The 72,089-nt window shown below is 38.0% G+C and overlaps 1 protein-coding gene across 1 annotated transcript; it reads left to right on the top strand.

The window, feature by feature from the left end:
- Positions 1–21,421: 21,421 nt before the first annotated feature.
- Positions 21,422–65,203, top strand: LOC124577805 (serine-rich adhesin for platelets-like). Its single transcript, XM_047131224.1, has 3 exons — positions 21,422–21,786; positions 53,163–53,223; positions 61,870–65,203. Exon 3 carries the CDS (start codon positions 61,896–61,898, stop codon positions 64,716–64,718), a length of 2,823 nt encoding a protein of 940 aa, XP_046987180.1. The 5' UTR covers positions 21,422–21,786; positions 53,163–53,223; positions 61,870–61,895; the 3' UTR covers positions 64,719–65,203.
- The last annotated feature ends 6,886 nt before the right edge of the window (positions 65,204–72,089 follow it).

The following is a 72,089-nucleotide window of genomic DNA, read 5'->3' as shown; positions in this document are numbered from 1 at the left end:
TTCCTAAATCAGCATCATCCATGTTGCTACTCGAAAAATTGCAGTCAAGATATATAATGCTGGTACTGAAGAACTCATCTCTGATGTGCTGAAAGTAGAACTCGCAATAGCTAAAAAATATATGAATGACATCGAATCGTTAATTAATTCTTTGAATGTCGATTTTAATCCTTGTGTGAAAAATGTACAAAGTGAAACCTACAACACTCTCAAAGAAACCGTTAATGAAAGTCAAAGTGCTCCAATATCTGCTATAGTTACGAAAAACTTGTTTGCGCCCATCGCACAAGAGAAACAGCGACAAATGAAATTATTGAGAGAAGACGAAACAAAACCAGAAGTTTGCATCTTTGCAGACAGCCATGGACGAGATTTAGCCCCTATTCTTACGAATATGCAATCTAAATTTTCCGTTACTGCCACAGTAAAACCCAGGGCCCCTTTCCAGCAAATACACTCCTGGAAATTGAAATAAGAACACCGTGAATTCACTGTCCCAGGAAGGGGAAACTTTATTGACACATTCCTGGGGTCAGATACATCACATGATCACACTGACAGAACCACAGGCACATAGACACAGGCAACAGAGCATGCACAATGTCGGCACCAGTACAGTGTATATCCACCTTTCGCAGCAATGCAGGCTGCTATTCTCCCATGGAGACGATCATAGAGATGCTGGATGTAGTCCTGTGGAACGGCTTGCCGTGCCATTTCCACCTGGCGCCTCAGTTGGACCAGCGTTCGTGCTGGACGTGCAGACCGCGTGAGACGACGCTTCATCCAGTCCCAAACATGCTCAATGGGGTACAGATCCGGAGATCTTGCTGGCCAGGGTAGTTGACTTACACCTTCTAGAGCACGTTGGGTGGCACGGGATACATGCGGACGTGCATTGTCCTGTTGGAACAGCAAGTTCCCTTGCCGGTCTAGGAATGGTAGAACGATGGGTTCGATGACGGTTTGGATGTACCGTGCACTATTCAGTGTCCCCTCGACGATCACCAGTGGTGTACGGCCAGTGTAGGAGATCGCTCCCCACACCATGATGCTGGGTGTAGGCCCTGTGTGCCTCGGTCGTATGCAGTCCTGATTGTGGCGCTCACCTGCACGGCGCCAAACACGCATACGACCATCATTGGCACCAAGGCAGAAGCGACTCTCATCGCTGAAGACGACACGTCTCCATTCGTCCCTCCATTCACGCCTGTCGTGACACCACTGGAGGCGGGCTGCACGATGTTGGGGCGTGAGCAGAAGACGGCCTAATGATGTGCGGGACCGTAGCCCAGCTTCATGGAGACGGTTGCGAATGGTCCTCGCCGATACTCCAGGAGCAGCAGTGTCCCTAATTTGCTGGGAAGTGGCGGTGCGGTCCCCTACGGCACTGCGTAGGATCCTACGGTCTTGGCGTGCATCCGTGCGTCGCTGCGGTCCGGTCCAAGGTCGACGGGCACGTGCACCTTCCGCCGACCACTGGCGACAACATCGATGTACTGTGGAGACCTCACGCCCCACGTGTTGAGCAATTCGGCGGTACGTCCACCCGGCCTCCCGCATGCCCACTATACGCCCTCGCTCAAAGTCCGTCAACTGCACATACGGTTCACGTCCACGCTGTCGCGGCATGCTACCAGTGTTAAAGACTACGATGGAGCTCCGTATGCCACGGCAAACTGGCTGACACTGACGGCGGCGGTGCACAAATGCTGCGCAGCTAGCGCCATTCGACGGCCAACACCGCGGTTCCTGGTGTGTCCGCTGTGCCGTGCGTGTGATCATTGCTTGTACAGCCCTCTCGCAGTGTCCGGAGCAAGTATGGTGGGTCTGACACACCGGTGTCAATGTGTTCTTTTTTCCATTTCCAGGAGTGTAATTAAAGATTTAACCCCTCAACCAAACAATAATTGCGTAATTATTGCTGGAGCTAACGATGTTTATAAAAATGAGTCGAAAAATTCTATCACAGCATTGCGAAATGCACTGGAAAGAATCTCGCCAAGAAGAACAATCGTCGTTAGCATCCCACTCAGACATGACCTAATAAACAGTTCATGTGTAAATAATGAAATCAAATTCACAAACAGAATGTTTCAAAAGGTGTGCAAGGCATTCAAGGACGTGAAGTTTTTGGACAGTAATTCCGAAGAGAGAAACCATTTTACTCGACATGGAATGCACAGGAACCGGCTGGGAAAACGTGTACTCGCTAAAGAACTATTAGCAGAAACATTCAAACTATTTGGAAACACCGCTCCTCCAATCATTCTAAAAGCATCTGTGCCCATTGAAACTGTACCATTGGAAGAAATACAGACAGTGTCATCAAAATATTCCTTCAAACCTAATGGAACAGCTGATGGGAAGACTTCATATGCAGGAGCACCTGTATGTCAATCAACACAAACAGGTCTTTTATGCAAAAGCAAGACAGCACCAGCAGTTACAACTCAAGTGGGAAACGTTAGTCCACTACCAGCTTGTGAAGTAGCAGCATTTAAGGAGGAAGAACAGTCATCAATAGCAGAATCAGCAACACCAACCCCCACAGGATCAAGTGTAAAAGCTGACAGTGTAGAAACCTCACCAACAGGAGATCCCCCCTCTATGGCAAAAAGGAGCACAGTAGTGACTGCAGCTGCTCCACATAGGATGTGCCTGAGATCAAGAAAGTCCTCAGCTGCAAATGGGGATTTTTTTATGGCACTGGGGCAGAAGGGGGAAGGTTCCAATCAGAATGTAAGTAATGTAGTTAATAACAACAAATGTGGGTGTTACCAGCACAAAAGCTCCGTCTTCCCTGCAGAAAACTATTCCTGTAATACTGGTATGTCAAACCAGTCATGTAATTAAAAATAAGCTCAAAATTTTTCACCAAAATATTCAAAACCTGTAAGTTAGACCAATTTATTGTAAATATTGATGAACCAACAGGCGCAAATTGTGGTCATATTCTCTGTCTGACAGAACACCATGTCACTTTTGGTATCGAAATGCTCAATATTCCAAACTGTGTTTTAGCTACCTCATTTTGTAGAAACCATATGTGCAAAGGTGGGGCAGTTATTTATGTGAAAAACAGCCTGTCTTTAATAGAATAGATATGGAGAAATATTGTGTAGAGAAAGACTTTGAGGCATGTGTCACAGAAATAGTACAAGCTAACAAGGAACTGGTAATAGTAGCAGTATACAGGGCTCCATCTGGTAACTTTAAAGTAGTCATGAAACAATTAGATTCTGTGCTATTGTATCCCACAAGAAAAAATAGGGACATTATAGTGACTGGAGATTTTAATATAGGTTTCCTAGAAAGCTCATCTTCTACGACAGAGTTTGCAAATTTAATGCATACCTACAACCTTGTCTCCACTGTCAGTTTTCCCACAAGAACTACTGCCACTTCCAGCACTCTAATAGACAATATCTTTATAGATATGAGTAAAACTCATCACATCAAAGTTGAAAAAGTCATAAATGGTCTCTCTGATCATGATGGGCAAATACTCACAATTGACAACTTTAATACAAATCAGAACAAAGCTAGTGCACAGTGGAAAACCATTAGAAACATGAATGAGGAAAATGTCCAAAAATTAAAATTATGCATTTGGGAGACTGACTGGAGGTATGTTTATCTTGCAAATGATGTTAATACAAAATATAATTTATTTACTGATGAATTGGCAGGTATATTTGAAAGTGTCTTTCAAAAAAAGGTCTGTAGACTACAGAACAGGCAATCAAGCAAAAAACCATGGCTCACCAAGGGCATAAAAATATCCTGCCAAAGAAAAAGAGAACTGTATATAATATCCAGACAATCCAATAATCCCCTCCAGATAAAATATTATAGGACATACTGCAAAATCTTAACTAAAGTCATTAAAAAATCTAAAAGTATGTGCATACAATCTGAAATTAACCGTTCAAATAATAAAATCAGAACGATTTGTAATGTAATAAAGAGGGCAACAGGTACTGCACCATCTGACAATGAAAAAACTGCTGTCCTAAAAATGAACGATTTGAAAATAACTGATAGTAAACAGATAGCACACACATTTAACAACCACTTTCTAAGTGTCACCTCTCAAATAGGTTGCAGTGGTGACCTAAGGGAAGCTGCAGATATTCTGAAACTTAACCTCCCACAATGTTTTAATGATATTAATGATATTAATGTAACACCCATAACTGTTAATGAAATAAAAGAAATTATTCGCTCATTGAAAAGTAAAGGATCTTCAGGTATAGATAACATCTCTAGTAAACTGTTGAAAGCCTGCACTAATGATGTAAGTGTAGTACTTGCTGACATTTGCAACACGTCTCTTTATGAGGGAGTTGTTCCAGAGAGAATGAAATATGCCATTGTAAGACATCTTTTCAAGTCTGGCGATGCTACAGATGTCAAAAATTATCGTCCTGTCTCTCTCTTAACAACATTTTCAAAGGTTCTTGAAAAGGCAGTGTATAACAGGATTGTGGCACATCTTGATAAACTTAATATTATTAACCACAGACAGTTTGATTTTCAAAAATGGGTTTCCACAGAGCGTGCCATATATTCACTCACAAATGATGTATTGGAGTCTATTAATAGTAAGAAGTTACCAGTTGGTGTCTTGTGTGATATTTCCAAGGCCTTTGCATGTGTAAACCAAAAAATACTCTTGGAGAAGGCCTATCATTAAGGAATCAAAGGGCCTACAGGTAACTGGCTAAAATCATATCTTGAAGATAGGAAACAAAAGGTGGTTCTAAACGGCTGCAACAAAGGATCTTCCAGTCTAGTGGATTCTGAATGGGGCAAAATTCAACATGGAGTTCCCCAGGGATCTGTCCTTGGACCCTTGCTGTTTTTAATATATGTTAATGATTTACCCCTGTCCATTAATAAAAATTGTGAATTCACAATGTTTGCTGATGATACAAGCATTGTCGTGGATGGTAAGTCTACTGCTGATCTGGAGACTGGTGTTAATGATATACTCAGAGAAGTTACAGCTTGGTTTTCAATTAATTCTCTTTCAGTTAATATTTAAGAAAACTAATTTTATACAGTTGCACACAAAAAATAAAACTCTAGAAAATATAGTAATTGCTCATGACAACCAGGAATTAGAACAGGTGCAATTCACTAAATTCCTGGGGGTTCACATTGACAGTAGGCTCAACTGGGAACAGCATGTGTCCCTTACTCTAAAAAGGCTTTCATCAGCAACTTTTGCTCTAAGAATCATTACTCATTTTGGGGACATCAACATTTTAAAATCAGCTTACTTTGGGTACTTTCACTCATTAATGAGTTACGGGGTAATATTCTGGGGTAATTCACCAGCCTAAAAAAAATCTTAACTGCTCAGAAGAGAGCTGTCAGAATCATGTGTAGGGTTCCTCTACAAACCTCATGTAGAAAACTATTCACACAGTTAGGTATTCTGACCACAACATGTCAGTACATATACTCTCTGATGAATGTAGTTAATAAAGACTATGGTCAGTATGAAACAAATTGTTCATACCATAACTACAATACTAGAGGTAAAGATGATCTATATGTTGAACTAAAAAATTTATCACTTGTACAGAAGGGAGTAAAGTATGCTGCTATAAAGACTTTTAATGCATTGCCTAATTATATGAAATGTACAAGAGAAAATGAAATGCTGTTCAAAGGTACGTTAAAAAAATACCTGCTTGACCATCCACTGTACTCCTTAGATGAATTCTTTTCCAGAAGTAATGCCCTCCCTTAATAATAGATGTATTTAGTCTCTTAGTTATTAGATGGACGATACAATATTATGTTAATGTTATAGTTATAATGTTATATTGTGAATTGCTATACTAGTTAAATGACAGCTTGTAAATGAGAAAAAGTGATACTTATTAATATCTGTATCATTGTATTATATTACTATTCTGTAGCATTAATTGTATTTCTACAATTGTATTGACATGTTCCACATCTAGGCGGATCACTCGCATGTACGGATCTATGGAATATGCGTACCAAATGAAAATAAATAAAACACACTCATTTACTTCTATACAGCACACTCTTACTTTGCCTAGCACTTCAGATACTTCGTACTTTGCATTTTCTCAAGGTATTCGAGGTGAGTTAAGCATATTCCTAGTGCTTCCAATTTGCTCTGCACTGCTCTCCTGTAAATGAACTACTCTAGCTGAAAAAATTCTCAGTGTTTCCTTGGAGACAGCTCTCTATGGAATACTAGCTTGTGCATATGACATAACTGAAAATACTTCTTATGCATGGAAGTTTTACAGCCAAACTGTAACTTAAATTTCAGAATTGTCTGCTATTTTATGTTGATTTTAAAAAGTGACACAAACAAATGGAGCTTCCCTATGACTTAATTTTCTCAGAGGTGCACCACTTGCTTAAGATTTTTCTTTTACATGGATTGTGATTGCTGAAAATTTCAAATCTCATTCGTCATACCAGATGAAATGCTTCATTGTAATTAATGTGATGTAGCAGTTCTGATTACACATTTGTATTTATAATTTTCTTTACATCTTGTGTGTGTGAGTCACATTAAATTGTGAATTCCCAAAGAATTATCAGAGTTCTACAATTAACCATCTCTATCTGACTAAAGCCCATGAGTTTACGCCAGCCTTATACATCAGTACATTCCACATTGCTCCTGACTCTTTGTTCTACATTCAGTATAACATGTTCATTTGATGTGCATTGAAACTGAAGAAAACGTTTAGTTCATCTGACATGTTGTGTAACTTTGCTGACTTACACCCATCACACACCACTAAGAGACTGAAGGATACTAAAATTGTTCTTGTTATCAATTCTGTCGATACATACTCTGACTTCTAAGAGTAATAGAAAAAGTTTCTCTTTTAAAAGCCTTCAGTTTTAACATCTATACAGGAAAATGTTATTTATTTTATATAACGCAAATATTTACACATTAGAGAACTGGAGTCTTGTATGACTATGGGCTGCAATAGTATTTTAACATAAAGTTCCAAATACTTTTGCTACAATGGCAGAAGCATATAAATTCTAATGACTCTAACATTTTAGTGAATTTATTAAGAAAAGGAAATGTCTACCAGCTTTTTACTAGTGGTCAACAGTTCAGGCTTCAGAGTTTGAAAGAAAGTGAATTTTATATGCACTGGTATACTGTCCTCGCTGCACGGGGTAGCTGCACAGTCTGAGGTGCCTTGTCACTGTCCGAACAGCTGCCCCCATCGGAGGCTCGAATCCTCCCTCGGGTATGAATGTGTGTGTTATCCTTAGCGTAAGTTAGTTTAATTTAGATTAAGTAGTGCATAAACGTAGGGACCGATGACCTCAGCAGTTTGGTCCCATAAGACCTTATCACAAATTTCCAATACTGTCCTCACGTGCATTTGAGTATTTGATGGAAAAGAAACAACAACAACATTATTCACATTTGGATTTCGAAATATTAGGACATTTTCAACTGAATATACTAAATTACAGGAACAAAGCTCTGGAACTTGCATAGACATATTTAGACAAAAACTATGATCCAATATATACTGATAAAAATTGTGACCACTGCCTGATAGAAGATCGAATGTCACCTGGTGGCAATGTGGGCGAGAAAGGCGGAACAGAAACGAATGGGGAATCATTCTAGCAAAGAAACGGACTGTAAATGGGGAAACCCACCGACATAAACCTCACTGACAAAGGGTAGATTGTTATGGCTCAGCGCCTAGGAACAAGTGTCTTGGGTGCTTCTGCCACGAGCATCTATGGAAAGTGGTCAAAGGACAGTGAAACCACGAGAAAGCGACAAGTTAATGCATATTTGCATCTACATCTATGTACATACTCCACAAGCCACCATATGGTGCATGTCAGATGGTACCTTTTATCATTAATAATTATTTCCTTTCCTGTTCCAATCACAAACAGAGCAAGGGAAAAGCGATTGTCTATATGCTTCTGTACGAGAAGTAACTTCACTTATCTTGTCTTCGTGATCCCCATGCGTAATTTACACTGGAGGTAGTAGAATCATTCTGCAGTCAAGTCAAATGCTGATTCTGTAAATTTTCTATGTAGTGTTTCCCGAAATGAATCTTGTCTTCGCTCCAGGGATTCGCATTTCAGTTCACAAAGCATCTCTGTAACACTCATGTGATAATCGAATCTACTGGTAACAAATCTAGCATCACACTTATCAATTGCTTCGATGTCTTCCTCACTGATGTTCATGAGACCCAGAAAATATTAGATACAGGCTCCCAGGTAGATGCTATTTTTCTTGACTTCCGGAAGGTGTTCGATACAGTTCCGCACTGTCGCCTGATAAACAAAGTAAGAGCCTACGGAATATCAGACCAGCTGTGTGGCTGGATTGAAGAGTTTTCAGCAAACAGAACACAGCATGTTGTTATCAATGGAGAGACGTCTACAGACGTTAAAGTAACCTCTGGCGTCCCACAGGGGAGTGTTATGGGACCATTGCTTTTCACAATATATATAAATGACTTAGTAGATAGTGTCGGAAGTTCCATGCGGCTTTTCGCTGATGATGCTGTAGTATACAGAGAAGTTGCTGCATTAGAAAATTGTAGCGAAATACAGGAAGATCTGCAGCGGATAGGCACTTGGTGCAGGGAGTGGCAACTGACCCTTAACATAGACAAATGTAATGTATTGCGAATACATAGAAAGAAGGATCCTTTATTGTATGATTATATGATAGCGGAACAAACACTGGTAGCAGTTACTTCTGTAAAATATCTGGGAGTATGCGTACGGAACGATTTGAAGTGGAATGATCATATAAAACTAATTGTTGGTAAGGCGGGTACCAGGTTGAGATTCATTGGAAGAGTGCTTAGAAAATGTAGTCCATCAACAAAGGAGGTGGCTTACAAAACACTCGTTCGACCTATACTTGAGTATTGCTCATCAGTGTGGGATCCGTACCAGGTCGGGTTGACGGAGGAGATAGAGAAGATCCAAAGAAGAGCGGCGCGTTTCGTCACTGGGTTATTTGGTAACCGTGATAGCGTTACGGAGATGTTTAATAAACTCAAGTGGCAGACTCTGCAAGAGAGGCGCTCTGCATCGCGGTGTAGCTTGCTCGCCAGGTTTCGAGAGGGTGCGTTTCTGGATGAGGTATCGAATATATTGCTTCCCCCTACTTATACTTCCCGAGGAGGTCACGAATGTAAAATTAGAGAGATTAGAGCGCGCACGGAGGCTTTCAGACAGTCGTTCTTCCCGCGAACCATACGCGACTGGAACAGGAAAGGGAGGTAATGACAGTGGCACGTAAAGTGCCCTCCGCCACACACCGTTGGGTGGCTTGCGGAGTATCAATGTAGATGTAGATGTAGATGTAATCTGACCTGACAGGTATCCTAAACATTCGAGCAGCACTGAAAAATGGGTTGCACCAGTGTTCCATATGCGGTCTCCTTTATAGATGAACCATGCTTTCCAAAACTTCTCCCGACAAACCAAAGTCGATAATTCACTTTCCCTGTTACTGTCCTCAGTCTTGCTTCATTTCATATCACTTTGCAACGTTACGCCTAGATATTTAATCCACGTGACAGTGTCAAGCAGCGCACTACTAATGCTGTACTCTAACATTATGGGATTGTTTTTACAACTTATCTATATTAGCTCGCATTTTTCCATATTTAGAGCAAGCTACCATTCATCACACTAACTAGAAATTCTGTCTAAGTTATCTTACATTCTCCTACGGTCACTCAACGGCGACAGAATCCGCCTCACCACGTCACAATCAGAAAACAGCCACTGAGTGCTGCTTGCCCTGTGTGTCAGATCATTTATGAAATAAGAGCAGTCCTATAACACAATAGCAGTCCTATAACACTGTATGTCACTCCTTGCTACACTGTTGCCTCTGATGAACACTCACCATTGAGGACAATGTACTGGGTTCTATTACTTAAGATGTCTTTGAGCCACTCAGAAATAGTTGAACCTATTCCGTATGCGCCTGCCTTCATAATAGTCTGCATTGGGGCTCTGTGTTAAACGCATTCCGGAAAATGCTTTCTGTCCACACTTTATCATTGACAGTGGATGCTAAAGGCTTGCTCAGCCTTGAAAAGAGGGTAGACAGGAATCTGTAGCAGATCTGACGATATAGTATAATACTAGTCCAGGCACAAATCTTTCAAAGCACTTTGTTCAGCACACATGGTCGAACATGAGGCCCTGTAGCAGAAGATGCCCATGTTAAGTCGACTTCATCAATTACGAATGCAGTGAGCACATGATCGTCGAGATTAGACCATGCATGATTTGAAACGCATTACCTGATTGGATGAATCACGTGTATTGTTACACCAGGTCTATGATCATGCCAAGGATACACAGTCATCCAAGGAAATGTCTGCTTGAAACATGCAACACGCCATGGACACAGGGCAGTGGGGGCGCTATTATGCTATAATGGACAGTCATTTGAGCTGCCATGTGATCTGTGGTAGTAATCGAAGGGACAAGGGAGCTGTGCGCTACATGAGAATTATTGTGGACAACTTGTGTCCTTCAAGCACGATGTCTTCCCTGACAGTACACCGATCTTCCAGTAGGATAACCGTTGATGTCACAAGGCCATAATCGTGCTACAGTGATTTGAGGAGCATGATAGTGAACTGACGTTCATGTCTTGGTCACCAATTTCGTCTGATCTGAAACCAATGGAAAACGTATGTCACATTTATTTATTTATTTATTTACGTCCTGAATCTTTGAGGTATACATATACTATATGAGGTATACATATACTATACCCTTGGATGTTGGACAAAATGACATTACATTAATATACTGTTACATTGATTGTATACATAACATTTATAAATTGTTACATTGTTATATTGCTATATTGTTACATTACATTTTTATATTGTTACAACAGAAATTAACTTATTTTTCAAGATACTGTGTTACTGAATAAAAACAGTTTTCCAAGAGATATGAAGTTACAGTTTTTTTAAAGCTATGGATTTTGCTTATGGCCTTTAAGTTACTTGGCAGCTTATTAAACAAATGTGAACCTGAGTGATATACACCTTTCTTGCACAGTGTGGTATAACAGTGATGTCTGTGTATGTCACTATTTGCCTTGTATGGTGTTCATGTACAGATTTATTTTGAATAACTTTATTTCCATTTTTAAGCATGCTTTTTTTAGGTGCATGACAACTTCTAGTATATAGACACATGGTAGGGGTAGAATCCCCGGTTCTTTAAAGAATGGTTTGTATGATTTTTTCAGCTGTTAGCATTTTTCATTATCCTCACAAACTTTTTTCCTTTCTGGAATGTTATTATGCTATGAGGAGAATTTCCTCAGAATATTATGCCATATCTCAATAGGCAGTGTACGCAAGTATAATACACTGCTCTAACCATCTCAGGACTTGTGTTGTTCCATATAATCCTCATCGCATAAGTCATTTTCGATAGTTTACAATTTAATGACGTGATGTGGGAATCCCATTTAAGATTGTCTTGTAAGTAGATGCCAAGAAATTTTGTTTCAGTGACAATGTTAATTCTTTGGTTTTCCATGGACATGTTTGGTTTTAATGGGTTTTTATTTTGTTATGTATGTTTATTCCTCATAAACCGCTCTGGACATTTTCATTTGTGACTTTAGCATTTAAACTTAGAGCCATTTCGTTTTCACCTTCAATTAATATGCTTGTGTCATCTGCAAATAGCACTGGTTTGGTGTGTTGAACGTGTAGGGGGAAGTCTATTATGAAAATTAAGAAGAGAAAGGGGCCTAAAATTGAGCCTTGTGGTACACCGTGCGTTAATGTGGAAGGTTTCGATTGATAAGCTTGGAGTTCGTTTTTTACAATGTGTTTTACATCTGTTATCTGAGAGCAATTTTCTAGGTAGGATTTCAGACACTAGCGTGGCAGGCCTCTTACACCATACCACTCTAACTTTCTTGGGAGAATTTCATGGTCTGTTAAACCAAATGCTTTTGTTAAATCCAGGAAAATCCCCAAAACATTTCTGTGTTATCCACTGAATTTAAAATACGATTTATGAGGCTAAAAGTGGCTGTTTCAGTACTGCACTGAGGCCTTAAGCCATGCTGCCATTCTGAGATCATATTTTTTTGTTACAGAAATCAGTTAATTGCGACAGAACAAGTTTTTCAATGATTTTTGAAAAACCTGAGAGGAGTGACATAGGCCTATAGTTGACCATCTGCTGCCGCTCGCCCTTTTTGTAAAGGGGTTCAACTTTTGCAGTTTTTAACTGTTGTGGGAAAATACCTCTTGATAGTGAAAAATTGCGTATGTCTAGCAGTGGTGCGAGTATCTGTTCAGCAGATACTTTTATAATATAATCTGGCACATTGTCATTGGACGAAGGAACATGGATGTATTTGTTAAACTATTTCCAGAAATTTCCTATAATATTTTGTTTGATGTTTTTCCCATTTGTTCCTTCACTAGCTCACCAGCAATATTGGTGTAGTAAGTATTGAAGTGGTTAGCAATTAATTTTGGATCAGTGATCTTGTTGCCTGCCTGTGACAATACAATATTGTTGTGTGTTTCCACCTTTCCAGTAAGTCTCTATACCGTGTTCCACATTGTCTTAACTTTGTTTGAGGATTCCATAATAAGTTTGTCATTTTCCCTTAATTTTGTTTCCCTTATTACACGACTCAAAGTTAACTTGTATTTTTTTGAAGTAGTGAGCAAATTCAGGGCTGCTATCTGTTTTTGATAGTGCAAAAAGTTCTCTTTCTCTTCTACACGATACTTTGATCCCTGATGTAATCCAAGTTTTGGGTTTGTTGGGGCCTTTACAAATTATTTTCTTTTTTGGAAATGCAATTTCAAAGCAATGCCTGTAAATTTCCATTCAATTATCCAGATTTTCATCTGTGTTGTAACTGTTGTAGATTTTATTCCACGAGTGTGTACTTAGCATATGTTTGAAGTGCTCAATATTTTGCATGCTGCATTTTCTCTTGTAGATAACACTTCCATTCCTAGACAAGTCAATACTTCTGCATACGACAAGAAGCTGTGCATTGTGGTCACTGTAGCCAGTATTAAAGTTTTCTGAGGTGTGCATGTTTGTGTTTACAAAGATCTGAGCACTAAGTGTAGCACTACTTTTTGTTATGTGTGTAGGGGAGTTTATTTTAGTGCACAGGTTATATTCGTGAATAATATTAAGAAATTTTTCTCTTTGGGAGCTATGTGTTAAGAGGTCAATATTAAAATCGCCACACAGAACTATAGTTTTGCAAGAATTTTTAAGTTCCCTAGTGCAAGGTCAAGTATTTTAAAGAAAATGTTTACATTGCTGTTGGGTGATCTGTAAACACACATTATTATAGCTTTTCCTGATGTTATTTCAACATCTGAGGTTTCAAAGTGTTTTTCGCTTCCTAACTGATTTACACAGTCTATTATCTTATAGTCTATGTTTTCTTTTACATTAAAGCAGCTTCCTCCAAGCTTTGATATTGATCTGCAAAAGTTGTTTGCCAGAGTGAAACCGGTTATGTTTGAATGCTGTAAATGGTCCTTCTCTAGCCATTGCTCACAAAAACATTAAACTGATACCTTCTTCCAATCATTGCTAAGAAGCACATTTATTTCATCAAGTTTGTTTGGTAGGAACTGTACGTTTTGCTGAAAGACTTTTAAAGTGTATGTATAAGTTTGTTCTGTAACACATTCCCCTGAGGAACATGCACTCTTGGTGACCTCTGGTTACATTGTACACTACCAGTGTTTTGTTTGACATGTCATGTTGCCATATGACACACATCATTGGTTGTTTAGGAGTAATATAAACTGTTCCAGCGAGCAGTGGGTCTATAGAAAGCACACGAATTACTACGTAGAGTTAATCACAGACTTGGCTCGTGAAATGGCAGTGTACACAAACGCAGAGATGACAGATGCCCATTTGATGTATGGATTAGCTGAGGGCAATGGCGGTCGCGCTCAACGTTTGTAGCGGGAGATGTTTCCTGTGTGAAGGTGCCGTGACAGGAAAACGTTTAAAGCCATTGTGTGTCGAGTTAGGGTATGTGGGGCTAAATGCCTGATACTCGCGACCGGTGGAGGCCTAGACATATGAGGATACTGCAACAGGAGGTAGTAATTCGTCATGAAGTTGACGACGACCCTATTGCCACTACAAGACATGTAGCTGCAGCACTGAATGTTGACCACATGACTGGTGGGTGTTACAAGAGGACCAGGTGTATCCATACTATTTACAGCATGTCCAGGCACTGTCAGAAACTGATTTTTCTGCCTGGTTACTCTTCTACGAATACTTTATTCAACAAAGTGTCAATCTTATTTTTTGTGTAACGGTGGTGTTCACAGATGAGCCGTCGTTTCAACGAAATCAGATTGTAAATTTTCACAGTCGGTACGTATGGGCAGAAGTCAACCCAGATGCAATTGTTGAAAGCTAGTTATCAACACAGATTTTCTGTGAATGTTGGGGCTGGCTTTGTTGGTGAGTGTTTGGTAGGGCCTCACTTTCTTCCACCTAGGCTCAACGGACAAAGCTATCATACTTTCGTAGAGAATATTCTACACGATTTGTTAGCAGATGTGCCTCTAACTGTATGACAAAACAGGTACTTCATGCATGATGGAGCACACCCTCTTTTAGCGTTAATGTAAGTTGGCTTCCAAATTACAGATTCGGTAACAGATGTGTATGAAACCCCAGTACAAGACGTTCGGAGTCTCTGTGCCAGTATTATGGACAGCTGCGAAACCATGCAAATACTCCAGGTATACATCAGTGCATCTGAGATTCACTATTATGGCAGAGTGATGCTTGTGTAAATGCCCATGGAAAGCATACTAGTTTGAAAAAGAGTTGCATGTGTATGCTGGTGCATTCTGTTTGTGTATGTTTCCCATGTTTAATGAGTTGGAGAAAATGAGTTGTAATGTAGAAACAAAGTTATTCAAGACCCTTTTCATATAACATTATTTCTTCATCTACATGTGGGGAATTTGACCTGGAATTTGTGGCACGTATTTTTGCTGCAACCTGTTTACATATATAAAACATAAAGAAAGTAGGAGAGGATATGACAAGAATCGGGAAGGAAGCACTATCCCACCACACACTTTAGTAAATTGGGAAAACTGTGGGAAACTCAAGTCTGGGTGGCCAGACAGGGAATGAACACCACTCTACCCAAACGCGAGCCAACTTCATGAAGAGTGTCAAAGCCACCTCACTCATTTCATGGTTGGAAGGAAAATTACAAATTCACAATCTACATTGCAACTGCATCATACACGAGAAGTAAATCAGTGACATAACTAGGACATGAAATTTTGATATAAAACACCGAAAAAAAATAATAACATTATATAACACTGCTGAAAATTCAATACACAAGAATTTGCTGACATTATATCAGCCATAACTAATGTGGCAGCAGAGCAGGCGCTCTGAGGAGGATATTGCACACCCTTTGAAATGCAGAGATCAGAAAACATATAGCACAAAAGTTCTTTTTCAAACACAAACACAAACACAGTATAGATGGTACATCAGTTTACAGAATCAGAAGAACACAATAATAAATGAAGGCCTAGTGTTCCTATAAGCTAACATCTTCACCTACAATGTAGAAACACATTTCAACAAGAAATGATTTTAACTCTGTTGTAAGAGCTGTTTCCTTCTGCAATCTCTTTATGTAAGGTGGCAGGCTATTATCAAGAATGACACCAAAGTGGCTCACATGTCTTTGGGTATGTGTTGTTCCAACTTCTGTATGGAGGAACCCATATTTCTGTGTGTTGTGACTAGCGTAATCATGGTTGGTTTGCAGGTCATCAAGTCTAGCTCTTCTCATCAACACACTTTTGTTTATGAACAGGGAGCATACAGTAAGCAAACAGAACTTTTTAAATACAGGCTTCCAGTGAGACCTAGTAGTGCTGTGTGACAAGATTCAAATACCCCTTTCATGCAATGTAAAAATTTCGTTGAATTGATCATCGATTTTACCCCAAAAACTATTCCATGAATTACAAAGGACTGTAAATAGCGAAAATAAGCTACTATAGCTCCATGTGAGATGCAAACTTTAGAAATAATTCTCAAAGCAAAACAAGCATGAGTTTAGTAACATGATCTTTGGAGTTTAAATCTTGATGAACATGTATCCCTAAAAATTTTGTGCATCATGCCAATTTCTACACAGTACTAGTTGGAGATCTTGATTTTGATTCATCTTTACAAATTGAATATAATTTGTTTTCTTAGCATTATGGTCGGTCTTTTAACACTGAATGCAAGAACTTGAGGACTTGATCGTTTACTATGGACAGAGATTCCTTAACATTGCTTACTATTCCACTAGCTTCAGTTGCAAACAATATGATCTTGGCTGCAGTTTCTGAAATGTGTATATCATTTAAATAAATAAAGAACAAAAGGGGACCTAACATACAAGACTGTGGTACACCTATTTCGACTTTGTTTGTTTCAGATACTAACCTGATTTTATGATTAGAATCAGTAGATGTGAGCTCCCTAACCAGTGATCTATTTTGCAAATATGACTGAAGCCACTTGTTTTATATCCAATTTATCCCCATTGTTTCCAGTTTATCCCAAATAATTTCATGACTAACAGTGCCGAAAGATTTAGAAAGCTCTAAATTAACTCCTACAACAATATTGTTGTTATCCATGTTTCTAGCTGGTCGTCTATGTAAACTATTACCATTCTTTCTATGCTTCTACCCATTCGAAAGACATGGTGATAATTATTCAGAAGACTGTGATCGTTTCAGTTACTTTAGAGAATGCTGAGAGGAGTGAAATGAGTCGATAACTTCCAATCTTATGCCTACTACCACTCTTGAGTAAAGGTATCGCTTTCGATATTTTTGCTCTGTTAGGAAACATTCGCTAACTGAATGATGAATTAACAGTTGTGAGCAAAGGGCTCTGCAATTTGTGAAGGAGTACCGATTATGTCACTGGTACATCATCCACAACCACTGACATTTTGCAGTTCTGTCTTTTAATCACTGTTACTACTTCATGTTAACAAGCTGGAACTAACCTCACGCTGTATGCAGGAGTACGATTTCTAAGTTTGTCCTGATTTCAGAAATTTAAGCTAAGTGTGTGGAAAGCATTTGTTAAGCAATCATTTACGTTATCTGGCTGCTCTGTTTTGCCAATTTTGATATTATCAACGTTTGTAAGTGTTAATTCCTGTTCTTCATGTATCTCACCTCTTTCACTTGGTGCAATATCTTGTACAGATTTTGATTTATTGCCCAACATCCTTACTACACTATTGTTTCTAAGTAGTTTTGGCTTTTCAGTTACCTGTGATATATTGGTTATAAGTCTTTATCTATTTTACAAAGTGGAGCTCTGGCTCTTTTCATTTGACAAATGAACGTTTTTAAACTAGATTTAGTAATCCAGCATGAATGGACTCTAGTCAGTTCCTTTGGAAAACACAATTCAAATTTGACATGAATGTTTAAAAACAATCGTTAGTACATAAGTGTAAAAAATGTCTAAACAGGACTCATTACTCAGATTAACGACAAAGCTTAAGAAATTTTCTGCAGAAAAATCACTTCTGTTGTTTTAGAAAAAAGTATAGTCATTTCCTTCATGGGTTACTGCTGGCTTTTTAAGGATGAGAGCATTATGATCAGATAGCCTTAAGTCAGCATTAATAATTTCTCTCTCTGTGGTGTCCATATTTGAAAACGTGTTGTTCCATCTGTTATTCTTATGGAAGTTTGGCCACTGGGTTGCAAGTCTTATTTCAGGTGACGCCACACTGGGTGACTTGCATGTCGGTGATGATTAATGATGATGAGGGCAACACAACATCCAGTACACAAGTGGAGAAAATCTGTAACCTGGCCACAAATCTAAACTGGGCTCCCTGCCTGGGAGGCAAGAATGTAACAACTAAACTAAGCAGGTGGACTTATAAGAGGAAACTCGTTGACAGTCTGCAGTTAATTAAGAAACAGCTTTCTTGATGAAGAATCATTAACAAGGTTTATATTAAAGTCCCCACAGACATTTATAGCGGTTTTTTCAGTAAACATAATGTCCAGCTGAGGCCCCCATTTGGTAATGATGGAGTCTACATACCCACTAGGTGCCCTATGTACTGAATTAATTATTATGTAAATCAGTTGCCGATGAAACTGAATGGCAGAAGCTTCAAAATGTTTTTCAGTACTCAATGTTGCTGTCTCACACTTCATTTCCTCTTCCACGTTAGATTTATGAATAATACAAACTCTACCACACTTTGTATCCTTCCTAAAAATATGACTGGCTAAATAATCATCAGTGTTCCACCGTAAACATAAAGCAAGTATTTGCTTCATGAACTGCAACTTCAAGTTCAAGAGATTTAGTTCGCAGACTCTGGATATTATTGCTTAAAATATGGAAACCTCTAGGATATAGACTGGTACAGCTGCACTCAAACTTTGCTGTCAAATAGCTGATGTTGTTTTGAGGTGGGGTACCAAAAACTTTTGAGCACTATGGGTTTCTTGCACCTTGTTTGTCTTTCTTTTGGCTGTATTGAAATGCTCTCTGCAGCAGTTACTGGTGTGAGTGGACCGACTGCTACCAGCAAAAGGTATCCTCCTACTATTGCTAGTGTCTGAATGCTAGCTGCCAGAGAAGCCTGCAGTGAAGTGTCTCCCACACTACTGGTGAACTGCCCTCTGCTGCCAATGAAGTATACTCTGGTACTGATGCACGGTCCTCCTCCACTACTGATGAAGGTTCCTCTGCTAATTAGGCAGGGTCGTCCGCTGCCTTCTCCAGGATCCTCTGCTGCCAATGTAATGTCTGCTGCTAGAGATGTCCCTGCCTGTCCTGTAGGTGATATGGCGTCTGCTGTGGATGATCTGAGCCCTGCTGCAGGTGTTCTGACATGTGTGTGTGGCCTCACCTCTGCCACAATGGTACAGGATTTCAGAACCCTTAGAATTTAGACTGCCATAGCTTCTTCCCATTTCTATTCCATCGATGTCGTGTTAACGCAAATAGTAAATATGCTGTACACTCCTTATTAAACATAGTGGCATCATTACTTAAATGTTTAGCTCTTTCTTTAATTAATATTATTGAAATGTCACTATATATGAACATGTGAATTCACATTGTAACCATGATATCTGTGTGTAGCGTTCTGGGTTTATTGTCAGTTTGGAGCCTTAGATTCCTGTGCCTTGTAGCTATGTACAATGTGACAAAAAGTGAGTCTTGTCTAATAATTCAGATTGTATTTAATGTGCACTGTTTTAACTGAACGTCACCCATTGGGACATTTTGTGATCTCTCAAAGGCTTTTGATTGTGTGAATCATGAAATTCTTCTAGATAAGCTTAAGTATTGTGGTATGAGTGGGACAGTGCACAAATGGTTTCATTCCTACTTAACTGGAAGAATGCAGAAGAAAGAGATTAACAGTACAGATAGTCTTCAAAAACCAGCAGAGTCCTCTAACTGGGGAAGTATCAAGAATGGTGTCACACAGGGTTCAGTTTTGGGTCCCATGTTGTTCTTAATATATATTAACGACTTGCCACTCTATATTCATGAAGATGCAAAGCTGGTTATTTTTGCTGATGATACAAGTATAGTAATCACACCCAACAAGCAAGAATCAGCTGAGGAAATTGCAAATAATGTCGTTCAGAAAATTATTAACTGGTTCACTGCAAATGGACTCTCACTAAATTTTGAGAAAACACAGTTTATACAATTCTGTACAGTAAATAGCATTAAAACCATTGATGAATATATACTATGAACGGAATTCTGTTGGTAGGGCAGAATATTCAGAATTTCTGGGTGTGTGCATTGATGAGAAATTGAATTGGGAGAAACATATCGATGATCTGCTGAAACAGTTAGATTCAGCTACTTATGCAATTAGGGTTACTGCAAATTTTGCTGATAGACGTATCAGTAAATTAGCCTACTATGCCTATTTTCATTCATTGCTTTCATATGGAATCATATTTTGGGGCAATTCGTCATTAAGAGAGAAAGTATTCATTGCAGAAAAGTGTGTCATCAGAATAATTGCTGGAGCCCACCCAAGAGCACCTTGCAGACATTTATTTTAGGAACTCGGGATATTCACAGTACCTTCGCAATATATATATTCACTTATGAAATTTATCATTAATATCCCATCCCCATTCAAAAATAACAGTGAAGTGCATAGCTACAACACTAGAAGAAAGGATGATATTCACTATGTTGGATTAAATCTCACTTTGGCACAGAAAGGGGTGAATTATGCTGCCACAAAGTCTGACAGATAGCCAACCAACATTTAAAAGCTTATTAAAAGAACTTCTGAATGACAACTCCTTCTTCTCAATAGATGAATTCTTATATATGTTGCAGTAACTGTAAAAAAATAATTAGTTATTTTGTGCAAAGAAAACTTATGTTAAAGTGACACGTTCCATATCATTTCGAAATGTCGTATTCGTGATAAATGGAACAAGGATTAATGTATGTATGTATGTTACAGCTTGTTAAGGATTTATCTTCGTCAGTTTAAATGTGTATACATAACATTTCATTTCCCTACTCTTTTCCAACCACCCTTCTTTGTTTGGACGTAATGTCCTCCCTATTTTTCAAAATTCGTACCTCCCATTTTCTCCCCTTTGCATAAATACGTAAAGAGATCGAACCATCACAGAATTTGATTGAATAGTCCAGAGAGTACCCGAATGACGGATTTGATATATAATGTAGTGCTCCTAAAGAGGATGCGTACAAATAAAAAAAAAAGCTAGTGAAAACTTTCTTAATTTCGATAAGATAATGGTCTGTTTCGTCTTGTAAAGGGATCTAAAACTCTCCTCAAAACTGGGCACTATTTTAGTACCTTAGGTTTTTCTTCTTTGCTGATTTCCACACAGTTGAACTCTCTGTTTGCTGAACATTACTTCTCGGCAAAGATCGTGTCGAGGGCAGGCGACATTTATGTTAGAGCGAGCCGTGATGATGGTATTTCATATCATTGAAATAATGCTATAATTAGTTGTACTTAAACAAGGGATTCGTCGCAGTTAAAGAAATACGTAGGTAAGAAAAGTTAACATTTAATTTTTTTTTAGGATTTATGTTATGTTAACGTACGTGAAAATCAGGTTTTGGGCTGATCATTGTTGAATACGTTCATAAAATGTTAAATGTGAGTAAGGAAACCAGTTCCGTAATAGTATGGTATGTTTTGTACGAACACATTTAACACATATTTCAAGACTGTGTGTGTAATGTGTGTATGTACGTGCGTGCATTTTGTAATGGCCACCATTACCCGAAGGTTATTTTACATTGCTAATGTTTTTTTTTCTTTTTAATGGAACTAAATAAATCTGTGTTTGGGGATCTGGTGGCTAATGGTTTGCATCAAAATAGCTCCGTTCCGAACACTGGAAAAATCCTATTAACAAATCTTCACGGTTTTGTGTTGTAGGCGTAGCTTCGGGTATACGTTGCCTTGACTGTCGCTGGATTTGCAACGTTTGGATGACACTTTGCTGAATGTAAATACGTAGTATGGCTGCTTTAAATGCAGTTGTTTGTGGTTTTGTATCAGTTTAGTAAGCTGTAGCTTTGAAAGCTCGTTTCCTGTATGCGGGATCTTCGTTTTTCGTAAAACTGTGAAGGAAACTGAAAAAAGTGCGAGTATTATTACTGTTAAAAAATAAGAATGTTAAGTGTTCGTCGTACCCATGAAATTCTGTTTGGACGTGGGTTAACTCATTAATGCTTTGTTCCTCTTATTTGTTAGACATTAATTGTCGTTCCTGTCTTGTGTCTTTCACACTCACGAAAATGACGTTGGTCGTGAGTTCTGTAATACCACGAAAAAATTATTTTGCTTTATTTCTTCTTTTCACCGGCGCAGTTGACGCTTGATTACCATATTGTCCAGCATCTATTTAAAGTTGGAAAGACGATGTTTTCTTGTTGTAGCAATAACAGTAATAAAGGAAATTAAAATTTACGTTTATTTATTTATTTATTCACCCATCCTTGATCGTTGTTTGGAGCGGTATTGGATACATCATTAAGCATTTAAAATTTCATCAGCTGTGTAAATTACAGTTTGCGCACATATATTATTTTACAATAGACTTACCCATATATGTAAAATAATTAATGAAAACGTAGGCAAAGCCATTTCTTAATATTAATTTACAACATATTGGCAACCAATTACAGTTTCTGCTGCAATGAATGACATAATATATGAAGCACAGTCCTGAAGATATTGGTTTAGTACTGCAAAATCTAATTTTTTTGGAATGGTGCCTGGCGTTATAACATTATTTAACACTTTACAATCATGCTCTTTTGAAGCACATTCTTTCTTTGGTTTTTAAACCTGCTAGTGTGTTAATATTTTTTTAAACTGTTTGCTAATCTGTTGTATAGTAAGCACCCTGCTCTAGTAGAAACTTTATTGGCAAGTTGTAGTTTGGTACAATTGATGTAATAGTCATATTTTATTCTTGTGCTATAATTGTTTCAATCACTGTTTAGCATTGGTGTATAATTTGTGTTCTAGGAGTGCTGCATTAATTATGTTGTGTGTTCCCGATTGATACGATCGATGCCCAAATCAATCTTTCCCTATGTAGTGATATTACTTGGCATGTAAAAAGAAAAATAAGTTTGTTTAAATATGTCTTAACTGTATCATGTATATGCATAGAAGTTACGGTCATAATTCTATATTCTGTGAATTTAGTTTTTTAGCGTGTCACACAATTTAACCAGTAGGCCAAGCTCCAGCTTATAAAAATACACTAGTCAGTTGTAGGGACAGGCTAATGTGCTAAAGTTGATCAAAAGTATGTGAAACTAATAAACATACTGATTTTTTTCCCCTTTACTTGAATATCATGCTGATGTGTTCTTTACTATTCTTTGCATTGGTTGTTACCTGTTATGATGCTAGACTTGGATACTGCCTGTTATTATTCATCCTTATCAATTTTTTCTCCACAGTTACACAGCCCTCTCTTGCACATCACTGCCATAACGATGTTGTCTAGTTTCTGATTATTTGATTGTAGGACTGGCATTTCAGTTATTCCAGAAAATTGTGGTTTCGTTTTACATTACATCTTATTTATTGATGACACGTGAAAGGCCATACAGAACCTGATATATAGGTTTCCACCTATCATCACTAGTCTTTAAGAATTGAAATAGCTTATGCTTCTGAAGTCTAATTTTAACTAATTCAAATAGGGGGTCTCTCTCCTCCGAACTACAATTTTGTCACAAGCTTATCTGACTTCCTGGGCATAAGCATTTTTTTTGTCTCAAAATATGCTATGAATGATTGAGGGTGAGAGGGATTAGTTCTTGGTACTGCATACAGTATCTGCAGAATGAAATGTCCAATGAGCTTTAAGTTACATTATGTCATCATGCTTGTTGGCTAGTTTACTAATCAGGCATAGTATACTGTAAAGCTCGCTGAGAGAACACCCAAATTAAACTATTGCCTCAGTTTATCCTAAATTCTCTAATTTAATGACTCTCAACAATTTTTCAGTTATTAGTGATGTGTGATATATTAAGATATTCACAGAGGATCTCTTTTGGGTGACAGAAATGTGAAGCTGGCAAAAAAGGGCAAAAAGTGATTTTCCAATCTAACATCTGTAAAGTTAGTCACATTTACATGCCCATTGTGACAATGGCAGGAATGTGATTTTGAGGATATGGTGCCAACATTCTTCTATGGAAAATGAATGTTTATTCCTTGTATACGTTTCTCCCATATAAATATTCATTGTCCACTACATGAATAATTCCTTCATCATTCTTCCAGCCTTGAAATTTTGACAAGTAGTGGCACTACACATTACCATTAGTGAGGAAGAGGGGAGGGGGGAATGGAGCAGTTAGAGAGATATGCAACAGGACTGAGTAGCTGTTGTATCCAAAGTTGGCCTAACTTTTTGTGAATGTGAGTAGACTTTAAAATTTATCTTGCAGCTCGATCAAATTTCATTTTTTTGTTGCATTTTTTGCTTTTCTTGTTTGTGAATTACTAAGAAACATCTAACAAACAGATAATCTTTATACTCACTAGCACACTGAACACTGCAATGCTCATTAAGGTGAGAGTTCAGCTCTAGCTTTTATTAGGTGGTCCACACTTACAGACTTATTCTTAAAAAAAAAGATGTGTTTCTCTTACCCTTCTACTTCAGAGCAAATTCATTGGAGGCACATTTAGTTAGGCTACTATCAGATTAATGTTGTTGCTAATTCACCGATGCATATCCATCATATATTGGTTAACACTGATATCCACTATTCATTGTGCCTTCCTTCCGAGTTTCAACATTACTTGGTGGGATGCTGCATCCATATTTGATTGGATTGCATTTCGAATTCGTGTTAAGCCATCCTTACATAAGTTTTTTGTGGTTTCTCTAGGTTTCCTATGACAAATGTCATTTTAAAAGGACTCAACTATTTTCATCCTAGATCGAAATGTTTGCTCCATATCTAACGTCCTTATCATCAGTGGTATTTTAAACTCGCATTCTTCCTTCTGTTGAGATTGATAGTGGAAAAATTCCCCATGTTTGTCATTTACAGCACCACGGTTTTCTGAGAAGTCGTCTTAGTGAAAATTTATGAAGCATAACGAAAAGAAACTGCCACTTATGTGTCTCACAGTAGTATAGAAGATCATTTATTGCTGTCTATAGTTTCCTGTATTTGTATTTCAAATGAAGTTGGTGGATAGTTTTCCGTGCTAATTTCTTGTCACCTGCAGGATACTGAGAAGTTTATTCTTGACAGCTTGTGTATCAACACGTCAGTGTAAAACACCATTCTTTAATTTGGATTCACTAAAATGTAATTTCTACTGCAATCATCTCCTATCTTCTCCATTGTTTGGGGAAAGAAAATAATGCTGAGACCCAGTTTTTGTAAAGAACAAGAGTTTACAACTTTGTGGTATTCTTGAAGTGCTGAATTAATTAATATAGGGTGTTCCAGATTGAGATGATTGATGCCCAAGCAAATCTTTCCCTCTGCAGTGGTATGCCTTGGCATGACCCTCTCTCATAAATATTAAGACAAATAATTTTTTTGTAAATCTATCCCCTAAACGTATCGTATCCCACAGTACATAACAGTTGCTTTATGTTGTGTGTTGTGATCATATCCCCATCATGCAGGCTAAGCGATTGAAACTATTGGGAACAAGCTAGAATTTACGCAGTACAGTCATCAGGTTTTCCACAGGAGTCTGTATATCATTATAAAGTAATTTATATATAAAAAAAAGTGGAAATGAAGTATTATATTAGAAGAGAGAACCACCCAAGAATATATACTGTAAAATTATGAGAGAGAATTGCTGCCTAGTACTTTCCTTCAAGGGGTGAGAGCTAGTTAGTTTAATTTTCCATGGGTCATTTGCACAATAATTAGTAATGATGTGGACTGAGTCTTCCATATTCATATCATTAAGTATTTTCTAAATAGACCTGATCATTGACAACAGTCTTTCTTTTCTTTCCAAAATAATAAAAAGATGACTTAGAGATGGGAGTAATCACCAGCTTTTACAGATTACAATAGCAGATATTATTTCACAGAATAGGAGGAATTAACAAGGTGAAACTTTTTCATTTATTTTCAAATTAAACTTTGTTGTGTGTCGCACACATTTTACATCACTGGGTAAATGATAAAAAATTTTGGGTGCAGCATTGTACAACCCTTTCTGTACTAAAGATAGCCTTAATGTGGTGTATTGAATGTCATTTTTGTTCTGGTACAGTAATTGTGTATATCATTGCTTCTTTTCAACTGCAGTGTATTATTTACAACAAATTTCATGAGAGAATAACTATATCCTGAAGCAGCAGTCCTTAAACAGATGTCTACAGGATAATCATGGGTGAGCACCACATATTATTCTTACAGCCTGTTTTTCAGCAATGAAGGCATTCTTTCATAAAGATGGCAATATTATGAAAAGGATAGGTTGCTATTCCCCATAGAGAGGAGACACTGAGCTACAGGCAGGCACAATGAGAAGACCTGCTATATTTTTAAGCTTTTGGCCAAAAGGTGTTCTTCTGAATTAGAAAACACGCACACATTCACACAGGCACAACTTGCAGGCACATAACTACTGTCTCTGGCCCCTGAGGAAAGTGGGATAGCTCGTGAGAAGTTCAAAAAGGAAGGGTAGGTAACTGTTGCCAACAGGTAGGTCCCTCTTATCCTGGAGCCTGATATACTAACCCTTCATAAATATTTTGGTAATGTAGTATAGTTGTCACATGTTGTTGTTGTTGTTGTTGTTGTTGTTGTTGTTGTTGTCTTCAGTCCTGAGACTGGTTTGATGCAGCTCTCCATGCTACTCTATCCTGTGCTAGCTGCTTCATCCCCCAGTACGTATTGCAGCCTACATCCTTCTGAATCTGCTTAGTGTATTCCTCTCTTGGTCTCCCTCTATGGTTTTTACCCTCCAAGCTGCCCTCCAATACTAAATTGGTGATCCCTTGACGCCTCACAACATGTCCTACCAACCAATCCCTTCTTCTAGTCAAGTTGTGCCAAAAACTCCTCTTCTCACCAATTCTATTCAATACCTCCTCATTAGTTATGTGATCTAACCATCTAATCTTCAGCATTCTTCTGTAGCACCACATTTCGAAAGCTTCCATTCTCTTCTTGTCCAAACTATTTATTGTCCATGTTTCACTTCCATACATGGCTACACTCCATACAAATACTTTCAGAAACGACATCCTGACACTTAAATCTATACTCGATGTTAACAAATTTCTCTTCTTCAGAAACGCTTTCCTTGCCATTGCCAGTCAACATTTTATATCCTCTCTCCTTCGACCATCATCAGTTATTTTGCTCCCCAAATAGCAAACTCCTTTACTACTTTAAGTGACTCATTTCCTAATCTAATTCCCTCAGCATCACCCGACTTAATTCGACTACATTCCATTATCCTCGTTTTGCTTTTGTTGATGTTCATCTTATATCCTCCTCTCAAGACACTGTCCATTCCATTCAACTGCTCTTCCAAGTCCTTTGCTGTCTCTTACAGAATTACAATGTCACCTGCGAACCTCAGCGTTTTTATTTCTGCTCCATGGACTTTAATACCTACTCAGAATTTTTCTTTTGTTGCTTTTACTGCTTGCTCAATATACAGATTGAATAACAACGGTGAGAGGCTACAACCCTGTCTCACTCCCTTCCCAACCGCTACCTCCCTTTCATGCCCCTCGACTCTTATAACTGCCATCTGGTTTCTGTACAAATTGTAAATAGCCTTTTGCTCCCTGTATTTTACCTCTGCCACCTTTAGAATTTGAAAGAGAGTATTCCAGTCAACATTGTCAAAAGCTTTCTCTAAGTGCACAAATGCTAGAAATGTAGGTTTGGCTTTCCTTAATCTATTTTCTAAGATAAGTCGTAGGGTCAGAATTGTCTCACGTGTTCCAACATTTCTGCAGAATCCAAACTAATCTTCGCCGAGGTCAGCTTCTACCAGTTTTTCCATTCGTCTGTAAAGAATTCGCGTTAGTATCTTGCAGCTGTGGCTTATTAAACTGATTGTTCGGTAATTTTCACATGTGTCAACACCTGTTTTCCTTGGGATTGGAATTATTATATTCCTCTTGAAGTCTGAGGGTATTTCGCCTGTCTCATACATCTTGCTCACCAGATGGTAGAGTTTTGTCAGGACTGGCTCTCCCAAGGCCGTCAGTAGTTCCAATGAAATGTTGTCTACTCCCGGGGCCTTGTTTCGACTCAGGTCTTTCAGTGCTCTGTCAAACTCTTCACGCAGTATTGTATCTCCTATTTTGTCTTCATCTACATCCTCTTCCATTTCCATAATGTCCTCAAGTACATCGCCCTTGTGTAGACCCTCTATATACTCCTTCCACCTTTCTGCTTTCCCTTCTTTGCTTAGAACTGGGTTTCCATCTGAGCTCTTGATATTCATACAAGTGGCTCTCTTTTCTCCAAAGGTCTCTTTAATTTTCCTGTAGGCAGTATCTATCATACCCCTAGTGAGATAAGCCTCTACATCCTTACATTTGTCCTCTAGCCATTCCTGCTTAGCCATTTTGCACTTCCTGTCGATCTCATTTTTGAGACGTTTGTATTCCCTTTTGCCTGCTTCATTTAGTGCGTTTTTATATTTTCTCCTTTCATCAATTAAATTCAATATTTCTTCTGTTACCCAAGGGTTTCTACTAGCCCTCGTCTTTTTACCTACTTGATCCTCGGCTGCCTTCACTACTTCATCCCTCAGAGCTACCCATTCTTCTTCTACTGTATTTCTTTCCTTCCTATCAATTGTTCCCTTATGCTCTCCCTGAAACTCTGTACAGCCTCTGGTTCTTTCAGTTTATCCAGGTCCCATCTCCTTAAATTCCCACCTTTTACCAGTTTCTTCAGTTTTAATCTAAAGTTCATAACCAATAGATTGTGGTCAGAGTCCACGTCTGCCCCTGGAAATGTCTTACAATTTAAAACCTGGTTCCTAAATCTCTGTCTTACCATTATATGATCTATCTGATACCTACTAGTATCTCCAGGATTCTTCCATGTATATACCTTCTTTCATGATTCTTGAACCAAGTGTTAGCTATGATTAAGTTATGCTCTGTGCAAAATTCTACCAGACGGCTTCCTCTTTCATTTCTCTCCCCCAATCCATATTTACCCACTATGTTTCCTTCTCTCCCTTATCCTACTCTCGAATTCGAGTCACCCATGACTATTAAATTTTCGTCTCCCTTCACTACCTGAATAATTTCTTTTATCTCGTCATACAGTTCATCAATTTCATCATCATTTGCAGAGCTAGTTGGCATATAAACTTGTACTACTGTTGTAGGCATGGGCTTCGTGTCTATCTTGGCCACAATAATGCATTCACTATGCTGTTTGTAGTAGCTTACCCGCACTCCTATTTTTTTATTCATTATTAAACCGACTCCTGCATTACCCCTATTTGATTTTGTATTTATAACCCTGTATTCACCTGACCAAAAGTCTTGTTCCTCCGGCCACCGAACTTCACTAATTCCCACTATATCTAACTTCAACCTATCCATTTCCCTTTTTAAATTTTCTAACCTACCTGCCTGTTAAGGGAACTGACATTCCACGCTCCGATCCGTAGAACGCCAGTTTTCTTTCTCCTGATAATGACGTCCTGTTGAGTAGTCCCCGCCCAGAGATCCGAATGGGGGACTATTTTACCTCCGGAATATTTTACCCAAGAGGAAGCCATCATCATTTAATCATACAGTAAAGCTGCATGCCCTCGGGGAAAAATGACGGCTGTAGTTTCCCCTTGCTTTCAGCCGTTCGCAGTACCACAACAGCAAGGCCATTTTGGTTAGTGTTACAGGGCCACATCTACATCTACCTTGATACTCCGCAAGCCACCCAACGGTGTGTGGCGGAGGGCACTTTACGTGCCACTGTCATTACCTCCCTTTCCTGTTCCAGTCGCGTATGGTTCGCGGGAAGAACGACTGTCTGAAAGCCTCCGTGCGCGCTCTAATCTCTCTAATTTTACATTCGTGATCTCCTCGGGAAGTATAAGTAGGGGGAAGCAATATATTCGATACCTCATCCAGAAACGCACCCTCTCGAAACCTGGCGAGCAAGCTACACCGCGATGCAGAGCGCCTCTCTTGCAGAGTCTGCCACTTGAGTTTATTAAACATCTCCGTAACGCTATCACGGTTACCAAATAACCCAGTGACGAAACGCGCCGCTCTTCTTTGGATCTTCTCTATCTCCTCCGTCAACCCGACCTGGTACGGATCCCACACTGATGAGCAATACTCAAGTATAGGTCGAACTAGTGTTTTGTAAGCCACCTCCTTTGTTGATTGACTACATTTTCTAAGCACTCTCCCAATGAATCTCAACCTGGTACCCGCCTTACCAACAATTAGTTTTATATGATCATTCCACTTCAAATCGTTCCGTACGCATACTCCCAGATATTTTACAGAAGTAACTGCTACCAGTGTTTGTTCCGCTATCATATAATCATACAATACATCAGTCAATCATCCAGACTGTTGCCCCCGCAACTACTGAAAAGGATGCTGCCCCTCTTCAGGAACCACACATATGTCTGGCCTCTCAACAGATACCCCTCCGTTGTGGTTGCACCTACGATACGGCCATCTGTATCGCTGAGGCACGCAAGCCTCCCCACCAACGGCAAGGTCCATGGTTCATGGGGGTAGGAGTTGTCGCATACCAGGTACAATTCCTACGGTAAAGACAGTTCCATTTCACTGTTACTCAGTTTGAGATATTTACCAAATTGTTCAGTTCACAGTGCTTTGTTTTATGATATATAAATTGCTCTTCAGACCCAGATACATTTCCATCACCAACCACACATCATCTTAAAAAGTAGAGTGGAGTGGAGATTTTTGTAGTCGTTTTAATAATTAATATGTTGGCCTTAATGGGGAACAACTGTTCTTGTTAAACATATCACTCCACTCTGGTTAAGCTAAATAAATAACTGTACAAGAAGGAAATCTCTCTCTCTCTCTCTCTAACACCCGCTGTTGGCTTTGGCTTGTTGAGCGAGAGGCCAGTGTCTTAATTACGTATTTGGAACACTTTTATGATTCACAGAAAACTGGTTTTGCTTCCTATTTCAAATTAAATAACATGCCATTCACTGTAACAGCAGTGGGTAATCAATTATTTCATGTGATGGAATTCCCTTGTGATTTCTCCCTGGCAAATTGTTGATGTCACTCTGCAAATTATTTTTTATTTCTGTTCATTCATCCAAGGATCATCTCGCAATGATACAGGGTTTGTCGAGGTAATACAGTGCCAATCAGCAGAGCAAAATACATCACACAGCACGTATAACATGCTTTAAGAGGATAGGCAGGTAGCATATGGGAATAGGACAGGTGAATGACAGTGGCCTAGTTTAAGGAACCATCATGGCATTTGCCATAGGGATCTAGGAAAACCACATAAAACCCTAATCAGAATGGCTGGACAGAGCAGCTCCATCATCAATATGAGGTCAGCATCCTAACAGCTGTATTGCCTCATTTGGCAGACGTAACTGTTATGCTTTATACAGCTTCACACATGATCCTTGTGAAAGCGGTAAACCCTAACCCTGTATTGAAATGTGACAAGGCACCATTCATTACTATCCACTACTCTGTGTCCTCTAAGTAATCTTGAATTGTGCAATATGCATTACTTGTGAAGAACATTTTAGCTGCCTTGTTAAACAAATGTGTTTTAGTAATCTTTTCCGCTACCTTTGGCAATTTGTTACACAATTTTATGCTCTGGTTCACTGCTTTGGGTTTTTGGTTGTTTTTCCTGTTTGAATTTAACTCCAAACTAGCTCTTGTTCCATGATTAGGAATAGAACTATTAGTGCAGTATTTATTAATATTTTGTCCGATATGCGCCACAGATTGATGTACACACTCAATTGGTACAGTAAGGATGCCTAATTTTTGAAGTAGCTCTTTACTCTTTACAGTGGGCCCGACAGCTACTTTCAGTTAAAATTATTATGGCCTTTTTTTGCAATTGGAAAAACTTGTGTCCCTGTTTTGTGACTTCGATCCCCACAAAAGAATCCCATAGCTAAGAACTGAGTATATGTAGACATAATATGTCACAACATTGGCTGTTACGACCTGACGCTAACACCCCAAAAACATAATATGTTGATGACATTATCTTTGCCAGTATCCTTGTACATACTATAATAGCTGACAATCAATGTCCATCCCTAAAAACTTTGTTGTTTGCTACACAATCTACGTGTTTATTATCCTTAATGTGACAAGAGTTGGTTCCTCTCTTTATGCTCAAATGCATACTGTTTGTTTTCTTTTTGTTGTGCTTAATTTATTACATACTGCCCAATTGTAAACATCATTTAGCATTTCATCCACTTTCTCTAACAGGCATTCTCATGTCTTATCAGTGACTACGATGTTGATGTCATCAGCAAAGAGAACTTTTTTTCCATGTCTTGCTTATGTGGAATGTGATTTATGTATCTTATCTGAATGTTGTTTTACCAAACATTTATCATCAGCAGATGGTTGAACATTCTTCACCTTTTGCATCCTCTTTTTGAAGTGAGACTAAAACCAGTCATTCGCTGTCCCGCTTATACCTAGCTTGCTCAATAGTATTTTATGGTCAGAGGTGTCAAAAGCCTTGGACAAGTCTAAGAAATTGCCAGTAACACAATCATTGTTTTTGAGAACATCGGGTACCATCTTCATGAATTCTGCAATGGGTGTTGTTATACTTCTTCTACTTCTGAATCTAAACTGTGCTTCATTAAGGATGGTTTGTTTATTCATATAGTTCATCAGTCTATCTTTCGTGATTGTTTCAGTTATTTTTGAGAATAGTGAAAGTGGCTATTAGTTTCCAGTTCTCTCCGCATTACCTTTCTTTAGCAATGGCTCCACCCATGCTTGCTTTAGTTATTCTGGGAAAAAACTCCTGAACTAAAAGATTCATTTATTGTGTTTGTTAACGGGTGTTGTATGCACGCCTTCAGAACAGAGACGGGAACCTCATCTATGCCTGCTGACTATTGTTGTGCTGTATTCCTAACTTCAAAATCTGTTGAGGGAAACATCATGATTGTGAATGCTGTGGAAGCCTTTGTGGGTGCTAAATGTGTTCTAGAAAGATTTTTCTGCACCGTCTTTGCAATGCCAGAGAAATAATCATTTACAAACATTCCTAATTGCTGCGGACTTCCTGTTATTCTGTCCTCATTTTTGATATGTGTACTATTATCCCTGTGTCTGCCCTCTCCAACTTCATGGTTTATAACCTTCCACACCACTTTGCTTTTATTTACTGAATTACATAATAACTTGTCATTGAATGGTTTTTTTCTTTGTTTTTTAAATATAATATATTTTTTAAATACCCGTGATAGTGTTTAAGGATATGTGGGTTAGTGCAATGCTCTTGCAAGGAACTAAGAAAATTGAGTGTCTGTGAGAACTTTCTAAAACCTGCAGTTACCCATCTGTTTTCCTATCTGCAGCAGTAGGAATGTCTACTTTTGTAAGTGTCACCTCAAAAATTAATTTAAATAATGTGCAAAATTTAGAGGTCTTAGCATCTACATTGCTTTCCGTATACATTTCATCTCAGGTTAGATTTGCCAGTATATAGAAAAAGTATCTACCTTATGATCTGAGACGATCCTCTTGTAGGCCTGCAGTTTCACAGGTTTCATTGAGCATGAGATTTTCACTCTGCAGCGGAGTGTGCACTGATATGAAACTTCCTGGCAGATTAAAACTGTATGCCGGACCGATACTCGAACTCGAGACCTGTGCCTTTTGCGGGAAAGTGCTGTACCAACTGAGCTACCCAAACACGACTCATGCCCGGTACTCACAGCTTTACTTCTGCAGGAGAGCTTCTGTAAAGTTTGGAAGGTAGGAGACGTCGATACTGTCAGAAGTGAAGCTGTGAGGACGGGGCGAGTCGTGTTTGGGTAGCTCAGTTGGTAGAGCACTTTCCCGCGAAAGGCAAAGGTCCAGAGTTCGAGTCTCGGTCCGGCACACAGTTTTAATATGCCAGGAAGTTTCTTTGAGCATGTTTTTAGCTCTATTATCTGACAGTAATAATTTGAAATGCCATGCTCTCTTATAAATACCTTACAGTTTTCCCTGTCAGTGCCCATAAGTACGTGGTCAAAAATTGAAACTGAACTTTTTAAAATCATCGTTGCAGTGTTTACCATTCTTCTCACACCAAAAGTGTTCAAAATGTTTAGGAAGCTGTTGCTAATTTTGCCCTGATCTTCTGTGTTGACATTCATGTCTCCACATATTGTTATGCTAGTTTTCGTGATTGAGACCCTCTCCAGGATTACTGTTATCTGAGTTTTCTTTTTAAAAAAAAGCAAGCTTCTTACACCCTATATTGTGTGTTTGTTTGCAAGACAGTAAATTGGATGAAGCAGATATTTCACTTTTATTAGTAGTGTAATGTTATCTTGGCAGCCATTGGGGGAATGGTGTTTACAGGGCTGAATGATATTCCTAGATTCTTTCTTGGAGTTTCTCAAGTATGTTTCGCGTGAGTTATTTTTAGTATATGTTACCTGAAGCTTCTATATATTTCTGCCATGCTGCAGATTTCATGTTAGTCAGACTTGATGAGAATCTATTGAAACTGAGCTGTGTGCCAGTATAGGTCACTGGGTGACCCACTGATAAACTGAAGCCTGGTCTTTGCTCTACCTCGTATTGAAATTACATGACCCATTGCTCAACTAAAGCCTGGTCTTTGCTGTACCTCATATTGAAATTACATGAGCACACATTTATAATTAACTGTGAACAATTTCCCTCCAATACATTGTTTGCTCTATGTTTCAGTATGGCCCTGAATGTGCGATACTAGTATCATTTTCAAATGATAAAAAATGGAGTTATCTGTTGCAGTGAATAGTGAATTATTGATATGTGTATTGGGAAAACAAATGGAGCAAATGCAGTGGTGGTTCAGTGTTAGACAGACTACTGGGTTAGAAATAGCTAATGAAACATGGCCAGAAATTAAAAACATAGAAAATTCTTTATGGATAAGCTTCTATGAAACAATCTATCCCACTCCCCAATAGTGTAAAGAGTTTGTTACTGACTCATTCATAGTAGATTACAGTGCACTTTGAGGTTTCTCTCAATGGAGAACACTGTACACCTGAGACCTCAGAAAAAAATATAATTTCTTCAGGGTATAGAAAGACATTCATTTACTAAAAGGCTCCTGAAAATTATTTTGACTATATATCTTAGTTTTACAACAGCACTTGTGAGAGTTCTAAACTTTTTACTCATTTGGAGTATTTAAAGCTCTATTTTCATCTTACCACATTCCAAGGAGGATATATTTCAAACTGTGTGCCGCACTGAAACTTGAACTCAGGACCTTCGTCTTTTGCAGGCAAGTGCTCTACTGTCTGAGCTACCCAAGCACGACTCAACCCCCCATCATCGCAGCCTTATTTCTGCCAGTATCTTGTCTCCTACCTTCCAATCTTCACAGAAGCTCTCCTGCAAACCTTGTAGAACTGGCACCCCAGAGAGACAGGATATTGCGGAGACACGGCCTAGCCACAGCCTGGACGATGTTTCCAGAATGAGATTTTTACCTCGCAATATCCTTTCCTCTAGGAGTGCTAGTTGTGCAAGGTTCGCAGTAGAGGTTCTGTGAAGTTTCCAAGGCAGGAGATGAGATACTGGCAGAAATCAGTCTGTGAGGATGGAGCGTGAGTCGTGCTTGGATAGCTCAGACTGTAGAGCACCTGCCTGCAAAAGGCAAAGGTCCCGAGTTTGAGTCTCAGTCCGCCGGTGCACAGTGTTAATCTGCCAGGAAGTTTCATAGCAGCGAACACTCCACTGCAGAGTGAAAATCTCATTCTGGAAGGATGTATTTCGTGAGACCTCTGTAGCAATATGTATGGGAACCTTTCAAAGTTGTATACCGGGCAGTGATTAGGTGGCTTGTGAAGTACAAGCAGTCATGAACCTGAGTGAGAATTGTATAACTCTTTTTCACAGCTGCCATTTTTAGAATTCCATGTTTCTGTGCCTATTTATTGATGGGATGCAGCCTCTTTCTGAATGTGGAAGTTTTGGCAATGATATGGAAATTTTGCCAATAATGGTATCTTATATACCTTGTACAGCTGTTTTAAAATGTTAGTTCTTTTTATACTGTCATGAATCAATAGTCTAATGAGTTGTACAGTATATCAGTGTGTGATGTGATATGATAAAATACAGACAACCAAAGTTAAAATGATGGTGGTTGTAATATTAGATAGCACCTTCTTATGATTGTAATCATAATAGTTTGTTGAGATGAAAGCTGGATTTTCTCTGTGTATTCTGTAAGTGACTATTTTTGTGTTCAGTTAGTATTATTCTTGATTTGAGGCTGCATTTTGTGTTGGACACATCATAGTTCACTTAGAAGAGCTGGGGAATGGGAAGTAGCTAAAAATCTTACTGATGTCAGTAAAAAAAAATATTATGTCTGTGTTATGATTATGGTCATAACTTCAAAAATAATGAGCATGTCTATAGTGCTATTTAAGAGGTGTCTGGTTGTCCGAATGATGACTGCTTGTGACAGCTACACCATTGTAAATCTGATAAATAAATTTGCCTAAAATATCCAGATTAGCCAGTAAAGTTTCAAAGGGATTTTTCTAAGGCATGGCACTCACAAGAGTGAGAAAAGTTGAAAATCTTCCTTTAGGTTTACACTCAGGGAAAACATATTGTATAAATATGACAAACTGTGAAGTTCTGGAAATCTTTCTAACTTGTTCATGGTAAACACAGAAGTAAATCATTCTGAATATTTTTCAAAGTACCATTTCAACTAACTTCTGTTTATATTTCTTTTATTATACATGGGCACAAACAAGTAAGCAAAATAACATCCATTTTTCAGTTACAGATTCCTCCAAATAACTTCCTAAATAACTTAGCTTCTGGCATTGGTCAGTCAAAGTGTATGACGAGGATCTTGTCTTTGAGCAAGATTTAAGTTAAGTTACTTTACCTAAATAACTGCATTGAATTTTCACACCCCTAAACAACTGCATTGAATTTTCACACTTTTAATCACATGCTAGACATTGCACACATGAAAAATTGTGTTTTCCAACTCTGAAACTCCGTTAAAAAAAAAATTTGCTCGTGCAAGTTTTGGTGACTTCACTGACACTAACAACAGTAACTCATGTCCATCATTGTAGATTGGAAAATTGTATCATATGATGTTCCTTTCTGCTCGATATTTAACGAATGGTGGTTCATCCTTCGCTGCAACGGGTTAATGAAACCAAATTGAAACATTTGTTCTTGAGAAAATTTGGCACTACATAAAGACTGTAATGTGCTTTTATTTTTTTTCTGTACATTATTGGAAAAGCACTCTCATAAAATTTGAAAATGTCTACAGCAGTGCATTGAATTCACCATCAACAATATGTGCTCTATAAAATCTCTCTTTTTATAATGTTTGCTTATTTTTTATTCTATGAAAGAAGTTCTTAGAACAAGTCAGGCCTCCTCTAGAACTTATTAGCAGAAAAAAATCACAATAATAAAATATTGAGCTGTGAATTTTTAATATGAAAATTCAATGCAATAATAAAGAAATTAATGCAGCAAAAGAATTTACTGTTTTCGCAACTATTAATAGTGGGCAAGAAAAGAACACTGTAGGGAGTTGATTTATTCCACGCACTACATTTCAAAATATATCTTCCATCTGTGTGTTTAGGTGAAGTGTTTATATAATTTCTGTTAAAAACACGTGCAGTTGGAAGGTACCTTCTGAAACATTTATTGTTAGCGGTACGAAGGTGTGCTGAGAAGTAATGTCTGTTTTTTTTTTATGTGAAAGCCCTTTAAGGTTATTAAATAAAACAAACTTCATTAACATTCTATATCTTTATTCATCATGTCTACATTTTTAGTTTTCACTGTAGTCATCCTGGCAACAAACACATTTCACCCAATGAGAGACCAGTTTGATGATACTCTCACTGTAGAATGTTTGACTTTGTTGGAACCACAGTCTCACCTCTGCTTGCACTGCTTCATCCCTGTCAAAGTGAAGTCCTCCAAGGTAAGGTTTGGAAACAGATGAAAATCAGATGGGGCCAAGTTGGGACTGTACGGAGGATGACAATGAATCCAAGGCATCCAATTGTTGCAGATGTCGCAGTGCACTTGTGTGGTCTGGCATTGTCATGCTGAAGGGGATGGTGCACCATGTGTGAACAAACTCTTCTGCGGTTAGAAATTCAACTACAGAATGCTGTTTCTCACACACCGACATAGTTATGTTAAACGCCACCATGTTACACACTATAGTTGCAATTTGTGTCAGTGAAGTGTGAAAGTTGACAGAGTAAGGTGCATGACATGTAATACCTCAACCAAAATTGCAAACAGAATAAAAAATTCAGAGACATTAATTTTCAGCACACACTAGTAAATCAACCCTAGCAAAGGTTGGACATTTTATCATTGCATACTCATGTTGCCATGGTCATCACCATTTCGTGTGAAGATGGACACGTGTCTAAAGAGGAATGTGTCACCCATGGCCATGACTAAGAACTATTGTGGCATTTGCATGGAATAATTTGAATAAACCTTCAAAGATCCAAATCAGGATGGTCAGATCAAGTAAACACATCTGTATTCTCTGTAAATGCACTTCTTTAAATACTTTTTCACACATTAAAATAAGCTGAAATAACCATAATACAGTTAAGTGGACTCAAAGTAGTAATACGTGCACAGTATTATGTAATGCTACATGAGAATTTACCTGTTTCTACAAATCTTATTAGTGTGCTAGGACACAGGAACGTAATTAATAACTTACTTTCTCATAACACAATGAAGCAGGTCTAATGAGTTCCTACAGAGACTAATTTTAGTGGTTTGTAGGAAGTTGAATGGGTAATTCTGTTTCAAATAGCAGGGTTGATCTAATTTCTTGTGTATCTGTGTACTCTTATATCTGCCTTTATGCCATCCATTGTTAAAACCTGTACATAATGAATTGGTAACCCATTTTTAATGTCTGGAAGAGTGAACACATCTACCTAAGAGGTATAAACGAAAATATTTTCTGCTACTGTCCTGTTATTTTCCAGTTGGGAAATTCAATGTGGGAGGCAAATGGAATCCAGAAAGAGGATGTTGGATTTATCTCTTCTTATCATAATCGTAGCGCTAGGATTCTCACATACAACTACAGTCTAGAAAGTCTGCTCATAAATTTTATAAAGTTAAAATTAAGGGTTGTATAATGATTCTTCTTACAAGCAAAAACCCAAAGACAACCGTCATCAGTTATTTTGATCCCCAAATAGCAGAACTCCTTTACTACTTTAAGTGTCTCATTTCCTGATTTAATTCCTTCAGCATCACCCGACTTAATTTGACTACATTCCATTATCCCTGTTTTGCTTTTGTTGATGTTCATCTTATATCCTCCTTTCAAGACACTGTCCATTCCGTTCAACTGCTCTTCCAAGTCCTTTGCTGGTGCTGACCGAATTACAATGTCACACACACAATAAAAACAAATGTCACACCTAAGAATGTATGGTACAGCCTGCATTTATTTGCTCTCAAAGCAAGCTTCCACAGTTCTCACTCCCTTGCAGTTTTGTTCTAGAAACATGTAAATATGTTAGAGAGAAACAAAAACTTTAACATAAATGAGCGTGATACCAGGCAGCCTCTGTGTGGAGTCAGTAAGGACATCAGCCTGTAAAACCTTTACTACAAATAGTGTTACAGAAACTCCAGATAGGAATATCAACAATTTAGGAAAAGACATTGTTACTTAGTTTAAAAAAGACACATGAAGTGAAGTGGCAGACAGTTACAATTAAGACACTTACATAAAGATTTTGGTCACAGCCTTCATCAGCTAAAGAGAAACACACACCATTCATATGCACAAGCAAGCACACCCTATGCGGGCATGACTGCCAACTCCAGCATTCCGGCCAGAGATGATGGAGTCGGCAGTCTTTTGTGCGTAAGATGTGCTAGCTTGTGTGTATGAGTGGTGTGTGTTTCTCTTTTGCTGATAAAGGCTTGTATGTGAGTGTCTTTTTAATTGTGCCTGTATGCAACTTAATGTGTCTGCTTTTTGCTAAGTAGAAAACTGCCTTTTTCTATAATGTTTGTAGAAGTGGACAATGGTCTGCCACAAAAAATAAGTTATTAACCCATTTTCACTTTTTATAAATCTCTAAGACCATTTTTATTAGATCGTGGCTTTTAGTCAGTGACAGAATTTTCAGACCATGTTATGTGCAGCAGCCCTGAAGCAAGAACATGCAAAAACAGCTAATGCTGCTAAAGCAAGATGTAATAGAATTAATTATGGGAGGGGGAGGTTGGCAAAGCTTGTAGGTGACAGCATAGGTGGGGTTGGTGGGATCACTCATGGGAAAATTCCTGCAGTAGTGGGTGTTAGAGCTACACCTTTTTTGGATTGAAGTCAGCTGATAGGTATTCCTGCTTAAGGGAAGTCTCTCTAACAAGGAAATCACTTTTGACAAAGCTTAGGTATCCGAGTAATGAGGGAATTAGTATATTTCATCAAAATATACAAGGTATTAGAGATAAAGTTAGTGAACTGCTTATAGATGTTGACTCTGAAATTATTGGTATATCTGAACACTTCTTAAATAAGGAGATAATTCAGAGGCTTCCTTTACCAGGATACAGGTTGGCTGGCAGCTTTTCGAGGAGCTCTTTGCTGTGTGGGGAGTAGCCATGTATGTGAAAAACGGCATCCCATTTGAGTCAATTGACGTTTCAAAGTACTGCACTGAAAAGGTGTTTGAATGTTGTGCAGGTGTGGTTAAATTTAACAGAGCTAAACTTCTAACTGTTGTTATTTATAGATCCCCAGACTCCGATTTCACAACTTTTTTGCTAAAGCTAGAGGAGGTTCTTGGTTCACTTTATAGGAAATACAAAAAGTTAGTTATATGTGGTGACTTCAATATTAATTGTATAAGTGATTGTGCAAGGAAGAGGATGCTGGTAGACCTCTTTAATTCGTATAATCTTATGCAAACCGTATTCTTTCCAACGAGAGGGCAAGGGAACAGTAGAACAACCATAGACAACATTTTTGTTCATTCCTCATTACTAGAAGGCCATTCTGTTAGCGAAAAGGTGAATGGCCTTTCAGATCATGATGCACAAATTTTAACTTTAAAAGATTTTTGTGCTGCAACACGTGTTAAATATAGTCATCAGCTGTTCAGGAAAGCTGATCCAGTTGCTGTAGAGACCTTTGTAAACCTTATAAAGGAACAAGAGTGGCAAGATGTTTATAGCGCTGATACAGTAGACTATAAATATAATGCTTTTCTCAAGACTTTTCTCATGCTCTTTGAAAGTTGCTTTCCGCTAGAATGTTTAAAACAGGATACTGGCACAAACAGGCAGCCTGGGTGGCTGACTAGATGGATAAGAACATCTTGTAGAACAAAGTGGCAGTTATATCAAAACGTTAGAAACAGTCAAAATCTAAATGCAGCAGCCCATTACAAACAGTATTGTAAGGTGCTTAAAAATGTTATTACGAAGGCAAAAAGTAAGTGGCATGCAGATAGAATAGCTAAGTCTCAGGATAAAATTAAAACCATATGGTCAGTCGTAAAGGAAGTTGCTGGTCTGCAGAGACAGGTCGAGGATATAGAATCAGTGCGTAGTGGGAATGTCCGTATTACTGATAAGTCGCATATATGTACAGTATTTAATAATCACTTTCTGAATATAGCAGGTGAACTAAATAGAAACCTAGTCCCAACAGGGAATCATATAGCGCTCTTAGAAAAAAGTGTTCAGAGACTGTTACCTGAAATGCTCCTCCATGATACTGACAAGAGGGAGATTGAGTTAATAATTAAATCACTAGAGACCAAGAACTCTCACTGATATGACGGGGTGCCTAGCAGAATACTGAATTATTGTTCTATGTATGTTAGCCCAGTTCTCAGGCATATCTGTAACTTTTCCTTTAGGAGTGGTCGGTTTCCTGACCGATTAAAGTACTCGGTAGTGAAGCCACTTTATAAAAAGGGAAACATTGATAATGTTGACAATTTTAGACCTATTTCTATTCCATCGGTGTTTGCTAAAGTTATCGAGAAGGTTGTATATTCAAGGTTACGGGAGCATTTAAATTCACATAATTTGCTGTCAAATGTTCAGCTTGGTTTTAGAAATGGTTTAACAACTGAAAATGCTATATTCTCTTTTCTCTGTAAGGTTTTAGATGGATTAAATAAAAGGTTGCAAACGCTAGGTGTTTTCTTTGATTTAACGAAGGCTTTTGACTGTGTTGACCACAAAATATTACTGCAGAAGTTGGACCATTATGGAGTAAGGGGAGTAGCTTACAATTGGTTCGTCTCTTACTTTAAGAACAGAAAGCAGAAGGTAATTCTCTGCAATATTGAGAGTGGTAGTGATGTTCAGTCCCAATGGGGCACTGTTAAGTGGGGCGTTCCCCGAGGGTCGGTGCTGGGGCCACTGCTGTTTCTTATTTATATAAATGATATGCCTTCTAGTATTACAGGTGATTCAAAAATATTTCTGTTTGCTGATGACACCAGCTTGATTGTGAAGGATCTTGTGTGTAATATTGAAACAGTAACAAATAATGTAGTTCATGAAATAAGTTCGTGGCTTGTGGAAAATAATTTGATTCTAAATCACAGTAAGACTCAGTTTTTACAGTTTCTAACTCACAATTCAACAAGAACCGATATTTTGATCAGACAGAATAGGCATATTATAAGCGAGACGGAACAGTTCAAGTTCCTAGGCGTTCGGATAGATAGTAAGCTGTTGTGGAAAGCCCATGTCCAGGATCTTGTTCAGAAGCTTAATGCTGCTTTATTTGCCATTAGAACAGTATCTGAAATAAGTGACACTTCAACACGAAAAGTAGTCTACTTCGCATATTTTCATACGCTTATGTCGCATGGTATTATTTTTTGGGGTAATTCTTCTGATTCAAAAAGGGTATTTTTGGCTCAGAAACAGGCTGTTCGAGCTATATGTGGTGTAAGTTCGAGAACCTCTTGTCGACCCCTATTCAAAAATCTGGGAATTCTGACATTGCCCTCACAGTATATATTTTCTTTAATGTCATTTGTTGTTAGCAATATTAGCCTATTTCCAAGAGTTAGCAACTTTCACTCAGTTAATACTAGGCAGAAATCAAATCTGCATGTAGAATGCACTTCCTTGACTCTTGTGCAGAAAGGAGTGCAGTATTCTGCTGCATCCATTTTCAATAAGCTACCACAAGAACTCAAAAATCTTAGCAGTAGCCCAAACTCTTTTAAGTCTAAACTGAAGAGTTTCCTCATGGCTCACTCCTTCTATTCTGTCGAGGAGCTCCTGGAAGAGCTAAAAAATTAAGCAAATTCCAGTGCTACATTGTTGATTTTCTTCATTTAAACTTAAGACTTCTCCTTAATTTGGTCCCACGGAACAATAAATAAATAAATAATACAATGTATTCTGATTTCTGATGTTACTTAACGTGTGTGTGTGTGTGTGGGGGGGGGGGGGGGGGCAGCATGTGCACGCTAGTGTGCATGCTCTTGCTCAAATGACATCCCACAATCTGTAAACATTTACTGGATTAATAAAGAATTTTAATTTGTACCGGCGAGAATATGCAATGGCAGCATTTATATACAAACAAACATAATTCACATCTGTGTGGCTTGCAGCTGTAGCATTGTGGATCATATCAGATCAGTAGATTGTAGCTATTCATGTAGATAACTTTGGCTGATGGCATGATATAATTTTCCTGCTAAAGTCAGAGATTCATTTACTTCAGCAACAGTTCCGTGGTATCAAAAGGTCGTTGATGGCACTAGTAAACTGTGCTGTGTATCCAGCAGAATTTGGTATGTTGTATGTTTTAAAGTTACTGTTGAATGTCTTCTTCCATCTGCTGAAGTGTCCATAGCATATTTATGATGGTTAATGGGTACTGTGAAGAGACTTTAATATCTGGAGGTGTATAAAGACAGCAGCCTACTTCTCTTTAGATATCCCAAAGTGCAGTGATCCTTTGCAGGAGGACTGGACACATGGTCAGGATGCATATGTTCAAATTCCAGTCAGACTGACCTGTTGCATGTTGTCTGTTTTTGCTCTTACCAGTGCAGGTTAAGTCTGGGACCCTGGGTCAGAGAAAGTATAGTACAAGAAATCTTATACATCAGATTTTATTTTAAACAAGCCATTTACTAATTTTTATATGATTTGTTTACATTCATAGGTCTAAACAGGAATGTACTGTCAGCTGCTCAGTAGTTTACCCTGGCAGTGTCTTTATGAGTTGACTTCCAGATGAAATTACTGTCTTTGACAAAGGAATCTCTACAATCCTAAAGGAGCAGATGATGTGCATTTGTTGGAATAATTTACTCATTTGCTGTGATGCCTTGGGTGATATATAGATCATTCAGCAAATGTACCCAGTAAACAAAGGAGTTAACACATACAAGACACCTTTCACTTAGTACAGTAGCAAGGGAATGAAGTATTATTCGTCTGGGTGTCAGGCCGTGCAGGAATCCATGGAAATGAGCAAGCTTACATGGCAGCAAGGGGTGATGGCAAGTAATCAATGTACTATCCCATGCTGTCCCCTTGGCTGCTGTTACCCATTGAGTAGAAGAGTTAGGTGTCAAAAGGAGACTGAGTGGTTGGCAGTAAAAAGTACAAATTAAGCCTGATAAAGCCAACAATTTTGCCATGATGAACATCGTTGCAGTCACGCAGGTAGAAATTAGTGGCCTTAACATGACTGAGAATAGGGCGCTGTACTCTGACACAAAGGCAACTCCAGGAGGACCCACCAGGGTGCATTGCTTGTTGTGTACCAGTGGTGCTATGCCACATTTTCCTTGATTGCACTTTATATTCTGAAAAAAGGGCAGCAGTTTGTCTTGATAATGATTTGTCCACTTAAATACAATGAGATGAGTGTGGAAAAGGGTTTAAGGTCTTGCATGTTGTGTAGATTCCTGTCCAAATTACTGAGTAGATTATTTTAATGTATCTGGTTCATCCTTTTAGAGTTAGTGATCAAAGAAGCAACAATTATCTGACAATAGTTTTACAATTTTTCCTATATGACCATTTTGAGCCACACTTTCTGTCTATATGATCAGACTAATCCCAGGAACCACTGTACAAGATTTGACCCGGTTTTGATCCATGTTGAGCTTGGTGGTCTATCTGACCTAGCTTTCACATTTCAACAATGTAGAGGTGTGCTAGGAATGAAATGTAGATTAGGCTCCTTTCCACAGTAGGATACCTAGCCAGGGACATGCAGGTTTCTGAAGTGATGTTAAATTTGAAGCTCCTACTGCGCTATATGCACATTAGATACCCGTGCAGATGCCTATAAATGAAGTTACTGTTACACCCAGACAACTCATCCATGGTGTCCCTCCTAAGAGTCGTCATGTAAATTTTCTGCTGTGTTTCAGCAGACATTTGCAATTTTGTTTTTGCAGTGTGTAGCTGGAGTCAGCCAAAGCAAATACTGCTCATCACATCTTTCATACAACTCCCTGCATCAATGAAAGCATTGGTTTGTTTCCCTGTTACAAACAAAATTATGTTTAAAGTGAAATTTTACATGCATGTTCAATAGAGTGGTCCCAAATTAGTGTAGCGCAGTACTTATCAATTTGTATTGACAGAAACATTAAAAAATGATGAATAACCAGTACTCCGGCAATGGGGATACACTACACATGGCCTGCACCTGAATAGGATGGGGAAAATATGTTAGCTTCTGTATTACCAGAAACTGTAAGGGGGTCCACAGTCACACAAGGAGTGATACCTGTGGTTAATGGGTCCAGGCAGACAGGTTTTTTAGGTTAAAGCCAAAGTCCAGACAGATGACAATCAAGATAAATAGAATAAAAGAAACTTCATGTACAGTAAATAGGGGTAAAGCTAAGGGCAGTATCAACTTATTTCATCAAAATATCAGGGCAATAAAACATAAAGCCGGCCAGAGTGGCCGAGCGGTTCTAGGCACTACAGTCTGGAACCACTCGACCGCTGGTTCGAATCCTGCCTTGGGCATGGATGTGTGTGATGTCCTTAGATTAGTTAGGTTTAAGTAGTTCTAAGATCTAGGGGACTGATGAACTCAGAAGTTAAGTCCCATAGTGCTCAGAGCCATTTGAACCATTTAAAACATAAAGTAGATGAGCTATTAGTGTGTTTAGATGACCTCAAAAATAAGAGTGATATTGATATACTCTTGTCTGTCTGAACACCATGTAACTGTGGGCATGGATAGTGTCAATATAAGTGGGTATAATTTGGCATCTTACACTTATAGATCTAGGATGGATAAAGGAGGAGTTGCCATTTTCATAAAACAAGGGTATAAATGCAAAACTGTATAAGTAAGCAAATTTTGTGTTGATCGGCACTTTGAGGTTTGTGCATGTGAACTTCTGCTAGATAATGTAGTACTGATATTAGCAACAGTGTATAGGTCCCCATTAGGAGACTGGGAGCTGCTCATAAAAAAAGTGTGACTCCCTATTATGCTGTCTGTCAGACAAAAAGAAATTATTAATCTCTGGTGATTTCAGTGTAAACTTTCTAAGTAACAGGGTGTATACGACCCGGGACCACTGGGAGATCCGGGAAAAACCCGGGAATTTTTTCATCCGGGAGAGAATAAGGATAAACCCGGGAATTTTTCATTGTTTTGGCTTTTGTTTTCAGTTAAATTTTTGTGATTTTGACGGGTAAGAACCAATACTCTAACAAAGGATATTACTGTATCCCGCTTCTGCAGTATTATATTGCAGCAACAAAACATGAACGTGAGAAAAAAAACCGAAAATAAAGCTTAAGTCGCAAAAGAAATACGCCATATAAAACACAGTGCTCATACAAGCGTTTGCCAACTGCAAAGTGTGTCAAAGGCTTTGGGAAGACTATGCAATTCTTCCTAACAACAAATTGTCTCCGATGAGTGTGACGTCACAAGTGTTTACTTTAGATTTGTTTGAGCAGTTGTGGACCGGCCCTTGTGCGTGTGCAGTTTAGTCACGTATGAGAAGAACCAGTCCCCGCTTCTTCGCTACAGACGTGTGGCTGGGCGCTACTATCTAATATTGCCCCGGTTCGGAAATATCGGAGATCCGGGGCTGATTCACAGAGCGGTCTGAGTTCTAGTGGGGAGTCTCCACGTGACCCGTGTTTACGTTTAGTGATTTTGCTGTTTCCTCTTCATTTATTGCTCTCACATTAAACGAAAACAAAACGGATATCTATGGCCGTGAGCTATCAAATGAATTAAAATATGTTCTCGTAATTACGGAAGGCTAAAATGTGTTATTAGTTTCAGGTTTTATCTCCACCTTTCTGACAGTCAGGCATTAATCGCCTTGCAGAACAATGAAGTTATTTTTGTCGGTTTGCTAAAGAAATTTGGCTTTTATTAATCTTTTCCGCTGGGGCAGGCAATTTATTTGAAACGAAGTGTTTAAATCCATACTATGGGCTAGTTTCAACTGTTCGCTGCATTTCAAAAGTGCATGTTTTCATCTTCTAGCACGTATGGCATTATGCCATAATAAAGAACCAAAGATGAGATAATACAGTACCGGTACTCAAGGTAATTTACGTCCAAATCTGGACATACGAATGTGCACTTTAAGCCGAATTACGCATTGTAGTATGGTTCACGAAATTCCGATGTTCTTGGAGTATCCTGATGTTTTGTTTCTTTTATGACACAGTGTAAGATCTTTTAATGTTTTACACTTACGAGCATACGGGCTTCGTGCATCATCGTAGATGCGCAAGCGCGGTGACGCCTGTTTCTGGCACTCTCTGGCAACTACTGAAACGAACCTATTTCTAACAGGTCACGGGAAAATATTTCGAATGGTTGTTTGAAAAGCGTTACTTTCAAAGTAAATGTCCTTTTATGCAAGATGAATTATGTGCGAGAATGTACGATGAATTTTTTAAATCGCAGAGCGTTTGACTCTCATTTAAAAATCAAGTCTTTGAGGACATACATTTAGAAAAATTTCGAGCTCAGAAGATCATACATTTATGTCTTTATTAAAAATTTTACTGACGCATTTGTGTGTTGTACCTTAAAGTGTAACACGCGCAAAAAAAATCAACATTATATGTGAAAGCTTAGCTGCTCTTGCAGCTTACTAACCTCAGAGACCAATATTGTATGTGACAGCTTTGCTTTTCTTGTAGTAACGCTGTGTATGTTAATTTAAACCATTAACTTTTCCTATTTGTGTGTACGCGCTACTTAACACTGATTTTGATATTGGCTGACTATATCACGTATCCTACGCTAGAAGATCCGCTGTCATCGGCTGGTGAGATCCCGTGACGAGCTAGGACTGGCTACAAAAGCGCATTGCAATCTTGATTTCAATGCTTCGGAAAGTAACATGCGGCGTTTGGTGGAATTTAAATTTACACTTTCGTAATATGCAGCGTACATGTTGCTGCACATCAAAGATCTTTCCAAAACGTGTTTTTTTTTTCTATAACCATTCAAAATATTGATAATTTTTACAGTTCTGAGGAAAAGTATACTGTCACTTGACAGGGAAAAAGTGTATTTTCACCTGGGAGAAAGTGTAATTTTTTTTCTTGTCCGCGTATACACCCTGAAGTAATTCTGATAGGAAACGTGAACTAGAAGTGTATATATAACTATAACTTAGAATCAGCGATCAGTTCCCCTACACATATAGCCCAAGACAGTAGCACACTAATAGATAATGTATTTGTACAGAAAGAGGATGTAAAACAAACACATGCTTTTCCTGTGGTAAATGGATTGTCAGACCATGATTCGCAACTGATTAATTTACAAAACCTAACAAGGTTTACAGTTCGGAAACCATAAAGTGTGAAGTCGCTCAACCTGGTATCTATAGAGCACTTCAGAGAGAGCTTAAGAAATGTTAATTGGGGAGATGTATATAATGAGCCAAATGTTAATGATGAATGCAACATATTTCTTGATCAATTTATATTCCTTTTTGAACATTTTTTCCCCAAAGAAAATTACTAAATGTAACACCACACACTTTTCAAAGAAACCTTGGATTACTACAGGCATTAAAGTGTCTTCAGAAAAAAAAAGAAAACTGTATGAGACAGCAAGAACTAGAAAAGATCCAGAAGTAGTTTTACACTATAAAATTATTGTAACATACTGAGAAAAGTTGTAAGGAAATCAAGAAATATGTATGTTAGAGAAGAAATTAACAACTCCAGCAATAAAATCAAATTAATATGGAATGTTGTTAGAAGAGAGACAGGAAAAGTAATCACTGGGGTGGGATGTATTACTTCACTTCCGGAAGGTGTTAAATACAGTTCCACGCTATTGCCTGATAAACAAAGTAAGAGCCTACGGAATATCAGACCAGCTGTGTGGCTGGATTGAAGAGTTTTTAGCAAACAGAACACAGCATGTTGTTCTCAATGGAGAGACATCTACAGATGTTAAAGTAACCTCTGGCGTGCCACAGGGGTGTGTTGTGGGACCATTGCTTTTCACAATATATATATATAAATGACCGAATAGATAGTGTCGGAAGTTCCATGCGGCTTTTCACGGATGATGCTGCAGTGTACAGAGAAGTTGCAGTATTAGAAAATTGCAGCGAAATGCAGGAAGATCTGCAGTGGATAGGCACATGGTGCAGGGAGTGGCAACTGAACCTTAACATAGACAAATGTAATGAATTGTGAATACGTAGAAAGAAGGGTCATTTATTGTATGATTATATGATAGCAGAACAAACAATGGTAGCAGTTACTTCTGTAAAATATCTAGGAGTATGCGTACGGAACAATTTGAAGTGGAATGATCATATAAAATTAATTGTTTGTAAGGCGGGTGCCAGGTTTAGATTCATTGGGAGAGTCCTTAGAAAATGTAGTCCATGAACAAAGGAGGTGGCTTACAAAACACTCGTTCGACCTATACTTGAGTATTGCTCATCAGTGTGGGATCCGTACCAGGTTGGGTTGACAGAGGAGATAGAGAAGATCCAAAGAAGAGTGGCGTGTTTCGTCACAGGGTTATATGGTAAGCGTGATAGTGTTACGGAGATGTTTAGCAAACTCAAGTGCAGACAAGAGAGGCGCTCTGCATCGCGGTGTAGCTTGCTGTCCAGGTTTCGAGAGGGTGCATTTCTGGATGAGGTATCGAATATATTGCTTCCCCCTACTTATACCTCCTGAGGAGATCACGAATGTAAAATTAGATAGATTCCCGTGCAGGCTTCCAGCAGTTGTTCTTCCCACGAACCATATGCGACTGGAACAGGAAAGGGAGGCAATGACAATGGCATGTAAAGTGCCCTCCACCACACACTGTTGTGTGGCTTGCGGAGTACAAATGTAGATGTAGATGTGGAGTACAAATGTAGATGTAGATGTACTATTAAAGAGAATGAGACCATCCTAACCAACAGTACACAAGTAGCTAATGTATTTAACAACCATTTCTTAAGTGTAGGAGAAAAAATTGGTGGGTGAGAACAGTTCAAAAGAAAACGCCAGGTAATACATGGAAGGGTCTGTTCTGAAAAAATTTTGGCAGATTTTCACCTAACGTCCCCTTGTGAAATAAGTAAAGTTATTAAATCTTTGAAAAATAAATGTTCTGTTATAGTAGATGACATCTCTAATAAGATACGAAAACAATGTAAAACAATTACAGCTGATGTCACATATGTAATGCATCACTAACTCAAGGTATTTTACCAGACAGGTTAAAATACGCCATTGTCAGGCCTCTCTACAGAAAGGGAGACACCACAGATGTCAATAATTATCGGCCAGTATCCTTGCTTACACCATTTTCAAAAATCTTTGATAAAGTAATGTAGTCAAGAGTGGTTAGCCGTCTCAACAGTAATGGGATACTTAGTAAATCACAGTTTGGATTTCAAAAATGCTGTTCCACTGAGACAGCAATGTACAATTTCACTGTCCACATAATAAAGTCTTTAAATAGTGAAATGTCAACAACAGGAATTTTCTGTGACAGCATTTGACTGTGTGAACCATGACATTATGTTACAGAAATTACAATTCTATGGTATAAATGGAGTAGCATATGAGTGGTTCAAGTCATATCTACAGAACAGGAAGCAAAAAGTTTCCTTATATGGGTCAAGTGATTTAAATAAGTTTGCCAGTTCATCTAACTGGGGTGAAATTACATTAGGTGTTCCACAGGGTTCAATCATGGGTCTCCTTCTGTTCTTGATATATGTGAATGACCTCCCTTCCTATCTGAAACAGGAAGCTGAACTAAATACAACACATCAACAGAAGTCAGTAGACAGGGTAGAGCATTCTAAGTTTTTGGGAGTATGTATAGATGAGAAACTTAATTGGAAAATTTATATTTTGGTTCCTCTAAAGCAAGGTTCAGCAACTTTTGTAATCAGAATAATTGCCAATTTCTGAGGATATAGAAATTCGTAAGCTAACACACTTTGCATACTTTCATCTCTGATGTCATACCGAATAATATTTTGGTGTAACTCAACATTTAGACAAAATTATTCACTGCTCAAAAGAAAGTGGTTAGAATAATGTGTGGGGTTCATAGTTGCACATCTTGTAGGCATCTTTTAAAAAGATTGTGAATTCTTATAACAGCTTCACAGTACATTTACTCACTAATGAAATTTGTTCTCAGCAACATGGACCAGTTTGAAAACAGTGACATTCATGATCATAATACCAGAAAAAAGAAAGATGTTCACTATCCTTTATTCAACTTATCTTTGGCACAGAAAGGGGTAAAATATGCTGCTGTAAAATTTTTTGACAAATAACCAGATGAAATAAAATGTCCGACAGACAGCAGTAATAGCTTCAGAAATAAATTGAAATCATATCTCTTTGACAACTCCTTCTATACCATAGATGAATTCTTGAATAGGAATAAATAAATCTATAAATATAGTATATGCATTTTGTGCCATTTAAGGGAATGGGGTAAATAATAGAAATATTAATCTATGTATTGTAATATCTATATATTAAAAAAATCTTGTTTCATATGTGCATTTCTTGTGCACTTGACATGTTCCACATCATAACAGCTACCGTACCATGCGACTGATCAATGAAACACGCAATCAACTAACTAGCAGTGCTGCTGCATGGTGGTATCAGTCAACACTGGCTAGGGCGATGCGTGAATTACTGTTGGAGTACTGATACTGCTGCTAATAGTTGCACAGCTGACTGAAGATAAATGAACAAGTACTACACACATGCGAACAGAATATTTTAAGTTATTTATCAAAAACAGCTGAATATTTGGTACTAACTTCTATACATGTCTTCCTATATGAGTACTGAACTGCGTAATGCAATTTTCCTGCACTTCGTTTCATTGATGATGACCCCCAAAGAATCCTCTTTGGTAGACTGTCTCCTTTTCACATCAGAAAGCAGGCTATGTGAAGGTGTTGAACACAGTTTCGTTGTATTACTTTACTCCTGTTCCCATTTTCTAGGACTAATTGGACATTACAAGTGGTTAAATACTTGTATATCATGTGTGAAGAAAGCTCACTCTCAAGATGATAGATCCTTAGTGCTCTGTTAGTGTTGTTCAGAGATGAACATGAAGATAATGTTGAACAACTCTGCTGACTCACCCTGTTGCTTTCCTTTGTGGGGCATATTTGATTGATTTTACAGGAGAGAAACTGTTGTATAATTCCTCTCCCACCACCTCTAATACTATTCTGCGTGATAAATAGTATGAAATTCACCTTAAAATTTCAAGTGTGTTTCCCTTCCTTCTGTGGCAAAGTACAGTTATGTGAGAAACTACTTATCACTCTCATTCCAATATTTTCCTTATTCCGAGGTGTGGAAGCGGTGTGTGGCTCAGTGGCTAGATGTCAGATTAAATATCAAAAGGTCCATGTTTTAATCTGCAGTTGGTCCTTTTCCTATTACTTATTATTTCTTTCACATCTGGCAATGATTCGTTAGTTTGAAAAATGTTGAGATTCACCATGGCTTGGAGTCCACAGTAAACTGTGGGTTGTCGTGTAGTTGTCTGCATACATCAGCTCAGTGTCAGAGGAAGCAAGGGGATACCACTTCCATTGGGACCATATCCAGTAATGCACTGCAGTGTTCCAAATAACCTTTGGGTTGAGGACAGCTTTATTGTGTGGAAATGTCAAAGTGATTATCTGAAAAGTTAACCAAAGCTTGTGTTATCAGCAAACTGATAAATATTTTGAAATTTATGTTTGTTTTTAGGTCATTTACATTTAGGAGGAACGTCTGACTGGTGCTCGGGAACAACATATTTAATCTCTTGGTAAGCTGAGTGTTGGTCTGTAATTGTGTTGCATGCAGTGTGTTGTATTTTCACTATTTGTTTGTGTCTGCAAAGGTATGACATGACCCAACAGTAGGTGTGCCTCTTAAGCCTAGTTTATTTAATTTCTGTAGTAGTGCATCATTATCTATTATACTGAATGCCTTCAACAAGTCAAGGAATCCTCCAATATTATATTCACCATTGTCCACTTTCTGGTAAATTTCACTCAGAAATTCATAGGTAGCAGTGCCGGTCGGCTGTTCATTTTAAACCTGTGTTGCGCTATGAACAGAATTTGATATTTTTGCATAAAGCATGTCAGTCTGTTGTGGAAGACCTACTCAAAAAATTTTGAGAAGCAGGACAATAGGGCAATTGCCCTGTAATTGACAACTTCCTCTGTTTTTCCTTTTTTTAAATATTAGTTTCAGTTTTGCATTTTTTTGATAGGAAGAGAAGACCTTGATGTCAGTAAACTATTGCATAAATGTGTCAATGGTTTTACAGTGATTCCACTACATCTCTTTATTATTTTATCAGGTATACTATCAACTCTAAATGATTATTAATTTCGTTTTTAAAGTTTTTATTACAGTAAAAATTTCTTCTTTATTCATTTGGTACAGATGTAATGAGGTAGCAGTGTTGTTGATCTTGACTGATGTTGCTGTTGCATTTTGGTTACTTGGGTTAATCTTACTGATTAGTTGCCTACATATGTTTATTAATAGTTGTTGACGATTTTTGCTATATTCCTTGTGTCAGTTATTTTCTCTTCATCTTGACATAGCTTGATATTGGCATTTCTGTTAGTGACATTACCTGTCTACTGTTTCACAACTTCTGATGTAGCTTTTGTCTTGTGGCATGTAAAGGTCATTTTCCTTCATTTTTGCTTCTGTAACAACTATTAAAATATTACTTGTATTTTCTGCAGTAAGCATGAAATTCATCACACACCCACAGTGTCCTTAATACAATATAGATTTTCTTTTTTCCTGTGAAAGATTAATTGCAGCTAGACCTGTTTTTATTATTAGACCATAGCCTGTGTTCATTCAGTGGGAATGCAGTTTTATAGTAGTTACTACATATTTCCACAGATTTGTCAGACTTTTGACATGTTCTGCCATGCTGATATACTGCATTCCATGTTTCCTCACCTAACAGTTGTCTGAAGGTATCTATATTTTTTCACTTAGCATTCATTCTTCTGTCATTAATTCTGTTTGCATTGTGGTTTGTGGTATAGAAAACATTACACCGTCCATTATGGGCACAAAACCTTGTATTTATTGTTCTAGCCTGGAATTATTTTCTGCATTTATAATTTTTTTGTTTGAGTTTTCCTGGAAGTTCAATTAATCATCACACACCATTAGATTTTTCTTATTATCTTTAAGCTTATTGAATGCACTGTCTTAGTTTCTATAAGAATATAAGCTAAGATCACATTTGGGCTTCTGTACAGGCAAATTGTAATTGTTTTTAGTGAAGTATAAATTTAGTATAAATTTTGAAGTTTTGTTTTCCTTTCCCATGATTTTAAACAGCAGTGTCTCGTGTTACTTCTAACAAAAATGCGTATCTCACCATGCTCAAAGGATATTGTACAGAATGAGGAGGATTGTGTAAACTGGCAACAATACAGTCCTTTATCAGTGTTCACCTAAGCATATAAAAGAAGCTTCCTTCAGATGTTTCTGGTTAATTTTTTTCCTCACTGTGGATCTTTTTTTTTCTGTATCTGTATCTATCATTTTTGTTTTGTCACCTAAAAATGTCTCTTCTGTTATACTTCTGTGTTTTTGGTAGTTGCACAACTTTCAACACAAACAATTTCTGAGTTTGGTGTTTCAGGTTTGCTCAGCCCGATCGCAATGTGGCTTTTGTCGAAACTGGTTGTTTTTATTTCAATGAGGTCATCTATGTGTATTAATTTTGTTAGTATTTTGCCAATGTATGACTTCCCAGTGTTGTTGTGATGTCTGTGTTTCATAAACAATTCTATTGAAATGGAAAGTTCAAAGAATTTTACATTAGGATAGACCTTGCTCTTTCTTTCTCTCTCTTTTCTTTTTTTTTTTTTTTAAAAAAAGCTCCAAATTTATGACCGAGTCATCCTGCAGGTCCTATCTGTGAGGCATGCTAGTACTAGTGATGTTGGGCACTTTAAGATCAAGTAGTGTAGGAAAGCAATGTGTAGTATGCCTACCCTCCTTTCAGTATTCATCATTACTTGCACCCATGATTATGAAAGTATCATTCTTAGATAATTCTCTGAGTGAGTTTGGTGTTTTTTGTTATTTCAGTCAAAGGTGCACTCAATTTCATCATTCCTATAGCCATATGTGATGTATTATACTCATTTATTTTTTCAGATTTCTCATGGTGTGGATGTCACCGAGCATCACAACTCATTTTTTATATTCCTTTGTTTATTGCTTGAATACATTCTCTTGACTTTCTGCACAGAGGTGTTTATAGTGCAGCTGAAGTTAGATTATAATTTACAGAATTTATTTGTTGGCTGTCAGCTTCTTCTGCAACTAATACATTGTAATTATTTTTTGTCACAACTGTTACCGATATATTGCCTGCGTGTGTATTTTCATTTTGCTGTTTGGCACACATACTTCTGTTATTATTGTTTGTATTTGTTTTTAATCTTTTCAGTGCATCTTGTAAGCACTATATATTGTTTAATTGTGTTGCAGTAACTAACTGTTCAGTACCTAAATCTTGGTTTGTAACATCTGGGATATAGGGATGCACTGTTTGTTATCACAAAAACATAACAATTTTTTTGTACTGAGCCACTGGATACAGAAGGGATGAATCTACAGTTGAGATTCTGTGAAAATTTGAAAACATTTTATCACTGTTGCACCACATATATCACTATAAACACCCATGTTTCTGTTCTTAGAATGGAAGCTTACAGGATGACTGCATTGGTGCAATGCCATGAACAGTCTAAATTTTTGTCAGCATGCACACTTAAAAATTAGGTTACAGTTACGCTCTGAATTTGTTTATTTTGTATTGTGAGGTCCAGGTCATGAACTACTCCATCACTGTGCATTGTCTTTTCTTTAATCACTTTCCCATGAATTTTCTTGTATGTCTTATCATATTCTGTGAAGTTGTCTTTTTTGAGGTGATTGAGATGTTTAGTTTCACTAGATACTGTGATAGTAAATGATATCCACTTCATATTTTTCCTTTGTTCAACATTGATTTTTGTAAGGGTTTTTCTTCCTTTTGTGGAAAATGCATCACAACTGTGACACAAAAAGTACGAGAAAAATGCATAGAATGAGTTATTGGTTGTTGGTTTTGAAACTATATTTCCCCATGTTTCCTTTGCTAAAATTTGTACAAGAATATTCATCTTTTCTTTGTTGAAGTGCCTTTCATATTCCCACTTTTTTTTTTTTTTTTACTACTTGCAATATAGAAGAATTTATTAGTGTCAGTAGTGTGTCATGATCTGAAAGACCTAAGTTTACATGTATAGCTTTTAGTAACACAATTTTCAGTATATGTGAAACAGGGAAGATGACACCTCTGTTTTTCTAGTATGGTCTGAATAAAGTTGTTTTCAGATAAAACTGCTTAAAAGTTTTCTTATTTCTCTATTTTCAGTTATCAGGTTATTCCTTTTTCTTCGTTTTAAGGTACATGTTTTTATTTTTTTTTTTTTTTCAGTTTCAGGTTAATGTTAAAATCAGCATATAATAAATACACTGACAGAAAAAAATGCAACACCAGCAAGGGGTTGTGTGAAATAAACAAAAGTTGTTAGGCATGTTTCTACTTTTGATCGGTGACGTCTGTTTGCAATTTTGTGCCAGTCGCATAAGAGTGGCGCTAGTAGTGACACTATGGGGATGCAAATCAGGTTTTCTTTAAATGCACTCTGTATCATTCATGAGTGTTAATTAGCCTTTAGATTAGACATGGTGAGCTGATGTTAGGCAAGAAAGCCTTTACAGCAACAAAGATGCCATTATCACACCTTACTGAGTTTGTATGAAGTTGTGTAATATGGCTACGAGAAGCTGGATTCTTCTGAGAAAAGTGACTTCCTTCACCACCAGCACTGCTTGCTTTTCAGTTTACAGTCTGACTGTACCTCCCCAGTGTTTCATCTGTGGTTCCCTTATGTAAGTAGACAAAATAACTTCACTGATGTTGTGTTTATATAGTGGAGGTATTTTCAGTTCATTCAGTGAGTACTTCATTGCAGTTGTTAAGTGAGCTTTTATGTAAAATGGATTCCTATAAACAGTGGCTGAGAAATGCTTCATTTGTAAGTATGATGTTGTCATTGGCATATGTGGTGCTAGTGGGAAACAGACTGGGTTGGTAAATGTGGTATCTTGCTACTGCTTGTTGTTGGCAACATATTCTAAAGTTGTGTAACTATGTTGTAGTCACTTGCTGGTGAATTAATGATTGACCAGAAAGTTACTGCACTTCCCTCAACTTTGTGTTACTGGTATAGCTAGCACTTGTAATAGAGTGGGCTGCAGTGACTGGAGCCACTTACCATATCTTGCAGGGTGGGTGTCCATATCTCTGATGGAAAAGGACTTACATTCGAATTTAGGACAGTAATGTGCAATAATGCATTGCTTGACTTGTGTTGAAATCTCTGAAGTTCCATAACATTCAGGTGACATACTTCTGTTGCAGAAGGAGGCAGTTTGAGCCTCTGGGCCTCATCAGATGCTGGAAGAGCTGAGGCTGAGGGGGTGCATTTGATACTCCTCATGCTCTGAAAAGTCTTCATCATTGATAGCAGAAACAATATCAACATTGTCAAACACATATTGCCAGCATGCTACAGCTAGGATAGGTTCTTTGATGTGTACACAGTTGATAGCTCTAGCTGTGGACCTTTTTGACATAATAGCTCACTTAACAATTGCAAATAAATACTCGTGTAATAAAACTGAAAATAACTAAATAAACATGGGCCCAGTGAAGTTATTTTGCCTGCTCATATGCACTACATGATCGAAAGTACCCGGACAACCCAAAAACATATATTTTTCATATTAGGTGCATTGTGCTGCCAGGTACTCCATATCAGTGACCTCAGTAGTCATTAGACATTGTGAGAGAGCAGAATGGGACACTCCGCGGATCTCACGGACTTCAAACGTGGTCAGTTGATTGGGTGTCACTTGGCATATGTCTGTACGAGAGATTTCCACACTCCTAAACATCCCTAGGTCCACTGTTTCTGATGTGATAGTGAAGTGGAAATATGAAGAGACATGTACAGCACAAAAGCGTACAGGCCGATCTTGTCTGTTGACTGACAGAGACCGCTGACAGTTGAAGAGTGTTGTAATGTGTAATAGGCAGACATATATTCAGACCATCACACAAACTGCACGAGGATCCACTGGAAGTACTGTGACAGTTAGGCAGGAGGTAAGAAAACTTGGATTTCATGATCGAATGACTGCTCATAAGCCACACATCATGGCAGTAAATGCCAAACAATGCCTCGCTTGGTGTAAGGAGCATAAACATTGGATGATTGAACAGTGGAAAAACATTGTGTGGAGTGACAAATCATGGTACACACTATAGCGATCCGATGGCAGGGTGTGGGTATGGTGAATGCCCAGCGAACGTAATCTGCCAGCGTGTGTAGTGCCAACAATAAAATTCGGAGGCAGTGGTGTTATGGTGTGGTCATGTTTTTCATGGAGGGTGGCTTGCACCCATTGTTGTTTTGCATGGCACTATCACAGCACATGCCTCCAATGATGTTTTAAGCACCTTCTTGCAATTCTGTTAAGGCGATTGCATGTTTCAACAGGATTGAGCACCTGATCATAATGCACGGCCTGTGGCAAAGTGGTTACATGAGAATAACATCCCTGTAATGGACTAGACTGCACAGAGTCTTGACCTGAATCCTATAGAACACCTTTGCAATGTTTTGGAATGCTGACTTCGTGCCGGGCCTCACCAACTGACATCGATACCTCTCCCTAGTGCAGCACTCTGTGAAGAATGGGCTGCCATTCCCCAAGAAACCTTCTAGCACCTGATAGAACACATGCCTGCAGGAGTGGAAGCTGTCATCAAGGCTAAGGATGGGTCAACACCATATTGAATTCCAGCATTACTGATGAAGGGTGCCATGAACTTGTAAGTCATTTTCAGCCAGGTGTCAGGATACTTTTGATCACATAGTGGAAATGCTGGGGGAGGTATAGTCTGTCTGTAAACTGAAAAGCAAGCCATGGAGTTGTTGCCTTTGCCTGCAGAATGCTACAGTGTCATAGAGGGTGAATAAGAATAAATTTCCCTGTAGCAGTGTAGAACAGTATGCAGAGATTTACATACAGTCTGCCCATATATATTTCTTGTGTTACTATTATTAGAGAGTCATATCTGTATTCCATGTAGTGACATAGTGGGATAGAGAGATAGAGAGTTGGGACTCGTCCACTCGCTGTTCAGTTGGCAGACCTTGAAAGGAGGGAAGTGCATGACCACGATCTGGTGACCTGCCTCATCCATCATGCATTCACCCTCCAGCCCCCATACTCCCTCTCTCCCCTCCCCCCTCCCTCTCTGCACAGCCCTTCAACTCATCACACCCTCGTATCTCAGATTATCCCTTAATACAATTGTATGTAGTTAAGACACTGTTTTTAATAATTGCTATTTTTCCATCCCCTGTAATGTGGTAATTATCAGTCCTAGAGAAAAAATGAAGACCTTTCATGTAGGAAATTTAATGTAGTTTAAATTCATACTGGGAAACATTTTTGCTAGAAATTGCAATTTTTGAGATGTTCAAGAGAACCATGAAAACGTGACCTTTAAACGCCCCTTCATCCCCACACTCACACCACACTGGTCACAATTTTTGGGACGTTGTTCATGTCACTTCCTCCTACTACTGTACAAAAAATGGTGACAGCACAATTTTTTTGCCAAATTTTGCTTCACTGACTTGGCTACAAGAATAATATGCAGATACGGTGTACATTTATGACATTTGCATTGGTAGTGCTCCTGCTACTGTTGAAGACTACAGGCAGCACTTTCTAACCAGTCACATTACTGATTGTAGACAGTTTTCAGCATATTGTGAAACAGGTATTCTTCCAATAATTATTCTTCTGACCATGTGCATTCTTCTGACCTGTGCAGGAACGGCAACACATTGTTGAAATGGTTCAGTGTAGTCCTACTGCCAGCACATGGCAGCTTTTTGCACGTATCTGTGACCCACAAACACACATTTGGTGAAATTAGATGTGGGAAACTTATGTCCACATTCTTCACATTCGTTCAGTGCCACACTACTTGAATTTAGTTACTGGTTAAATATCAACTGACCATTAATACTGTTCACTGGTGAAGCCACATTTATGTGCTATGGAATCAACAACATGCATAATAATCATCGATGTTCACAGGAAAATCCATATGCTACTGTGGAAACCAATATCCAACTTTATTTTTTGATCAGTGCTTGATGTGGCATGGCTGGTAATCTGTTGATAGGTCCAGTCATTTTAGAAGAGTGAATTATGGGACAGAATTACTTGCATTTTTTGGAAATTTGATTCCTTTGTTCCTTAAGCCACATGGACTGCAGTGTACTTCCAGCATGATGGGGCCCCTCCACATTTTACCTGACATGTTAGGGAACATCCCAACCACACTTACCTGAATCACGGAACTGGTAGAGGTAGAAGAATTAACTGGCCACCAAGGTCACCAGACGTTGCAGCATTAGATTTTTGTTTACGGGCTTGGATGAAGTTGGAGGAGAACAAACAAATGATGAATATGGAAGATGAACTGCTTGGTCTTAATCATGGACATTGATGCTCTCATTGCAAAACGTGTAGAGGCACTCAGACAAACAAAATACTCTATTTTCCTAAAAATGCGCAAATTCATTGAAGTTGGTGGAGTATCCAAGTATTTTTTGTGAATTGTACAACAGCTGTAAACAGACATGTGTGGTAATGCTTAGAGGTGAATGTGTTAAAAATGTTATTTTTCAGTTGATACTTTTAAATCAAATATTGTTTTTATTACTAACTGTTGTGCATGTGCATGTTTAACCTTGACAATGTATTGAATAATATACAAAATAAATAACAGTACACATTAAATGTGTGCTATCTATGAAACCATTTGGAATAGGGCATATATACATATGCAACTTTTTGCTTCAGACAATTGTTCCTTTCGTTTCCCTGACTATTGACCATTTCTCTTGGGACACCCTGTGTAAGTACATATGTGAAGTATCACTCCATGTTTTTACTGATCTGAGTACAGAAGTATTACAAGTACACTGAAAAGTGAAAAGGCACGGGGGGGGGGGGGGGGGGGGGGTTTGCAGAGTTTTTCTGAATCACTATTTATTAGTTTGACAATTTCATGGTTCTGTTAAACTTGGTTGGTTGTGATGAATATGACATCTTTTTGATTGTAAAAATTCCTGGCATTTTGTGCATATTCCACGAGGGTTTATTATTATTTTTTTTCTTTTTAAACTGAAATCTGTTGCAGTTGTTTTAAGATTTGTTTGTTAATAGTGCTTCTGGCTCACATGGTAATCTGATATTTAATTTGTCTTTACAGAGTCTGCCTGAGAGTGAATAGCCAGCATGAAAACCAGATCTAGTAGCAGAGGCAGAGGGGAAAGCTGTTCACTCAAGAGGACGAATGAATCAAGAGGATGTGCATCAGACATCAGTCAAAGTGCACAGCATGATAATACAAATTCTAATAGAAGTTTAATAGAATTCACCAAAAACAGCAGGAAAAGAAGGCATTCTGATGTTACATGTAGCAGTAAGAAGGCAGCGACTAACTACCACGAAGAATTGGAACATTCCAGTAAGCAGGACCAGCTTACAAATGTTCTAAATAAAACAGTGTCAGTGGTGCTAGAGCCATTTGATATGGAGAAGCATATGCAGGCTAAAGTTTCAAATCGCAATAAAAAGAAATGCATCAGAGATGTCAAAATAACTACTAAGAGTTCAAATGGTTGCAGCACAAAAAATCAAGAGAACTCGACAACAAGAAGCAGACAAAGATGTTTGCAGAAATCCACTCATCATGATGGCAAAGAACTACATAATAGTGATCAGAAGAATGTAGCATCCCTCAGCTTGAGTCATGATGATGACCAGGGGTTGTTGGAGAGTTCGACCCATCAGAGCAGAAGACAGTTGTGGGATGCTTCCCACAAAATGAGTTCAGAATTTTGTCGAGAACGCCGTAAAATATATAAGAAGTCAGTTTGTATATGTTGTGTAGGAAAAGATAACAACAGTGGAAATGAAATAAGAGTTCCATGTGATGGCTTGAAGGCAAAACATAACAAACATATGGAGAAGAGCATCAGAAATAGTGATGTAAATAGAGCAGCCAGTAGTACCCAAAAAAGAAAAGCTGTTGTGGGTGCTTCTCACAGCGAAGTAAAAGATGCTGATTATCAGTATGGAGGCAGACCACTAACTACAGAACACAGCAGTACAAGCTCTGAAACTATCACAACTCTCAAGATGATGAGTGAAGTATTTAAAGATGGCCAGTCATCCAGAAACAGAGAGATTATTAACAGCCACGGTAGTAGGAGGTCATTCACACCAACTTCATGTTCTGTAGCCACAGCACCTTTGCAGATGAGAGACAATGCAGCTTCACAACCTGCACATGCACTTACGCATTTAGAAATGCACCCATACTCGCGTCGACGGTCAGCATCAGCGCCTCCTCAGTTACAGTTGGGTGACACTTTTCGAAAAACTGTTGATGAGTTTGTGCGTGTACTTCAGGATGTGGCAGCACATCTGCAGAAATGTGCTAATAGAGTTGGTGATACATTAAGTGACCAAAGTTTTGAGCATATGGTAGCTAGCGTTTCTCACTCGGTGTCCAGCTGCACATGCCATTCACCTATCGGATGTTTACTATGTAGCATTCATATTATGAATGCATTAAAAAGTAGACTGTCTGCAGAATTAAATGTGATTTCACTATCCAATGGTGATGCAGTACAGCCAGCAGCAGCAGGCATGCAATCAAATGGGAATTTAATGGGTAGATTCCATCTAGAAGCAAGCATCAAAGAGAAGACCAATACAGAAGCCAGTGTAGAAGGAGGTAGTATATCTGAGTCTGCACCACAGTGTGATGCCACAACATTAACAACGAAATCCAGAAACGTATTGTCGACTGCTGAGACCTGCATAAGCACATCACACAGCACTTCTCTCACTGAAGAGACAAACGTCACACCATCACCAGTAGGTAGCACTGATAATGCACATATTGAAGCAAGTATCAGAGAAACAGCCCAACTGGAAGCAAACACAAAAGAGAGTACCAGCACGATAACATGTATAACAGAAGACAGTGTCTCAAAGTCAGCACCAGAATATGGTGCAACGTCGTCATCAGTTGAGCCCATAATCATGATGTCAGCTGCTGGGACATTTACTAGTACTAGTTCTTCGCCCACTGGAGGCCCAAAAGAAATCCTGGACCTACATGAAGTGGATACTGTAGTTTCTGATCAGAATAATGTAAATGATGGAGTGGATGATAGAACAGGGTGTGCCAGCTCCAAGAGTAATTTAATGTGTGGGAGTGCAGAACGAGAACAAGATGGTGAACAGAATACTTTTGACTCTGTCTCTCTCTCTATGGAAGAGATTGAAATAAAGGAAGAAGTTGAAACCTCAGAAAGTGACAGTGAATCAGAGTTGTCTGAAAAACAGTACTCACAAAATGGGACAGAATCTGACGCTGCTGGATTTGGTCCTGAAGGGGATGAGACAGATAGGGATGAAAATATGGTTGAAGTTGAGTGTAACGTTGATGTGGTCTCAGATCTAAGTAACCACACAGGAAGTGTATCACATGAGGTAGATCTGGGATTAGAGGCACAGTATGAACATTACAACGACAGCACTGGGAATGTCGTTGCTGAGGATGCTGCTAGTAATGCAGCCAGCATTGGTCCTGTTGTTGACTGTAGGGATGACACTTGTGGAGTCAACAATACTGCATGCAATGGAAATCAGGACATTGATGGTGACATGGGTTATGGTGGCAACAGAAATGAAGATGGTGTTGGGGACAACACTGCTGAATCTACTCAAGACCACAGTAATGAAGATGCTGGTGCCACCAAGGAGGGTGACAACAGAAATGAAGAAAACGTTGGAGATGCCAACAAGAATACTGGTGCTCGGAGTAATGGTTATGCATGGCTCTTTGAAGGGCAGCATTCTGGTCCAGGCTTTGCAGGGCCTGACTACCGCCTATATCGGGACCCAAACATCATCCATGTCCAAGCTTTGATATGCACTGTTCGATTAATAAGATATGGTGGACGTAAGGAGACGAATGTAATTTATGAAGTAAGAACATTCGAGAACGGTGACTGGCATGTGCAGCGCATACCATCATTTTAAATGTACCTTCTTTTTGTGAACATTCTCTTGAAGCAGAAAAAGATGTTTGCAGAAATCCTCTCATCATAACAGCAAAGAACTACGTCATAGTGTTCAGAAGAATATAGCATCCCTCAGCTTAAGTCATGATGGTGACCAGGGGTTGTTGAAGAGTTCGACACATCAGAGCAGAAGACAGTTGTGGGATGCTTCCCACAAAATGAGTTCAGAAATTTGAGGAGAGTGCCGTGAAGTATATAAGAAGCCAGTTTGTATATGTTGTGCAGAAAAAGATAACAACATTGTAAATGACATAAAGAATTCTGTGACAGTTTCAAGTGGACAGTCTGTGTTTCTAAGACAGTCTGTGAATATCCTAATACATTCCCCTCTCTGACCTCTAACCCATGTTATGCTTGGCTTTTTATTTGTAGTCACATAATAATTATCTAGCTGTGAAAAGGAGTAGTGGATCATGATGTGCAAAACATACTTCTGCTATGCTAACAGTGTTAGAAAATACTGTATTGTTTCTAATGCAATTAAAAAGAATTTCTATAAATTAAAACATTATGACAACAAATAATACATTATAGTGAATTTGAAGATGTATGTATTTTACTGACACATGAACATAGTTACTAATATTGATTCTGAATATTTGTATGCCTTATTTGAATATATCAGTACTTGATACCTATTACAACCCTACAAAATGATTGCATACATTTAACTTAAATAAAATCCTTGCAATTTTTTTAGAAATGAAATTATAATAAAGGCTTTGACTTTCACAAAGGTTCTAGAAATTTAAAATGTAGACAGGAGGCTGAAATACAGCACAGGATAAATAGTGGATGGATGAACTGGAGGAAACTGAGTGGAGTACTATGATAAGAAGGTTAGCTGCAGAATGAAAGGAAAGCTTTACAAGTCTGTGGTGAGGCCTGTGATGCTGTATAGTGCAGAAACTTGACCAATTACAAAAGCCCGAGAGAAAAAGACGGAACTGGCAGAAATGAGAATGTTAAGGTGGATAAGTGGGGTGATGCGAAAGGATAGATAAAAATGAGTACGTCAAGGAAACAGTGAAAGTGGGGCCCATAGGGAAGAAGATCCAAGAAAGTAGGCTAAGATGGTATGGACATGTGCAGAGAAGAGGGGAGTACTATTTAGGGAGAAGACCTGGGAATCAAAGGATCAAGGAAAAGAGGAAGACTGAAACTGAGATGGAAAAACAAGGTAACAGGGGACCTACGGGAGAAAGGATGGCTCAGAGGAGAAGCACTGGGTAGGCATTTATGGAAGAGTAGGATGCAGCAAAGCAACTCCGAGCCCACATGACGTGGGAAAAGGCTGAAATGGTGATGAGGAGGAGGAGGAGGAGGAGGACGACGATGATGAGGACGAGGAAGACGACGTGCCTCAGCAAACAACAGAAATTTCTTATTTTGATACATTTACTGCGGGCAAAACATCAGTGCATCATGTGACCAAGCAGTGCTCATTTGCCGTATAACCATTGGATGCAAAATAAAACCATAGGATTGTGCAGTTGGCCAACTGATGCAAAATTTAATAGTTGAGGTGAAGTGTTCGGTACTTGGTTCAGATTAACTTCCTGTCAAAAAATCGACCACACTGATGTCAAACAATTTTTTTGTGGATAGTTTACACCTTAACACACGACTGGATGCAAAAATCTGAAAAAATAAAAAATCATACTTGGTCAATTGATGCATAACACTATCCAATTGTGGATGTCTCTATCCATTACATTCAGTTAATCATTCTCTTTTACAAACATAATTATCTTAAGAACATACAGTGAATGAACAGTCAGTAAATTATAATTTTTAAAGTAGTGTCTACATAATTCACATTTACTTATATTGGGAATTATCATAACTGATCTATTTCGAAGCCTGAATTTCCTGCCCATGTACACTTTGGGGGCTCCTCCCCAAATTTCAATCCCGTATTGCAAATGCAAGTGAATTAATCACAGTACACTTGTGTAAGTCCATGTAAGATGTTTGTCAATCACAACGCCGAAAAACTTATATTTAACAGATGTTTCAACAGAAGAAAGTGATTCAGTATGAAATTGGTTATAATTTAACTAGAACTTCATTACAACGGTCTTGTCCTTATTCGATGTAAGTTTGCTTATTGTTGGATATTCCATGATCAGTACAGAGTTCTCTTTATTGCTTTATGATGCTAGCTGCTCAGTATGACCCCAGCTAATAAATACTGTGTTATCATCATAATTCACTAGTTTTGAGGTTTTCAGCTTGTTATGTCATTAATATATACAATAAACAAAAATCGTCCAAGAATACTTCATTGGGGAATTCCGCAGTTAAGAGTTTTGTATGCTGATTTTACTGTTAAGATTTTTACTTACATTGTTGCGACAGTTTAGTACATGGTCTTGTATCTTGGTGACACAGACTGAAGTACTTTAGTGCTACTCCTCTTAGGCCATAAGTTTCTAATTTGGATAATTGTACTGCATCATTCATAGAATTGAAAGCCTTAGACAAATCAAGGAAAGTCACAATGACTTTGTTTCCTTTGTTCAGTCTGTTTAACAGTTTGTGAATGAAAGTTGCTACTGTGGTCTTTGCGGATCTTCCTTTTTGAAACCCATGCTCCTAGTTATTTGAACTACTCATTTTTACTGAGTTTATTTGTAGTGTGGTTCAGTTTCTTCTTTACTTCTCTTATCAAAATGTTTTATGAAGGCCTCGCACACTGTCTTTTGCTCACTCACCAATTTCCTTCTAGTGCTATATTACTGCATCTTGGATTCTCTTTATTTTCACATTCTTTGCTTACTATATTCTAAGCTGTTTCATTAACATTACTGGAGTCACTTATCTGTTCAGCATAATATTGTGCTTCTAGAATCTCCAGGGATTTCTTGTATGTTTTTCTGGTGTTTATGTACCTTAGGAAGTACTGGTATTTCGTATCTATGAACAGCACATATAGGTCTTTTGTATTTTCCTTTTATTTGTGGATTTCTGGCTCAATTTTAAGATTCTTTGTGTACTTTGATTTCACTAGTTTATTACTAGACATGTCTAATTAAAACTGTGGTTAAAAATTTCATAGAACTGGCTGTACTTTTCATTAATATCAGCTGATTTGTTTATCTTGTACCAGTCTCTGCATGCAATGTCCTCCTCAAGTTACAACACAGTTAGTACCAGATTGTGGGTCAGGTGTTATTATCATTGGTAACAAATTTATATGGATATGGCTGTAGCAATGTAACAAGTCAGAATACCGAAGATAATTTACATTATAGTTTAAAGAGTCTATGTTGACATCTCCTATTATTATAATCTGCTTTTTGTTTGTTAATAGTTGTAAGTCATCTACACCACTATTTGGTGATCTATGTAGGCTTATGATTATGAAGTTGATTTTGCCTGTCTTTATTTTTATTGCTGGTGATTGAAAGGACATCTCCACAGTGAGTTCACGAAGATGATCAGTGTTTTCACACTGGTTGTTATTTCTAGCATCGTGCCTGCACCACCACCCTTGTACATCTTACTCACAGATTTGTAATTATTGAAGTTAAAACTATGAATCTCTTTCATCTTGCATCCAGGTTGATTCGCAATATATAAGTAAGGTTTACTCTCTCCTAGAAATTCATCAACTTGTTCTATTTACTTTGTGGTGTACTGGACATCCTGGAATATTATTTTAAATTTTTCATCGTTTTTAGTTCTGTCTGTGGTGTTTTACTTTTTTGTGTGCACACTGAAGGCTGATTTGCACTAAAAAAGTTCACTCGCTGTTGAACTATTTTCACATATTAAACTACTCAGTTCAATCTTTTCTGTACTCAATCTTTGTAATTTTTCACAAAAAAAAAAAAAAAGTTTACTCTCATAGTTCAAATGTAATCCATGTTTAGTGTGCATGCTTGTATCTAATGTATCAATATCCAGAATCAAACATTTTTCATATCTTGATCATAATAACTTAGTTCTTGCAACTGTTTTTCTTATTTCTTTCTTAACACACAATTTGTGTGCTAAATCATGAAGATGTCTAACTGTAGCAACAATGGTATTTTTGTGTTTGTTTTGTTCTAGAAACTTAGTCAGACCTCCAATACAAATATTGGCTTCACTACATGCCACTTCATTTGTACCTGTTATACTAACAACAAAATCATGGTCATGCAACATTGTGCATCTAAATCTGTGTCCACTATGATGTTTTTCATTCTCACACCTGGCTCCACCACACTACTAACTTGGATGTTATGGTTCAAGCTTTGTACACCATCAGCTAGCTTTCTTCCATTTCTATAAGCTAACTAAAGTACATTGCACTTCATTGTTGATTTCCAAGTAAGTTGCCATTAAATTCACATTGCTTACATGGTTTGTTGACTTCGCTGATTCTCTTTTTTCCATCTGATTCTACAACTTCACTACTGTTAGGCGCCGTATATTGATTTCAGTTGTATTATTCTTTTGTGGACTGGTTTGTTCTTCTATTCACACACTATTTACAAAGTCTGTCATCCTTATTGTAACCACCACTATTTGTTGTCAGTACATTGTACCTGTTTATATCTGTGAACATAATTCCATTTGCTAAGTTTGTTACCTGTTGGACACTTTGCTTCAGTTACTCATAACTCTCCAGATTATCATTCTGCAATTACCGTGTTTTATCGTTTGTAACATGATGGAATTTCTTCAGCTTACAGTTTTTATTTGTTAGTTGCAAAATGTCATGCCTTAGGACATACATGATTTTTTTGTAGACTTGTAAGGTCTTTGTTTAGTTACACAATTTCAGTATTACAGTTCCCACAGAGTCCTTTTTTCACAGCAGAACTGTATCTTTTATTGACTCAATTACTACTTATAACTTCACTAGACGTCATCTTGAACTACATGATTATTGGTTTTCCTGTATGTTAATGGTTTTGAGTCTGATGAAGACACCCATAATCAGCGTCGGCACCAGATCACATTAAATGTTATTTCAACCGGTTGGCTATATTATACAAATCATATCGTTGTATGATTTCTGGCTCACAGCCATGTTTAAAATTGTAAAAAAATCATAATTTGAATGTTAGTAACATGTTGGAAATGTATGGTGCTGAAAATAGGAGGGGACACCAAAAAGTAAGTTACATATTTGGCAGGCCAAATATCTGTTATTGACTGTTATTCTTCAAAGTGATACAGATACATGACAATATTTTTCAACATAGTCATAAAAATTACATAAACAGTAATTGGAATGTTCTACCAGTCATTCAGTTCCTCGACAATAGGATTTTGCACCTTGGTCATGGAGACATTCGAGAATCACTGTGTGAAAGTCTTCATCATTGGAAAATCTCTTTCCTTCAATATGTTCTTTTCGCTTGCCAAAAAGATGGAAATCACGTGGTGCAAGATAATGACTCTACAGTCGGCGTCATCCCATCTGTGTGGCCATGGTTAAATAGTTGGTTTCATTTCACTGTGGCTGGGTGTGACATTGACATTGCATTTGGTCTGTATACAGCCTGAATTTTGTGCTGAATCTATGGGCAGTTTAGACATTTTGCTCGTGATTATCGCACTGTCCAGTGTGCTTCAAATTTTGAATACATTTATAGTTGCTGTACCACTGCTGTACTACACCAAGATTCATCTGTTATCCATACTGCAAGAGACCCAGAATGTTCGCTCTCTTCTGACAGTGCACCAGTTTTGGTGCACAGTGGTCTTTGCGTTGGTTGACATGTGTAACTGACTTTCCAAAGTCCCTGTGGACTGTGTTAATGTGCCAACTAAAAACAAATTGTTTAGCTCTTCCATTTTTTGTGATGCACACAACTAAATTTCATCAACTTTTTAAAATGTGGCATTCATATGGAACTTAAATGGAACATTATATGAATTCTCCTTCCTTGGACAATAATCTCCTCACATATTTTCTGTGACAGTCTTAGCTTAATGTTATATAATACCCATTCTGCAACAGTTTTCTTGTATTCTAAGTATTGTTTCCTCTTCAGTTTTTTCAGCAGTCATTTGAAACCACATGGTTTTCATTGCTTTGTTTAACTTCTGGATATTGTATTGAATATGAATGTTATCCATTGTTGTTAGATTTGAAACATGTGCAATATAACTTCACCTCTTCTCCCCTCCCTCCCTCCCTCCCTCCCTCCCTCCCTTGTCACATCAATGAAACATGGCTCTTACAGATCTTTGATTGTTTCTTTCCATTACTGAATGAACTTCAGTTTTGTATGGCATTTTGTTTGTCTCAACAATCATGCATCTCGGTATTGTTGTAAGGTGCTGTGACACTCAATGAGAATTTCATTTACTTATGTTCCAGGTATTCATATTGTTTACCGTGGGAAGAGACCAGTTTCCATATCTTTCACAATCTTTATATTAAATCATAACTTACTGAGTTTCACAAATAATGTGATGCTATAATTATTTACAAAATTGATATTTCCCATATACTTTTTTTTTTATACTCCTATTTTTGGTGCCATAAATATTTCTCCTTTTTATTTTGATTTCTCATTTTCTTTCCATACAATACTAAAGTAGTGTTCTCTCAGTGTCACTTGGAAGAAGTCTTAAAGAAGTTTCCACAACAATTGTCACAGCCAGTAAAATTCTTTGTTTATTGAAAGAAGTAAGCAATTCATCAAAATATAAGGAACAAATACTTAGACAGATGCATATATATTTATGAAATACCTGTATCATATTAGTGTGTTTTTTATTATTACATGTGTCACTGTTCTTTACCAAAAATGTGAATAAATCGTAATAAAACTGATTTATTGTAAGAAAAATTATTCTTTCCAATGATTTATCTCAAATCTTGGAAAAAAATCAATAGTTTTTATGATTACTATAATTTCCAAAGTATTGTTTTATTAAACACTTTGGGTCTAATCATTGATAAAAGGCTGCTAACTATTAAAATTGTCAATCGGACATTTTATGTCATTGGATAAGTAATGAAAAATTTTGATGGCAGCATTGTGCATCACCATATTTTACTAGGTATGGTAGCATCGGAGATGGTATGATCTAGACCTTTGAAAGGGCTGATCCTGCCACTCATGCTGGGACCTACAGTTTAACATGGATTCTGAACCATGATGCAGCTTGGCATTTTTCATGTTAATGTATACTTGGCAGTGCTGAAAGAAGTAAGAGAAAACATCTTAGGGCTGACTGTGAATTGTAGCCAGGGCCTGACATCTGTATTCTGGCATTAACCTACTGAGCCACAAAGCTGTTATTCAGAATAAATCTCACTGAGAATTTACTGCAGATATTTTGTAATAGTTGTACACTTCAATATCTGTGATAATTT

This window comes from Schistocerca americana, unplaced genomic scaffold (genome assembly GCF_021461395.2).
Source record: "Schistocerca americana isolate TAMUIC-IGC-003095 unplaced genomic scaffold, iqSchAmer2.1 HiC_scaffold_268, whole genome shotgun sequence".
Lineage (NCBI taxonomy): Eukaryota > Metazoa > Arthropoda > Insecta > Orthoptera > Acrididae > Schistocerca > Schistocerca americana.
This window is presented reverse-complemented; position numbering and strand designations above follow the sequence as displayed.

Excerpts from the sequence above, each read along its gene's own strand:
- LOC124577805 (XM_047131224.1), top strand. The coding sequence starts at position 61,896 with ATGAAAACCAGATCTAGTAGCAGAGGCAGAGGGGAAAGCTGTTCACTC.